This window comes from Ambystoma mexicanum, chromosome 3p, assembly GCF_040938575.1.
Source record: "Ambystoma mexicanum isolate Mex_15411 chromosome 3p, UKY_AmexF1_1, whole genome shotgun sequence".
NCBI classification, from domain to species: domain Eukaryota; kingdom Metazoa; phylum Chordata; class Amphibia; order Caudata; family Ambystomatidae; genus Ambystoma; species Ambystoma mexicanum.
The window spans coordinates 979,795,118-979,867,206 of record NC_090925.1 but is presented as its reverse complement, the minus strand read 5'-3'; positions in this window follow the sequence as shown (position 1 = coordinate 979,867,206).

Genomic DNA, 72,089 nt, shown 5'->3' with positions numbered 1-72,089 from the left:
AAAACCCTACTGCAAGCTTTTGCTTACTGCAGCCAGAGTAGAGCTGAGGAGGCTGCCTTCACTTTCATTTTACGTTGTCCATGCTCCCCAAGCCCAGTGAAGCACAGAAAACATAAAATGAATGCAAAAAGTCAAGGCATGTCAATTAAAATAACAACGTTGTTGTATTTGTAAATACTGCAGCATTTAAAAATACAACAACGTTGTATTTCTCACTGTGGTAGCTTTAGCTTGGAGTCTCCTGGACTCCCCCAGGGTTGGGGGAGCACAGGAGACTCCATGCGAAAGCCGCCACAGTGAGAAGCACTGTGGCATTTCAAAAATCACCCGCATAGTGTTTCTGCCTGCAGCGGCTTTCACTTTGGGTCTCCCAGGCTCCCCCGAGGGAGCCAGAGAGATCCAAAGTGAAAGCTGCTGCAAGAAGCACTCCAGCATGGAAACACAATTGTGTTGTGTTTCTGCATGCAGCGGCTTTCACTTTGGGGCTCTCAGGCTCCCACGAGGGAGCCAGAGAGATCCAAAGTGAAAGCTGCTGCAGGCAGAAACACAGCGGCATGGAAACACAACTGTGTTGTGTTTCTGCCTGCCTTGGCAATCACCTTGGGTCTCCCGGGCTCCTCTGGAGCCCGGGAGACCCAAGGTAATTGCCAAGGCAGGCAGAAACACAACGTGGTTGTGTTTCAAAAACGCTGTGGTTTTTCTTTCTAAGTTTCTCAGGCTTCTCCAGCTCAGAGGAGCGCGAGAAACTTAGAAAGAAAACCGCAGAGTTTTTCAATACAACAACGTTGTATTTATGATTGCGGTAGCTTCAGCTTGGAGCATAGGGTGCTCCAAGCTGAAGCTACCGCAAACATAAATACAACGTTTTAAAAGCTGCAGTTTTCTTTCAACGTTTTCTGGGGTCTTCCGGCCCAGAAAACTTAGAAAAAAAACCCACAGCTAGTGCTTATTTAAAAAAAAGAAATAAGCACTTACCGAGATGCAGCTTTCCTGCCTGCAGTCTCTGGTCTCCGTCCTCTGGCCCCAATGAAGTAAAAGCCACCCAGTGGTAGCTTTTGTTTATTACAGCTGGCTGGCTTTTGCTTCATTAGTGCCACAAAAGGGCAAGCACAGGAGGCATCCATTTCACAAAATGGATGCCTCCTAGTGCTTCCCATTTTTAAGTTTGAGCTTCATTTGCTCAATACTTTACACAGGGACTTTTTTTAAACATATTTTTTAGATATATCTTTGATTATTGGCCATCTTTTTAGCCAATAATATTTCTGAGCGCACGAGTCCTCTAATGGGCACAGCTGTTGGGTAGCATCCAACCTGCTGAGAAAGGCAGGGGTTCTCTTACATAGTGGTACCATTCAGCAAAGACAAGGAACATATACAAACAGTACCATGTACGTGAATTGCAAGGGAAAATAGAGTAGGTCTGCAAACTCTGTACTTATGAAACAAGCAGAGCAAAGGCATACGGTATATACCATAATGAAATGCACCAACAAGAGAAGTAACATCTGCCTTCAACAATCTTACCACACTGCTGCTTTACATAGCAAAGAACAAACTGACAGAGTAAGGACTGCAAAGTACTGAGAGCAGAATGTCACTACAACGTGGCAAGTACACTAAAGATTGTCATATAATTGCACAGTTCGTGCAGTGTACAATAGTAGAAAAGCACGACGTTTCTTTTTTTACACACGTTTCTTTTTTTACGCAGCATTGGCAAGCACCCTAGAATGGCTGGAAGAGAATTTCCCTCATGACAAAATGAGCGACGATAGTAACCAAATTGGTACGCACTGCAGTCTGAAAAGTAAAATAATTAATATATATTGCTTCATCTATACCTAACAAATTTTCTTTTCTTTAACAGAACATACTAGAAAGGAAAGCAATGCACCACAATTGGCACCTCTTCCACAGCAGAATTTTGCCATGTCAGGCAGCCTCCTCAAATCTGCCACCTTAAAAGATTTCATACAAAGACATATTATGGAGAAAAAATATACCACTGCCCCACCTGCATGTGTTCCCCTTCCCCATATCACAGCCTGCCATCCCAGCAAATTCTGTGTGATCAGAGACGTTACGATGAGACCTAAATCCCTTTCTCCCCTCATGACCAACTTGAACAAATCCCCAATTCCCCAGTATATGTATCCATTCGTCTTTCCCTTTCCTTTCCTAATAGAATCTATGAATGTGTGGAAATAAAGGTTGAAATGTAAATTGCTGCTGCGTGTATATGTGGCTTTTCCTTTGTTTTTAAAATCCTGTTATGACTCTGCAGCACACAGTACTGGTGGGGATGACCACAATTAAGCGAAATGGAGGTGTCCTATGGACATCGCACCTGCCTGGCCTATCCGCAATCACAATGGAAGCATCCGTAGCATGCCAGTACGGGCCGCATGTCCGCATCTTGTGAATCACCTATAATTAGTTGTGGGAATGCATGTTTGTCTGTTGCACAACTACGCACCTGCGGATCTCTTCCTCTGTGTCCTGGTAACATTACCCCTGTCCAGCTTATGCAAAGAAACTTCTGACGTGCTTTTAGTAATTCAAGGCGCTCACCCACATCCTACAGGTAGCTGTGCACATGGACATCCTACCTGCTGTACCCTACAAACACCCAGCTTGTTCCAAAATGTTTGGCGCACGTGTGTTGCACTTTTCATTAGTCCAGGGATCCCAACGGTGTCCGTTGGACACTTATGCACATGCGCACAAAGTATTCTGCCCAATACATGTCCTATGGACAGCCGTCCCAATCGAGAACATTTGCGACATCACCATGGGACTGCACCCACGCTGTGCATGGGCAATTATTTGCCGGACATGATCCGGGCCCCTGGACATCGAAAAAGTACTGTTTTCTGCAATCCATGGAGTGTTACTGTGAAAGAGCACCATTATAGAGGTCCTACACTCTGCCCTTGTACATATAACTATTTTTAGGAAAGATTTAGGGCCGCTTTCCTATTCCAAGTGCTCGACAGCTGCCCTATAAAATGCCACACCCCAGAGCTGCTCTGCATTCTGTGTTTGGATTTCCAGAACAGAGCAGCAGTGCACATTGCTTCGTGCTGAAATTGCTTTGTGAGCAATTCCGCTCTGCTATATTACCTTTGCAACTAATGACAAGCATGGCTGCTGATACTGCCTCTACCTCAGCAGCACCCAAACCCTCTCCCTCACCACCAACACCACCACCTCCTTCAGAACGGCCTGGATAGGGGAACAGGTGTGGAAATGTAGATAGAAATAAATAGGAGAATGAGGATGAAGTAGAGCAATTCCCCATTGCCTGCAGCCAGCATGAGTCGTGGGTGTGGAAACTATTTACCACCGTAGGAGACGTGCCCAAACCTCATACTAACCAGTTGAGATGCACTGAGTGCGACATAGTACTCAGTCACAGAAAAGCTGGCTTGTACAGCTACGGCACCACCTCCATGCGGTGACACCTCAAATCAAACCACAAGGCAGCAGTTTGGCAGATTGTCCCTTTCAAACAAGGCAGTAGATTAATTTCCTCTACAGCATCTGCCGCATCTGCTCCTGCCACCACCAGTGACACTCTTGTGGGGCAGTGGATCCGTAAAACAGCCTTGCAGGCCATACACACCGCAGTAGACCCTTACCTTCCAAAGGTCACTATATTGTGCATGTAGTGCGACGTGGTACTCTGCAGGGGAGAGCAACTTCAAAGTGCTTTCGAGGCTTCGGTCCTGGAGCATGACAAGGACTGCCCCCTACCTAAGTGCGGGCCACGCAACTTCTTCCTCTCTCCACTTGCCCTTTCTTATCCCTGTGGTTGGAGCCTTTTCCCTAACCTGCCTTCCTCTGTATCGTGTGTTACAAGAACAGGAGAAATATAAAAACAACCACAAAGGAAAAAAAAAGGTTCTTTTCAGAACCACCTTTCAGAGTTCAAAAATATAATTCCAATGAAAGGATGCAAGCTGACGGGCAGCCTATAAGCTCCGCGGACAGCACAGTAAAAAATGTGAGGCGTGGCTCCATCACAAACATTGCACACATTCCTAAAACAAAGTGGTGGCTCTGAAAAGAGCCTTTTTGTGCTGTTTGTGTTTGGAAGGTTTGAAGTGGTCAACATCTACTGCGGAAAGGCTTGCTATACTTGCAAGAAACACTGCACTGCATTTTGAATATTACGCAGAAAGAGCTGATTGACAGTATCAGTAAGATGGACTCCAGCTGTACGAAAAATGTGGGTACTACAAAATTCAATGTTTTCATTGTGGAAGGAGAACATACCAATGTCTCGCAAATAGGCACAAACAGTCTTGTTCACATTGCGCCTCACGTTCTCCATTTGTAGCCCAAATGAAGAAGAACGCAGCCACATCTGTATCTGGGCAATGCAAGAAAAAATTACTTGCGTCTTTTGAAATACTTCTATGACTTGCCGAAGTGTGTCCTTCTTTGCAAACTGCAGTGAGCTTCCGGTAACATGTCCTAAACTGTTCCCTCCACAATGAATAATAAGATTGTCTGGATGATCGTGCATCACCAAAGTGGCACAAAGAGGACCCACATGTAGCCACTTCATTCCACATACACCATACTAGTGGACATCCAGACGATGGAACCCAAGGTGTGCAGCTACTACACAGCATTATGAATACAATTTCATCCAATTAATCCAGGAGTCACCCAAAAGCCATAAACTCTTCTTCCTGAATGGCACAGCCATAACCATAGCCATGTGCACTACTATTCGCAAACACACCTTCTGGCACAATCTGTCTTTACACACCACAACCAAGAAACCTTATTGACCAATCCCCTCACCTTCACAGGCCCATTTCCATGCCAGCCACCCTCAAAAGACCCGCAGGTGGCACATGCGCACCTCCAAATGCTGTGGTGTCCGCGGACATATTGTCCTTTGTGTGTGGGTGCAGCAACAGATTTCAAGCAGGATAGAGGATTCCATCTTTATTAGTAGCTGTGAAAAGTGTTTTCTTACTTTCTTTTTTTTTAAAGGTGCTTGTAAGCAAACACCTTTTTTTGTATTTGTTGGGGATTTTCTCTTCGGCTCCTCCTTACATTAGTACACAAGCTTCTTCAAAATTTCTTTTAGATTCTGGAACACAACAGCCTTGTCAAAGGGGGACAAAAAGAAATCAGCTCCACTCAAAAACCTCACATTAGAAGCACTAAGGTTGTAATGGGCACAGAAGAACATCCCAGAATCGAACAGAAATGCACACATGCCGCCATTTACAAGACACCTTTACTTCTCTACCTCAGAAGAAAGTACATCTGAATTGTTCCACACTGGGCTGGGTGGTAAGCATGAGAAAATCACAGTTGCATTTGGAAAAAGGCATATCACTGCTTTCATCACCTCCTTCAGTTCACTGAGCAAACCTTCAGCAGTGTGAAAAGCCACATGCAGTGCTCCACAATGCAGAACTAGTATGTCAACAGCAATCCAAGTGGGCACATCTTTGCACTTTGCAATCACAGCTTAAAAACATGGTAGAGCCACAAAGCGTGCACTCTTTCCACACCAGAATTTTCAACACCGTTGCTACCCTTGGCATATATGTGCAGGTCACCCACAAACGAATCACTGACGATGAGCACTCTCACTCTCTGCATCTCTGCCATCATCATGGTACAAAGCAATACAAAAAAGTATTACCACCCCTTCCTGTTAAACACACCCTCAACACCTGATTGGATCATCTGCAGTCCCATTTCCATGCCAAGCATAGTAAGAAGGACAGCATGTGGCATGTGCACTTCCCCAACTACTGCAAGGGCCACCCCCAGTAAAGCAGGGGCAGTCCTTTTTCCCTTTCCAGTACTCTACTTCCAGCACTCCTTAATTGGGTACTGTGAAACAGTCACACACACATCCACCAATCACATCCAAGACCTCTGCATCTAACACTATCATCACTGTTAAACACTCCATACTAACCGTTAAACACTCACAGTACAAGTGGCCCGTGAATCAATAGCACCTCTACTGGAAAGTACTATAAAGCTATCTGTGATTTGTGCATCCAGATTCATCCACATCGCTACCCATCACCACAACCTGCAGGTATCAAGATCTTTCATACAGTACATTTGCAACTGTTATAAGTGCTTCACAACAGGGTACCTGCTACTGAACCTCCATAACATACTCAAAAAGCATACTGTCATTTCTCCCATAACCTACCATCAAATGCCACCTACAGTGGTATGTGAGTGCAAAGTATTTACCCATATCAGCCATTTTAATATCCAAACGGTTTCTCTCTTCTTTCTTTCTGTCAATTTTATGACCACTAACGCACCTCCTGTAAAATTCATAAACATCTCACAGAAAAGGATCAGTGAATACACTGTTACGCTCACCTGGTATCCACGGGGGCACCACACGATACTGGATGGAGGTCTAAGCACTATCCCGGAACCCTTTCTGCTTGGTTCTGTGCCAGATTTTGGGTAGCGCCTATATAAGGAGAATGGAGGTTTAAGAAACTGGTTCAGTGATGGGTGGACTCCCACATCCCTCTGGTCCAAATCCCCTCCGTTGGGGTTATTGCTTACCTTAGGTTTTTGTGCATTGAACTCTCCGTCTTGCGTCTCTGTGCAGGGGTGTGTGGTTGATGCGGATGTTCCGTGGACCTAGTTGCTTCATTGGCCTTTGTGCTCTTATGTCGGGTCCAGACCGGCTGTGACTTTGACTCTGCTTGCTGTCTTCCAGGTGAGTTATAATGTCTTTTCCGTCTTTATTCGGTCTCTTTCTTTCCCTCCATTTTCTCTGTCTTCTCGGCATCTTGCTCCACTACGCTGTTCCCTAACAATGTCTCTTTTGTTTTCACAGGAATGGTTGCGATCTCAGAGTTGCTGCACCGATGGCGAAGACCACGGTGAGTTATTGATGTGCGGAGCAATGCGCTGTTTATTGGTGTTCATTGCTCACCTGTGTTCTCTTCTCTTCTTTGTACAGGTTGGGGTGACGTTCTGGGGTGATGAGCGATCGAAGCGCTGCTTGTTCAGGTAAGTGCTTTGTTAATGCTGACCTTGTTCCTTCTCCCTTGCAGGTTGTGGTGAAACCCGGAGATGGGTGAGGTAAGAGAAGCGCAGGGTGCTGCCAGGACTCACTGCTTGCCCATGTAAGAATTGTTATTAATGCTGTCCTTGTTTCTTTACCTTTGCAGGTTGTGGCAAACCCCGGAGATGGGCGAGGTAAGCGGAGCGCAAGATGGATTCAAGGCCGGTTACTTCACAGGTAAGTGTTCTTGCTTGCTAATGCTGTTCTTGTTCTTCCAGGTTATTAATGGAATCCGGATCTAAGGCTTCAGGATCGGGCCGCCGGAGAAGCAGGGGAGCAGGAGCTGTACACGGTGAGCGTTACGCTGCAGGAGTGCAGAATAACGCGAAGCGTGTTCTGCTGTTTGGGTGTGGTTTAAATAGCCCAGGTAAAGTAGTTCCAGGCCAAGTAGTTCCAGGCCCAGGCACACCCAAAACACTAGACTGCATGGCTTGGTTCTAAAGAACTGAGCTGTGTAATAGGCCTCCATGTTAAATTAAGATCCAAAACTGGTATTTCTTTATTCCTGATAATGAGCCTGGCGCCGAAGGCACCATGACTGACTCCATGTATGTTCCTGATGGCGTTTTAAGGCCCTTGGGGCCAGTGTGAAGGGCTTTAGCTCAACTGCTGCCAGGGGGCTGTTATACCTGAGGGGGTAAGGGGCATGGATCGTGACAGCACTCCCCCCTAAGGCTCCTCTCAAGGTATTTCCTCCGTCTGGCCCTGGTTTGGTTGGATGGTTCCGATGAAATCGTCTTACCAGGCGTGGCACATGGACGTGCTTGCTAGGCTCCCATTTCCTGTCCTGAGGGCCATATCCCTTCCTTTCCACTAAGTAATATAACTTGGACCTGGTGAGTTTAGAATCTAGGATGTCCTTGATTTCAAATTTGGGTTCTCCGTTAACCAGTACCAGATTTGGTGGTGTTTTGACCTGAGTTCCAGGCTAAACAGGTTTTAAGAGTGACACATGGAATACGGGATGGACCTGCATATTTGGTAGTAAAGCTAGTTTTACTGCCACTGGATTTATAATAGCCTTGATGGTATAGGGCTGTAGATATCTGGGACAAAATATTCGAGTTCCTCTTATGGGCATGTGCCGAGACGCCAACCAGACTTCATCTCCGACTTGGTAGTCTGGGGCTTTTCTTCGGTGCTGATCAGAGAATATTTTCTGTCTTTCTTTGGCTTGGATCAAGTGTTCTGCTGCCTTTTTGAAGGCTTGAGTGATGGTTGTATGTAAAGTCTTCACCGCGGGCATTTCCAAGGCCATGGGGTTATCTAATTTCGGAAGTACGTGGGTGCATTCCATATACAGCATAGAATGGACTCTGTCCGGTACTGGTATGTAGCGAGTCGTTGTAGGCATATTCGGCTATCCACAGCACATCCTTCCAGCTTTCTTCCACTTGATGTAACATGCACTGTAGGTATTGCTCTGATTCGTCCGCTCCGTTTGGCCATCAGTTTGGGGATGGTGACTAGTGGACAGAGGAATATCGATTTGGGCAATTGCACAACTCTTCCTCCAGAAGTTAGACACAAACTGACTCCCTCTGTCAGAAATCAGGACGGAGGGGAAACCATGTAATCGTACGATTTGCTCTAAAAACACCTTTGTCAGACTGGATGCGTTTGGTTGACCCATAAGCGGAATGAAATGGGCCATTTTAGAGAATAGGTCAACAACCACTAGGATAGTGTTGAACCCTTGACAGGGAGGCAGATCTGTGATGAAATCGAGGGAGAGTGTGTGCCAAGGTGCAGGTGGAATTTCCTGGGGTTGAAGAAGGCCCGCAGGTCTTTGTTTCTGGGATTTATTCTGTGCACAAATGCCACATGACAGAATAAAATGTGTAATATCCTTTCGCCGTGTCAGCCACCAATCATTTCTTTTCACCTTGGCTAGGGTCGTGGCAATTCCAGGATGTCCTTCTATCAGGGGGTCATGATAACCAGAAATTACTTGTTCTTGTAGTGCCTTATTCGGTAGATATAAACGCCCTCTGAAATACGGGAGCTGGTTCTTTGTTGTGTAATGTTCACCTTGAGTGGTCCAGTCTTGTAGAGCCTCAGTGTTCATTAGGAGCCGAATTTCCTTTTGCAGTTTGTCCAGAGATAACATTGTTGTAAGTCCTAATAGTTTGTCACCTTGAATAATGGCCACCATGTCTGGGGTCGAATATGCGTTCTCTTCAATATCCATGCCGGATAGGGCGTTGGCTTTTCCGTTCTGGACTCCAGGTCGGTACATGATTATGCAATCATATCCTGTGAAGAATAAAGCCCATCGGAGTTGACGGGATGATTGAGCCTTTGCCGTCTTGAGGTATTGTAGGTTGCGATGGTCGGTGATTACTGTGATGGTATGTCTGACGCCTAGGAGGTAATGTTGCCAAGCCTTAAAGGCTGCCTTGATCGCTAGGAGTTCCTTGTCTGTTATTGCATAGTTAAGTTCAGGTGTAGTAAATTTTCACGACCAAAAGGCCACAGGCTCTAACTGGGCGGTTTTGGGATCCCTTTAGGAAAGAACAGCCCCCATTGCCATGCTGGAGGCATCTGTTTCCACTACATATGCGAGATCTGGGCAGGGTGCCGTAGCACCGGGGCTGAGGTAAATCATTTCTTGAGTTCCTGGAAGGCCTTCTCCGCCTCTTCTGTCCATTGGAACAGTTTGTTGTTTTTTCGTAATAAAGAATTGATCAGGTGCACAATCTGGGAGAAACCTGGGATGAATCAGCGATAAAAGTTTGCAAAGCCGAGCATACTTTGGACACCTTTGACTGAAGACAGTGATGGCCAGCTAAGGATGGCGTTTACTTTGTGCAAATCCATCCGGACGCCTCTGGGAGTGAAAACAAAACCAAGGAACTCGACTTTGGTGACAAGGAAGGAGCATTTTTCAAGTTTGGCGTATAGCTGGTGCTGTCAGAGTTTTGCAAGGATGGAGCAAACGTGCTTGACACGGTCCTGTTTAGAAGAGGAGTACACCAAGATGTCATTGATGTAAACTAGGGCACATACATCAATCAATTCCCATAGTACATCATTCATGAAGAACTGGAATGTGGCGGCAGCGTTGCAAAGCCCAAAGGCATCACCTGATATTCATACAGCCCATACTTAGTACGAAAGTCGGTCTTCCATTTGTCTCCTTTCTTTACACGCATGAGATGGTATGCCCCCTGAGGTCCAATTTGGTGTAAATTTGGGCATCCTTGACTTGGTCCAGCAGTTCTGGGATAAGGGGTAGAGGATAACGTTTTTTAACTGTTACCTGGTTTAGTGCACGGTAGTCGATGCACATTCTCAAGTACCCCTCCTTCTTGGGTACGAAGAATAGGGGTGAGGCTGCCGGGGATTTGGACGGTTTGCCAGGTATTGGTCCAGATATGATTTCAAGGGGAGATTTTCAGGTTCGGTGAGTGCATACATTCGACTACATGGGATTTGTGCACCAGGTACGAGGTGGATCTGACAGTCATATGGCCTGTGAGGGGGGAAGTTATTAGCCTGTTCTTTTAGGAAAACGTTTTGGAAATCGCGGTATTCGCTTGGTAGTGTACTTGTTACACCTAGTAGCAACGCCGCTTTATCTTGGACAGGTGTCTCTGGATCAGACGATGGCATTTCCACTTGGTAGCATGCATGAGCACACTCATTGGAGAAGGCTATTTTCTTGGCTCGCCAGTCGATGTTATGATTGTGAGCCACCAACCACGGCATCCCTAGAATCACCCGGAACTGAGGGGCCTTGATTTCAGGAATGCAGTTTAGGGCAAAAGATGGCACTTTGTATTTAAGAAATGAAGATGCCATGGTAAAAAACTACAGAACCTCAACCGACTACCTGTACTGCCATGATTGATTTAGCATTATGACTAGATCATCGTATCAATGAGCACAAGGGAGATAACAAAAGACCAGAAGTAGTGCCCTTTGCCAGACTGGATTGGGGAAAAGGAAGTAGGAATATAGAAGGAGAACCTGTGCAGATTGGTGGAGTAATAGGGCCATTGTCTACAGCAGAAAAGGAACAACGCAAGGCTAACAATTTGTGTTTATATTGTGGGCAACCAGGACATTATATTAGGACCTGCCCTAATACTCCAAAGAAAGGAGCCAGTGGAGACAGAAGCAAAGGGGAGATGGGAAAAGGATTGGGCCAGCCTTAGGGGGAACTCAGGTGACAGGCCCAGAGGAGACTAAGTTCCCCAAATGGATAGCCAATACGACAGGGGAAGCAAAGTCGCATTTGTACATTTTGGTGACTTTACTCTTTGCCTGTACAAAACAGATAGTATCAGCCATGGTAGACTCGGGAGCTACAGGTAATTTCATTGATATTGGGTTGGCCAAGAGGCTGTACTTACCATTGAGAGAAAAATAACAGGTGGAGGGGTGCAATCGGTGGATGGGTCTCCCTTGATTTCTGGGCCCATTTGTCAACAGACTCAGCCCATGAAAATGAAGTGCGGGTCTGGGCATGTGGAGAAAATTGTATTTGATTTAATAGCGGCACCTCAGTTTGGACTCATCCAGGGCATGCCTTGGTTAATTAAGCACAATCCCAGGATTGATTGGGTTAAGTGTGAGGGTCACATGGAGGAGAAGATGGGCCCCGCATTATTGTTGGCAGAGCAAGTGGCGGAACCGCAACTGGTGGGAGCAGTGGCTGGAGGTTTTCCAGGCCAATACCAAGATTTGTCTAAAGTCGTTGACAAAGGGGGAGCGGACAGATTACCGCCCCATAGAACATATGATTGCGTAATTGAGTTGGAGCCAGGGGCAAAGTTACCTTGTAGCAGAATCTATGCTTTGACTGAAACAGAAAACCAGCATTTACGGGAATATTTGAATGAGATGTTGAGTAGGGTTTTATCAGACATTCAACCTCACCAGTCTTGTCTCCTTTATTCTTTGTCCCTAAGAAAGGACATGTATTGATTATCGAGCTTTGAATAAGGTGAGGGTAAAGAACAGATATCCTTTGCCCTTGATTTCAGTGTTATTGGATCAAGTTAAGACAGCAGTGGTGTACACAAAACTAGATTTGAGAGGGGCCTATCATTTAATTTATTTAAAAGAGGGAGATGATTGGAAGACAGCCTTCAGAACTAAATTTGGCTTGTTCGAATACCTTGTCATGCCTTTCGGACTGTGTAACGCCCCTGCAGCATTTCAATTCTTCATGCAGGAGGTGTTGAGTAAGTTTCTGGATGTGTTTGTCATAGTATAAATAGATGACATTTTGATTTACTCATCTTCTGAAGAGCAAAATATAGGTCATGTTAGAGCAGTGTTAAAAAAATTACAAGACTATCAGTTGTATGTAAAACTGGAAAAATGTGCCTTTCATACCACTCAAGTGGAGTTTCTTGGTTTTATTTTAACCCCTTCTGGGATAGTGATGGACAAGAAAAAAGTTCAAGCAGTCACTGAATGGCCAGCACCTCAGTGCATCAAAGATATTCAGTCCTTTTTGGGTTTTGCTAATTTTTACAGGCAATTTATTTTCAATTTTTCACAAATTGTTCCACCTATCACGAGAATATTAAGAAAGGCCACTAGTTTTTGTTGGAACTCTGAGGCAGAAGAAGCTTTTCAAGAGTTGAAGAAAGCGTTCACATCAGGTCCGGTACTGAGAGACCCGAATCCGGAGAATCCTTTCCAAGTGGAAACAGATGCGTCCAATCTGGCGGTTGGGGCAGTGTTGTCTCAACGGGACGAAGAATGGGTGTGACATCCAGTCGCTTTCTACTCTCAAAAGCTTACTAGTTGTGAACAAAATTATTCAATTACTGACAAAGAACTATTGGCAATTCGAGCAGCCTTTTTGGAGTGAAGGCATTAATTGCTGGAGGCCAAACATCAGGTGGTGGTTGTCACTGATCATAAGAACCTACAGTATTTCAAGACGGCCCATACTCTGAGTCCCCGGCAGTTACGGTGGTCACAGTACTTTAATGAATTTAATTTTTTGGTAACTTTTAGACCGAGAAAAAAGACCAAAAAAAAGAATGGGAAAGCGGATGCTTTGTTTAGGCAGCAAAATCTTGAAAACAGAATAACAGAAGTTAAAACTATCATTCCAGTGTAGAAAGTAGTGGGAGCTGTAAGGACTCAATTGTTGAATCAGGGGAGGAGCACCTGGGGACTACAGGAAACTAAACAAAGCACTGTCCTTGGCCCAGGCAAATGTTAAATTAGGGGGGTTGTAAATGGCTTCCTCTTGGAAGAAATCGGGGAGTGGCACTGCATCTGTGAGCCAGCTGAGCTTGGGGGAAGGGGATAAACCAGAAATTCCACCATGTGCTTTGGAAAACCACACCCCTTTGGGGCCAGAGCATAATTTTAAAAAGATGGATAATTCATAGTGCGGACTTGTAAAAATTATATAAATAGCATCATCATTCTTGTGATTTTTCTGTGCACATTTTAAGAGGTGTTAGGACCCTGTGGTATGTTCTTGGGGATAGTAGCGGAAAAAAGGTTGTTACTCCAAATGTATGCATGTTAAAAATCTGACACTTTATCATCTGAAACCCATATCCCTGGTGCACATTTGTGTAAAATCTGGAAAGGTTTAGAGGTCGTTATCTGGATGAAAAGGGGAGAATTCTGTCATAAGTGGACACAACATCTTACAAAGACAGGGATCGAATGGTTTGATGCTACAGAAAATATGTTAACTGGACATATAATATTAGAAAAATGGTACATAGATAAATATGTATTTGGATCAGAAATAGATTTGTGTGCAATTTGACAAGGAGTGGATCCTCTGACCATAAACCTACCTCAACACTCTGACTCACAACACAGTTCCCCCAATCAAGGGAGAGAGGAGGAACTGGCCAATGATAAGTTGAGAGGGTTGGGCATAGAAGATGAGCGACCCTCCCACTTTCTAAACACATAAAAGGAGACTGTGCAGGACAGGTAGGGAGATTCACTTCCCACTTCAAGCTGATTTCTTGCGGAGCGTTTTGCCAGAAGACACCAGATCCAGCACTTAGACTTCAAATCCAGACAGAGACCAGAACTTTGAATTCAGACTTCAGAATTTGTCAGCAGGCCTCAAAATCTTTTGTAAACTGATTTACCCCAGACTTCCAAGGGGCACATCAGAGTAAAACATCCGGGCAGAGCTGTTTGATTCTGGCCTAAAACCCTGTGGCAGAAACACCCAGAAAGCAGAGCTGTACCCGGAACCAGAGACCAGACCTTTGTGAAGCGCTGAGTGCCAGACCAGACCAGCAGAGCAGAGCTGACCCAGACCGCTGTAACCAGAGAACCGGTACTAAAGACCGTCCGTGGCGAGAGAACCGCAGTCAACCTGACCAGATCTGTGACAAGTTCCATTCCTTCCAAAATATAGTGTGAGTACCCAGCCAGGACTGTGCAAAACCAATCTCTTAGTTTAAAATAATCTAATTCAAACTATTTTAACCTATCTAGAACTACACGATAGCATTGTGTCCCCTTCTGTGACTTTAAAGCTGCAAAACTGTCATCGGTCATTCTGAAACTTTAAAATTTCATTTCTGAAAATCTACCTCCACAAAATCGTCCGTATCTCTTCAAACGTTTGTGATAAAAGCGAGATTTAACTTTTAATTTGAAGCTGAGATTCTAAGCTTTCCAACAAGCTCTGAACCGACTTGCTACTCCTTATACTTCCTCCCTAATTGCGCTTGACGCATGCGACTAAATTGCTGCAATTTGACATTTTGCTTCATTTCAGCCACGTGTAAAAATATTTGTCCTTGCTTTCCTTTGCTGAAATTCGTTTGCAACCTGACAATCATTCATAGAGCATTGATAAAGTGATCCTGAACTAATTTAAAGTAGCTATCACTCACCCTGACCCTCTAGAGGGAATTAAAATAATTTTAAGCATATTTTTCCCTTCTTTGCATACCACCTTTAAAGTACTTTGCCTGCGTTTAAAAGCATCCCTGTTGATCTAAGCTTGCTAGGGGGAAACTGAATTGGGATTGTACTGTGATTGTATTCCCGAAGAACTGTGTGTGTCACTTCCACCTCCTTACATTGCATAGAGGGGGGGTGAATTGCCAAAAGGGGAAAAGTGATTATATTATGTTTTGCTGAAATCATATCAAGTTTATTCCTGTGTTGCTTTTTTTCCACCTTGCATTTCCTTTACCATATAAAGCATTCTCAGCTACCTTATCCTCAATACTACTCCTAAGTAATTACCCAGTGTGCAAGTATCACGTCATCCAGTGTTGATCACTCACTGTCATATGTCTAAGTGTGATATCAATTATTAATTTATTATAAAAGTGCGATATATATATATTGTTTGATCTCGAATAAACCTTTTAAATTTGCAAAACAAACTTACTTCTTGGCTCAGTGGGGTCAGGGGGATTCTAAGAGAGGGATGTTATATAAGGGTTGCCATCCAGAGTACACGAACTGGACATAAAAATATATAAATAAGGGCTTCCCTTGAGAAATCCCAAACAAGGCACTGACTTAGTGGGACTGCTTGATTGGAGTCTTTAACAAAGTGGGTGCTCGTAGCCGGGGATTTTGGATTAGATCTATCACTTGTGCAGATTAATACAGTGTGCCAGCTGACAGGATACATATCCGGTTAGATCATCATGCTGTGTTACGCTGTAAAGCACTCTTCAAAGGAACGCTCTAAGGAAACGGTTTGTTTTGCAAAATAAAATACAAACTTCTGTAAGTCAGGAAGGAAATCAAGTTCCAGAATGATGACCTTGGTAGATATGAAGATAGCTAGGGAGCACCTCTTACATAAACTGTTTGTGAGAGGTGAATGGTCTGAACAGGATCAAAATGTATGGTTGCAGGCGATCACACAACAGGTCACTACAACTGTGTCAGATATCTGGAGAGATCAGGGTCCCTTACATGTGGCCCTGAGTGAACTATATATGACTCCTAAGGCCAAAGATGAACACAATAAGATTGCCAGGATAACGGCATAATTTTATCTATATATGGGAGCCATGCAGGACAAATGTGCTGAAGTCCAAGATCTGGCAAATAGGCAACTGATGGCATTAGAGAAGGTCCAATCTGACCTGGTCTCTTCTGAGCAGAGGCTGCATAGGAGCCAGGAGTCAGAAAATGATAGTAGACAATACATCATTAAAATGAAGGAGGATATGGATATCCTGCAACAGGAAAAGGCTGACCAGAATACCAGAATTCTGGCTTTGCAGAAGGAGCACCAAGACAGTTTGGACTCCTTACTGCTGTGCCAGAAAAAAAAAGCTGGAGCAACAGATCAATTTCAACAGGGCATGCACAGAGCAGGTAGCCACCCTGCAAATCCAACTAGACAGAGAGAAAGAGGAAAGCAATAAAGATGCAGGCTCTTACTCAGGAAAGGGATACCTTAGGCCAGGAAGTCTGCCACTTAAAAAGGAAAATGGAAGAAAATCACCTGGCCCTCCAGGGGCTGGGTGACCTCCAAAAAGAGCATCAGAACTTGTTAGAGCACACCAGGAGGGTGGAAGATGCTCTGGCAAGAAAGGAGCAGGCCAGTAGGGACGGTACCCAGGAGGTAACCCTCCTGCAGCAAAGACTGGCCCAGTACTCCAGGACCAATCAGGAGGCACAGAGAGAGAATGAGGCTCTCTGCCAGCACAATGATAGGCTCCAGCAACAGGTAGCCATGCAGGAGAGACTGATAGAGTCTAGTAAGGCCTTAACTGAGGAACTGAAAGCGCAGGCTCTTGCATTGCAACAGGGAGCAGGGGCTGACAGAGATGAAGTTCGCTGGGAAAGGGAAACACCTGGGCATAACCTCAGGAGCCCTAGAACCAGAGGCCTTCATCTCTCCCAGTCCCTGGACTCTGCCACCCTCATGTCCCCTGGCGCACATGAGCACAGGGCCGCAGGGATGGCAGATTACTACCCAGCCAAAAGGATGGGGCTCATAGGCCAGTACCACCCAGGAATGGATGGGCGGGCATCCGTGCATGGGCACCTAAGCACAGTGCAATTTAGTGGGGAACCCCAGGAGAGTAGGCCCACTAAGGGCATCCTGAAAACCTCTGCCCAGTTAGGTCAGTGGGGGGGTACCCAGCAAATCCTGGTAGCAGGGAGGGATCTGAAGACTCCTCTGAGCGTCACAGGAGACCAGGTCCCCACATTCTGCCAGCCATTCCCAGGCTCGCAGAATCCGGGAAAACCTGGAAGATCAGACGGGCACCTCTGGGAGCAGTGCTTCTGAGTCGGAGGATGAATGGACCAGGGTTACCCGAACCAAAAAGGCCAATAAGGCAAAAAGGGCCTTGCTTAAGGACCCCTTAAAACAGATTAAGGCAATCAGGAGTGTCATCACGCCTTATCACAAGAACTCCAAGTATTCTGTGTGGGAACACTTGGAGCTCTTTGAGCAAATGATGGAGACCTTCCATTTGAAGGACAGCAGTAGCTGCATCCAGTACGTCAAATGGACATTCTCCCCAGAATACTCCAGTTTCTTTGCGGGGCTGGAGGACCAAAATCATTCAAGATGGTCCACCTATAGGGCGGCCATCTTGAAACACTTTTCTGTGCATAGAAATCCCCAAGAGGCTCGCAAGGCAGCCTACAATTTGCAATGTGGTGAGGATCAGGCCCCACAAGAATTCGTGCAAGAATTGAAGAGTGCCTTTGTGCAGACCACCAGAAAGGTGCACACGGACAGCAGAGAATTCATCAACACATTTTTCCATGCTCTCCCCAAATACATAATGACCCAGCTCGTGAGAGATTTTCACGAGAAAAGATCTTTAGACTGGGTCATTGAGCAAGCCACCCGCCTCTATGAGGTGCAGAAACCGGTGGAAAACAAGAATCAGCCAAAAAAAAACAAAACCAACAGCACCCCTGCTGCTGTCAAGGTGGCAGAGGTAAAGGTTGCCCCCGTTTTAGATTTGGAGATGGGGGGACCTAAAAACCTGCCTGCACCAAATAATTCACAGCCCAGAAGGCCCTCGGGCCAGTCACAGACAGGGAGTCGAGGAGGTAGTCCCGCAAATGGGGTCCCTCGCTCCCCTGACTATGTAAGTCCCAGCTATAAGGGAAACAGACCAATCCTGGGTTATGTGTGGACTCCTCCAGCCCAAGGGGGGGGGATCCAGCCAAGCACCTGACCCAGGGAACTTCCCTCCTAACTTCCCACAGGAGGGCAGAAATTCCCCAAACACTGGGCAGAACCTTTTTCCCAGGTATCCACCCAATTTCCAACCCCAAAACCATCCATCCTTCTTTCCCCAATTCCCTGAGCCCAGACAACCTAATCCGGGAGAGGGGAGGCCAAGGGTGGAGGGGTACTCAAATCTTCCCAACCCAGGGTATTACCAGAGAAGGGATAGCTACCCTTCCCGGGATCAGCCCAGGGGAGAAAACAGAACCCCGTATAAGCCTGAGCGGGTTTCCCAACTTGAGCGCCAGGTACAAAACATGGCACAGGATCTGGGTCACATGCTGAGGGTGCAACAGAACCCTCAGATGAGCATGCCAGCGCAGAATGCCCCAAACTCTGGGCCTGGTGCTCCAGAACAATGACAGGGGCAGCACCCCGATAACCCACCGGTTCCCAGAGAGGAGGCACAAGGGGAAGGGGGGTGTAAAGCCTTGGAGGAAGCTTCCTTCCCCACTTGTAAACAGCCCCTGGAAAATCAGGAACCGGAAACAAAATCTCCTACCCCTGAAAGTCTGCCACCCAAGGAACAGAGGGGAGGTAGGAGACACAAAGTACCCAAACAGACCCATTTTGTGGAGGAGGTACAGGTCTTCCAATTTGAGGGTGAGGGATCCTCAGAGGATCCTGGGAAAAGTATTTTCTCCTTCATAGATGGGGGAACTCCTCCCAAGGAAAAATGGGTCCCAAGGGATGCCAACCCAGACTGGGTAGATGTGGGGATTGAGCTGTCGCCCCCCATCATTCTATCCCAGAACCAACAAGACCGAAAACCCCTGGTTCAAACCCATCCAGGTGACTGCCTCCAAAAAGGGGGGGCAGCCCAGAACTGGAACCAGGGGAACCAGAAACCGCATCAATATCCAGTTGCAAACTTTTTCTTTCAGATTCCCATGACTCTCCACAGAATTCTGCCCAAATCTCTTCTCTCGCCATGTCCAAAACCAGAAAGTTAGCCCACCAGTTGTCCAAAAATGTGCATTATCTGTGCCCCCTTGAGGAGAAGGAGGGAAGATACTATGCTTCGGTACAAGTACAGGGGCTGGGTACAATATTGGCACTGGTGGACACTGGATCCCAAGCTACCCTTCTGTCCAAAAGGGCCTTTGATGAACTGAATTCAGGTAGGGGGGAGAAGTACCAAATTCCCCTCACTTCTCTTCCTGGACAACTCCAGAACTTTGACGGGAAGGAAATTCCCGTCGAGGGGACTGCAGATTTGGACATCAAAATTGGGCGACACAAGGTGAAACACCCGGTCATAGTACTGACTCCAGAGGGCACCCCTTGTTTACTAGGGAATGACCTCCTGAGAAGGTTGTCACACCTAATAGATTGTGTAAACAAGGTCCTCTGGACCCAGTACAGCGACCAATAAAATTAAAACAGAGTGTCAACCATGTTAGTTTAAACAGCACCTGCCACATGGTTGAACAAAAATCTGACCAAGTAGAATTTCTCTTCCAGAACAACCAAATTCCAGACGTAACAGTAATAGCAATAGGACAACAGACTGGTGATGGGGGGTCCTCTCTATTTCTGAAAATCAACCTTCCTTCCAGTTTAAGGTGGTATTCCACACTGGGAGGAAACACTCTGAAATTCCTTACCAATCCACAATCAGACACTCCCACTCCTATAGTCCAGAAAGAGTTGAAATCAGCTCAGAGCGTGGCTGATATTCAGCAAATTGGAGAGCAGTTGTTAATCCCTGTTCAGTTAAATGATGGGAAGGTCTCTGTTCTCGCTCGAGTGTGTGTGAACAACGGTAAGAGCTTCATCAGCGAAGCCATGTTCCGCCAACTCCCAAAAGATCCAGCCATTCCCACATTCAAACTGATAGACAAATGGGAAATGGATCTGGAAACACCCAATTCGAAACATCTCCTGCCAAGCAGGTGTATGCTCAAAATCTCCATTGGCAACACAAGAGCATAGTCCATAACTGTTGGGTCGTGCGAGACGTCACTGCCGCCTTTTACTTAGGCAGTGACATTCTCAATCGCTTTGCCATTAGTTTGGACCTAATAAACTTCAAAGCTTGGTCCCGATTAGCGGATAATCCCATGGGCTTTGATGATCCAGAAAAAGCATTAAGGTCAGCTCAATTGCTACCTTGTGCAGTTGAAATTCAGATTAAAGAGGAAGTCATCATCCCAGAAAGGACCCGACAATTCTACCTGGAAGTGTAGTTAAAAGAGGACAAAAATTAAAAAACCCTGATGCTTATATTCATCTAAATGCTTCTCTCCAACAGCAAGGGTTAGGGGTAAACCCAACACCATAAGTCAACATAGAACATGACACCATTCCAATAGAGGTGGATAACAGCGACTTAAAGAGTATTACTCTAGCCGCAGGCACCATTATTGGAATGGCGGTTGATGACCGACATTTCTCCATTGATTTAGGAAATGAACTGTTAGGACCAATCCCCAAGGACTGTGTTGACAGTGACAGTGATGACAATACAACACCAGACAGGATATTTACCCGGCATGGGGCGAAATTCCTGGTGTACACTTCTTGCCCTTATGGTAAGGAAGATGTGACTTGTGACTTTAGAAGGGATGAGGTGATTTTCCAGGTCCATGAGGGCTGCCTTTCCCACCTGAAGTCTCCAGTCCAAATCAGCACTTTGATCAGGGACTTCTCCACCCAGCTGGAGGAGGCCGTTGAGATAGCAAAACCAGAAGTCTTTCCAGGCTTCAGGCAGATGGTGGAAGAGAGAGTCAACCTAGTTGATGCCTGTGTGACTCTGGAACAGAAGAAAAAGTTGAAACAAGTTTTCTTGGATTTCCAAGATCTCTTTGCGGTAGACTCATATGACTGTGGTCGCACAGACATCCACACAACAACAATTCCCACGGACCCTGGCATGACTCCAGTGTTTGTGAAGCAATATCGCTTGCCTCTCGCATCCATGGAGTCCCTTACTGAAGTAATTAAGAACATTGAGTCCCGGGGAATAATCCGTCCAGTACACAGCACCTTCAATAATCCGGTGCTGGGAATATTGAAGCCAAACGGCCAGTGGAGACTCTGTGCCGACCTTAGGGAGCTCAACAAACGGGTCCATACTTCCCGATGGCCTGTGCCCTACATTGACCAAGGGCTGGCCCAGATTCAGGGGTCACAGGTATTCACTGCAATAGACCTGACCAATGGATACTGGACCGTGCCTGTCAGTAGGGAGGACCAATACAAACTGGCTTTCACCTTTGGGGGCCAGCAGTACACCTGGACTCGAACTCCCTTCGGATACCTCAACTCCGGCAATGAATTCAACATTTTCCTCCATAAGGCCATGCCCGACCTGGGTTCGAGGGGTAACCTGGCTTATGTAGATGATGTCCTCATCAAAAGTTCATCTGTGGAAGAACACATAGCGGAGATCCGTTATGTTCTGACGCAGTTGAGGGCCGCCGGAGCAAAAGGTTCCTTTCAGAAAGCACAGTGGTGTAGAAACTGTGTTAATTTCTTGGGGCAAGAAAAGAAAGTGGAAGCACTTCAGAAACTGAAGGATCCCACAACTCTGCGGGAACTAAGGAGCCTCCTTGGACTGACTAATTACAGCAGAAAGTTCATTGAGGGCTACGCAGAGATCACCAGACCCCTGATTCATCTTTTGAAGGGGGGGGGGCAAGTGGGAATGGGGTACAGAACAATCCGAGGCAGTAAGACAACTCAAAAGAAGCCTCTCACAAGCGCCTTGCCTAGCTTATCCTGTCAGAAACAAGGAGTTCTTCCTGGAGACAGGGTTCTCTAATACGTGCTTGATGGCAGTATTATACCAAAAGCATGACAAGGTCAATAAAGTAATCTCCTATGCGAGCAAAACTTTATCCTCTATGGAGGAAAAATTCAACGATTGTGAAAAGGCACTCCTGGCAACGGTGTGGGCATTGAAGAATTACCGCCCGTTCATCCAGGGGAACACATCATAGTGGAGACTCCACACCAGCCTCTGCAATACCTCCAAAGTGACAGAATCCGGGCCAGAAATGTGAGTAATTCCCGAATTACTTCCTGGATTCTGTCAATGCAAGGCTTTCCTGTGGAGGTCAGATATGGCCAAAACAAGAAGAGTCCCCTCGCGCAAGGTATGGCAGACTTGCATGATTGTGCCAGAGAAAACTGCCTTGAGGACGAAAGTCTAAAACTCAAGGACAACATGGAGGCATACCTTAATTCCCCACACAAAGTCTTTGAAGAAGACAAGTGTGAGGGAATGCCCACTGTCTATGTGGATGGATGCTCTTACCATGTTGACAACAACGGGGAAAAATGGTGGCAGCGTAGGGAATGCATGGGTGAATGAGTCCCCAGAACCCTCCGCTGGGTACAAAATTGGTCCCCGAAGTAGTCAGGTAGCAGAGTTGATGGCTGTGGATCAAGCCATCCTCACTGCTGTCCAACATCAACTCCACGAACTGGTCATAATCACAGATTCGGATTATGTACGGAACGGGTTCGTGAAGCACCTGCTCAATTGGAAAACCAGAGGTATGTTATGTGCTAATAACAAACCCCTGAAACATGGGAAGTTAATCCAAAACATTTATGACCTGGTCACCTCGAATAGGATCACCATCTACTGGAAAAAGATCAAGGGTCATTCCAAAGTAGAGGGACCAGACAAAACTGGAAATGACTTAGCTGATCAGCTGGCCAAAACCGGGGCCATCCAAGGGGATCTAATAGAAATAGAGTCCCTGTTGGGGAAATCCAGGTCACTGCTATCACTAGGTCCCAGACAAATGCTCACAATGATCTTTCAATTGCACAATGGAGTAAGGAGACCCCTGATGCTGATTTAATTACGGCTCAAAAGGGGGATCCAATAATTGGTAAGTTTTACCAACACATTGAGGACCCTGAGAACTTTCCCCTAACGGATACCGATTACATTGGGAAAGAGGACCTTAGAGTGCTGATGAAATGTCCAAAGATGTTCCGAATCCAAGACGGTTTGTTGGTAAGGAAATCCCAAGCTGGCCATGATCAGTGGGTGGTCCCTACCTCATTCTGAAGCCTGATGTTAAGTCACGCCCATGATGCGGCCACCGCCGGTCATAGGGGGTTTCACACAACACTGGAAATCTTAAGAGAGGTTGCATACTGGCCACACATGGGGCAGGATCTCGACCAATACTTGAAGGGTGTCTTGTGTGTGCACAATTCCAGCCAACATCCCTCACACACCAGGCGCCTCTACAAAAGAGGGGGATGACACTGCCATGGTCAGATTTGCAAATCGACTTTGTAGGCCCTGTGATTCGCTCGTCTAGAGGAAACAAGTACATGTTGATGGTTACATGCTTGTTTACCAAGTGGGTGGAATGTCTCCCGGCCCCAAACTGCAAGGCAGAAACAGCAGCTGCCCTGATGATTAACCACATCTTTTCCCATTTTGGTCTACCTCAAAGGATTGAGTCAGACAGAGGTAGCCATTTCACCATTGAGGTAATGACAAAGATGTGGGAGATACTGGGGGTCAAAACGAAGCTACATATTGCTTACCAGCCAGCTTCTTCTGGAGCAGTAGAGAGATACAACCAAACCACTGTGAGCATATTAAAAAAGTTTGTGGCAGATTCTGGGCCAAGTTGGGATATCTGATAACCTCTGGTCATAATGGCCATCAGATCTACCCCGTCATCTGCAACTAAAATGTCACCATTTGAGCTAATGACTGGACGCAAGATGGTGCTTCCACAGCATTTGCTCTACAGGACCCAAGAGCAGACATTGATAAATGCCTCCACAACTCATGAGTATGTGGAGAATTTAAGGAAACACCTTCAACATGCTTTTGCCTATGGTCTGCGGAATCTAGAAAGATCAGCTGATAGCATGAAGACCCATTACAATTTGAAAACTTCCAGGAAAGTATATAATGTGGGAGACCGGGTCTATCTATAAAATTTCCAAAGGAAACAGACCAAACAGCGAACATTTTTGCCTACATGGAAGGGACCGTTTGAAATTATAGACAAGATCTCTCCAGTAGCTTATAAGATCCACATCCCCAAAGGTAGTCTGGCGGAAGGGGAAGACAAGTGGTTCCATATAAATCAGCTAAAGTGTTGCCATCCGAGGCACACTCTGCAGCAACTGGAGGAGTCCTCTGCAATGCCAGAGGGGACCGCTCCAGATTAATTCAGTTCCACCCTAAAATATTCCACATATAGCCTATAAAATTCTATGATTCTTGAATATGTTCTTGCCTCCTGAGTTAAAAAAATGTATATGTTCATGTTTTTGACTATAAAATGTATATGCCGCCCCACTATATCAATAGTGGGGGAGAAATGTCTACGAATAGGTATTGCTGCTTTTGCTTTATCATCCTAGGAGAGATGAAACCCGGAGACTGACCACGGAAGACGACCTGGAGACCGGGAGCAAAGATCCAAAAGGCCCAGGGTACCGCCCAAAATTCCCATCAGGACAGGCGAGGAGAACCGATCGATACAACCGGATGGAGGAAAAGATGCTGAACTGTGCCATCTGCGGAATTGGAAGAAGAGGATGCGGACATACCAACGCATGTATCAAAACATCCGTTGCACCCGACTCCCCCTCGACTCGAATTCAAAGCGCAGTCGGGCGGGAGGCTTGTTGGGTGTCATGGCCCACGTTCAAGTTATTATGCTGCAACACTTGGTGCTGTGGGCTTAGGAAATCCAAGAGGGCGGAAAAGCCCACATTTGCGCCAGAATACTGGAGAACCGCGCAGTTTTGCGCACAGCAAAATGGTCCCCTGACCTGCCACCCACCAGTGCGAGCGTGAGGGGCCAGGAGTGCCATGAGTAAAATGTGTGGCAAAGGAAAAACAGCAGTGTCGGTGGCTAAAATAAAAAAGCGCGCTGAAATCACCTTTGTTTCTCTGAAATGCAAGCTAAAAATGCCTATTTTAAACATTGCAAGATATTCAAAAATCTCAATGAACACCAGCAGACATTTGGCAGAATGTAGTCTTGTGTGCATACAAAATCTGGAAAGAGAAAGAGCCCCAAACAATGTTTATAACAAAACTGGCTGAGCTGTGGATGTCAGCAGCTGAAGTGAAATTGGACTGAAAGCCACTAAAATCTAAATGTTTAAAATAAATGAGTGACCTACTGTTGAGTGTCACATAGTTTGCAACTGTTGAAATGTCATAGTTTTGAACTTAGAATCAGCGTTCTGGCTGCATGTGTAAAAATTGTCAGTTTGATTTGAATGTAGAAAACTGGGTACCAAAGTAACATTTAGCTGAAGCCTGGCTTGAAGAGAGTGAATTCTGCCCGGCAACTACCCCCGTCAGGAGTGAAACTTGCTCAGCCACTCTTCCCAGGCCTGGCTGCATTCTGCTGCCCCCACCAAAAGGAGATGACACCTCCCTGATTGAATCAGGGGAGGAGCACCTGGGGACTACGGGAAACTAAACAAAGCACTGTCCTTGGCCCAGGCAAATGTTAAATTAGGGGGGTCGTAAATGGCTTCCTCTTGGAAGGAATCGGGAGTGGCACTGCATCTGTGAGCCAGCTGAGCTTGGGAAGTGGATAAACCAGAAATTCCACCATGTTCTTTGGAAAACCACACCCCTTTGGGGCCAGAGCATGATTTTAAAAAGATGGATAATTCATAGTGCGGACTTGTAAAAATTATATAAATAGCATCATCATTCTTGTGATTTTTCTGTGCACATTTTAAGAGGTGTTAGGACCCTGTGGTATGTTCTTGGGGATAGTAGCGGAAAAAAGGTTGTTACTCCAAATGTATGCATGTTAAAAATCTGACACTTTATCATCTGAAACCCATATCCCTGGTGCACATTTGTGTAAAATCTGGAAAGGTTTAGAGGTCGTTATCTGGATGAAAAGGGGAGAATTCTGTCATAAGTGGACACAACATCTTACAAAGACAGGGATCGGATGGTTTGGTGCTACAGAAAATATGTTAACTGGACATATAATATAAGAAAAATGGTACATAGATAAATATGTATTTGGATCAGAAATAGATTTGTGTGCAATTTGACAAGGGGAGGATCCTCAGACCATAAACCTACCTCATCACTCTGACTCACAACCCAGTTCCCCCAATCAAGGGAGAGAGGAGGAACTGGCCAATGATAAGTTGAGAGGGTTGGGCATAGAAGATGAGCCGACCCTCCCACTTTCTAAACACATAAAAGGAGACTGTGCAGGACAGGTAGGGAGATTCACTTTCCACTTCAAGCTGATTTCTTGTGGAGCGTTTTGCCAGAAGACACCAGATCCAGCACTTAGACTTCAAATCCAGACAGAGACCAGAACTTTGAATTCAGACTTCAGAATTTGTCAGCAGGCCTCAAAATCTTTTGTAAACTGATTTACCCCAGACTTCCAAGGGGCACATCAGAGTAAAACAGCCGGGCTGAGCTGTTTGATTCTGGCCTAAAACCCTGTGCCAGAAACACCCAGAAAGCAGAGCTGTACCCGCAACCAGAGACCAGACCTTTATGAAGCGCCGAGTGCCAGACCAGACCAGCAGAGCAGAGCTGACCCAGACCGCGAGAGAACCGCAGTCAACCTGACCAGATCTGTGACGAGGCCCATTCCTTCCAAAATATAGTGTGAGTACCCAGCCAGGACTGTGCAAAACCAATCTCTTAGATTAAAATAATCTAATTCAAACTATTTTAACCTATCTAGAACTACAACATAGTATTGTGTGTCCTTCTGTGACTTTAAAGCTGCAAAACTCTCATCGGTCATTCTGAAACTTAAAAATTTCATTTCTGAAAATCTACCTCCACAAAATCGTCCGTATCTCTTCAACCGTTTGTGATAAAAGCGAGATTTAACTTTTATTTTGAAGCCGAGATTCTAAGCTTTCTAAGCTCTAAACCGACTTGCTACTCCTTATACTTCCTCCGTAATTGCGGTCAACGCACGCGACTAAATTGCCGCGATTTGACATTTTGCTTCATTTCAGCCACGTGTAAAAATATTTGTCCTTGCTTTCCTTTGCTGAAATTCGTTTGCAACCTGACAATCATTCATAGAGCATTGCTAAAGTGATCCTGAACTAATTTAAAGTAGCTATCACTCACCCTGACCCTCTAGAGGGAATTAAAATAATTTTTAGCATATTTTTCCCTTCTTTGCATACCACCTTTAAAGTACTTTGCCTGCGTTTAAAAGCATCCCTGTTGATCTGAGCTTGCTAGGAGGAAACTGAATTGGGATTGTACTGTGATTGTATTCCTGAAGAACTGTGTGTGTCACTTCCACCTCCTTACATTGCATAGAGGGGGGTGAATTGCCAAAAGAGGAAAAGTGATTATATTATGTTTTACTGAAATCATATCAAGTTTATTCCTGTGTTGCTTCTTTTCCACCTTGCATTTCCTTGTACCATACAAAGCATTCTCAGCTACCTTATCCTCTATACTACTCCTAAGTAATTACCCAGTGTGCTAGTATCACGTCATCCAGTGTTGATCACTCACTGTCATATGTCTAAGTGTGATATCAATTATTAATTTATTATAAAAGTGTGATATATATATATATTGTTTAATTCTCAAATAAACCTTTTAAATTTGCAAAACAAACTTACTTCTTGGCTCAGTGCGGTCAGGGGGATTCTAAGAGAGGGGTGTTATATAAGGGTTGTCATCCAGAGTACACGAACTGGACATAAAAATATCTAAATAAGGGCTTCCCTTGAGCAATCCCAGACAAGGTACTGACTTAGTGGGACTGCTTGATTGGAGTCTTTAACATATCCAAGAAAGCTAATTTTGTGCCTTGTCAAGGTATTCCGGGAGCGGGGAAATTGGCGGTGTTGTTCCTGCAACATGTGGTCAGATTACATGGTTTACCCCAGAGGATTGTGTCAGATAGAGGTCCTCAATTCACTTCCAAATTTTGGCATGCTTTCTGTCAGATGTTCGGAATTGACTGTGCCTTGTCCACCAGCGATCACCCACAGACGGATGGACAAACTGAGAGAGTCAATCAGACGCTGGAGCAATATTTGCACTGTTATTTAAATGATGGTAGCGAATCTTGGGTGCAATCCTTTTGGTTGGCTGAATTCACCTATAATAACACTGAACACGCATCATTGGGTATGGCTCTGAATTAATGTTTGTATGGCCAATTTCAAAATATGTTACCTGTGCATTTACCTGATGTAAAGAATATTCCTACGCTTCAGGAAAGGAAACAGTTACTTCTGACCATCAGACAGAAGGCACAAGCCAATTTAGAACAGGCCAAGGAACAGTATAAAAAGTATGCAGACAAGAGAAGGAGAGAGGCTCCTCAGTATAAGGTGGGAGATAAGGTATGATTGTCTACTCACAATTTGCTTCTAAGAGGACCTCGAAAATGTGCACCTTAGTTTATTGGACCCTATGAGGTGATTAAATGTATATCTAAGGTGACGGTTAAACTGCATTTGCCTCAATCATTGAAGATACATCCAGTGTTCCATGTGTCTTTGCTTAAACCCACAGCTCCCGGGACGCGAGCACAGAGACCCCCAGCAATTATCAAGGATGGGCAGACGGAATACAAGGTGAAGAAAATACTGGACTCCAGGTGAAGACAAAAGAAATTATGCTATCTCATTCAATGGGTGGGGTATGGCCCAGAGGACTGTTCATAGGAACCGGCTACTGCGGTTCATGCACCTCGGTTGGTGCGCCAATTTCATTTGTGCCATCCGGAGAAAGCAAAATTTGGAAGGGCCCTGAGAGAGGAGGTACTGTCAGGAATACAGTTTGGGCCAAAAGACGGCACTTTGTATTTAAGAAATGAAGATGCCATGGTAAAAAACTACATTTCCCAGCATGCTTTTGGAATGGTGTAGTTCTGTGGTTTCGCACGGCTCTACAGCTGGCAATCAAAGAATGGTTTAAAGTCCTCAACCGCCCGATTACTGATAATTACTGATTATATGCATGGGCGGCAGTGTTGGAGGATGTGAGGATTCAGGCAGCATTTCGGACGCCAGAGCACTGTTGGGCTGCGGCGACGATTAAGAAGCAGTCAAGCATGAAGTAGCAGGCGCCAGGCTGCGGCGGTGAACTACGAGCGCCTTTGGCGTTCATTTTGGGCTTCAGTCTTCGGGGTCCGGGTGTCCTCATGAGGCGCCCGGACCTACAGATAAGTGCATTCACCCTTTTTTGTTATTGCATCCAACAGATGCAGTTCAATACGGTTGTGTGTGTGAGGAAACACACGGTCGAATTGATATATGGACAAAAGCTCTGCCAGTTTACTCTTCAAGCTCTGATTTAAATGCTAGGAGTGTTTCAGGGAGGATCATGAATCCTATTCCAGTTTAAAGTGTTTTGGGAGTAATGACACGGTGCCTTTCCTGGGAAAATATATGTTTTGTGTATTCTGTGTGCCATATGTTGTTTGTCGCTTCACTGTGCCCATTGGGCCATGAGTCTAACGTTTTCCACCCAGTTTGTGCCATCATGCTTATGTGCCAAGAAAAGCTGTGTTCACAAAAGAAACATTCATCTGTTTGCTTTTGTATCATGTTATGTATGAGTTTCTAACACCATGTTCAGTGTGCTTAAAGCAGTGTCTTTTGGGCCACACTTAAGGGAATTCTAAGAGTATAAGAATACATTTGATTAATTTACAGTAAGTTCATGTTGTGTTCAGGAGGTCAGGTCAGGATAGGTCAGGTTTAGGAATTAGGATATTTGTATATGAGTATTGAGTTGGAGGTAGCTATTCTTACATTTGCATGTTATGTTTTCCCCTCCTTTCCTTTGTCATTCCACCCCCTTTCCTTAACTCTGCCTTCCCCCCATTGGCTGCCACGTGGCTTCCTGTGTTACTCAGTTCAGGCGCCCGTGCTAACCAAGGTGGGAGGGTCAATCTATTTGGCTTCTGTGGTTCGGGAGAGGGGGTCGCGACCTCTATCATCCCTTTTGCTAGTTTTGACACTTGATAAGGTCTAAGGCAATGGCTTCCCAATGTCCGTCTTGGCACAGAAGGGTCAATTCTGCTGTGCGTTGAGTTACAGGACCAGCAGCTATCTCCGTGCCATTGACAGTGGTGACCTTCTCAGTTGTCATTTTCTGACAGAGGGGAAGCCCCATCCTTGTTGCTAGGCCTTGGTCTATCTAGTTACCAACGGCTCTGCTGTCTATGTATGCCTCCACAGCATGCATCCGAGACTGTTGTTGGTGACTGATCAAAATCACAGGCAGGGCAAGGTGTGAGGTCTGTGGCTCTTTTCCTTCGCTCGACAAACGGACCTCTACGCTTGTTGGGCCTAGAGGTTTTCCGACTCTTGTTCTCCTGCTTCTTTCTCTGTAGCTCCAACTGTTCTCCTAGGGGGTTTTACGGGACATTCTCTGAGGAAGTGTCCTGATTTCCTGCAGTACAGGCATAATTGCTGTTGTCTCCTTTTGTCTCTTTCGGCCTTGGCTAATGGGCTCCGTACCCCCCCAATTTCCATGTATTCCCAAGTGTTTTCTGATGAACGTGGACAGTTCTCCTTTGAGCGAACATACACGGTCCGATTCTCTGTTCTAGCTCGATCTGTCCTTCAACTTGCAGCCTGTGGTCTAGCTGCAACACTGGGTTGATGAACTCTGCACAGTCTTTTGGCAGGTGTACCACCTGAGCTAGGACATCTTTCAATTCCCCCCGTAATCCTCAATGAAATAACGTTGTTCATTTCTCCTCAGGCCACCCAGTTTCAATGACAAGTCTGTTAAAAGTGGTGATATATGTTAACAAATCTTGGCTGCCTTGGCAGAGGGACAGAAGTTCGTTATCAAGAGCTTGGCCCTGGGTATGTCGGGCGAACAGCTTCTCCATCTCCTGTTGAAACCCTGTGAAATCCCGCAGAAGTGGGTCATCCTGGCTTACTAACAGTATGAACCAATCCGCAGCACTGCCACTGAGATATGACAGAATGAAGACAACCAACGACTGATCGTTAGGAAAGGCTCCGCGTCTAGAAAGAAAATGGAGGTGGCATTGGTTCATGAATACTGCATATTTTCTTGGGTCCCCCGTAAAATGTTGCAGTGGGGCCAAAGGAACTGCCCCAGAGAGGACCACCTGCACTGGATTAATGGATGTGGCTGGAACCGATGGAATACTTCTTGGCAACGGAGCCTGCTCAGCCTGTGTTTGGAGCAATTGTCTGGCTAATTCATCGGTGCGGTCCTTGGTGACAATCAGCTCCCTCCTAAGGGCGTTGGTTTCTTGCCGGGCGGAGTGCACCTCGGCCCGTAATTCTCCCAGTAACTGGGCTAGTTGGTCAGTCTCTGATGTTTCCATGATGCCCAGGTGCATAACAACAGGTTGCCTGCCACTTACCTTGCACACCTCACAGAATGCAACATTACTAAAAAATCAAACAAATGTATGTGTGCATTGACAACAGTACCATTCATAAATGTGCATAAATAATGGAAACAACTAAAACAATTGTTCCACTCAAGGAGCAAGCATATGTATGCAGAAAAGTAAATGGAATTGCACACACGAAAACATTCTCCTTTGCAATCTGTACATGTTTTTGAACCTTTTCCTCACCCTTACACAATGAGAACTAATCCATTTTCAAATTAAATAGTTCTACACCAATACACACACTTGTTAAAGTGCACGTCACACAAAACACTTACAAATAACCCACTTATCCCCTTACCATACATGCTGATGCGACCAAGTCTACATTAATATACTAAGACATCCATTTATACACACACACTAACTCTTCCTGCCAAGAAATCTCCTTGAACTTTTAAAGAATGTATTCTCCAAATGCAATCACTGTGCCATTAATGATCATATTTTCTCACGATCTTCCTGTACAGTTGTACTACCCACCTCTGTCCTGAAAGCCACTGGCGTGTGAACTTGAAAATACAACCTAGAATAAACCTACTCTCACCAATCAACAAAGTAAGTACAATAGCTTTGTCGTGTTTTACGTCTTACTGAGCGACTGCAGTGTTCTTGTATTGTAAGATACAGAATTGCGTCAACCCACCGGTATGTGCTTCATTCTTATTCATGACACCTCTACAGTTCCTGCCTTTTTATTATCATCTCAGTGACATTATAGTAACCCCCAGATAGTAATGTAGCGGTCCCAACCGAAAGTAAGAGACCATTACACAGTCACACACTTCCATTTATATGCTTCCCTCATATTCAACCACTCATGCACATTACACACATATACATTTCAAGATCTGCACACCTACACGTACCTTTTTTCTCCAACAGCTACTAAAGAATGCCCACCAAACAGCAACTCTGTAGAAAACAATGCAGAAATAGATCAGCACAACCTAAAAGCATAGAAAGTAGCCATCCACCCCTAGCAGAATTTGTATAGAAAGTTTAATCAGAAGAGCTACTACAGTCACTTACGAAAATGAAAGCACCTACCGGTAAGAAACTGTAATTCCTCTGTCAAAATGTATAAATGAAACGAAATGCACTAAAAAGAGGGGATCTTGCACTACTGCTAACAGAGCATGTACAAATGGTAATGTCACGATAAGGAAGCATTCCAAAAAAATATTTTTACAAACATTTATCCACCACAGAGTCCTTCAGATCCTTATAAATAGAGGGGAGAAATCACACTCAACCCTCAAAATTTACAGCAGAAAAGTGATCCTCAAAGGTCTTGTCTACAGTGCAATGCTCCTAAAACTGAAATTGTTTATATTAATTTTAAACTGAATGAAACCACTAACAAAATTAATTTGTAAACTACAACCACTACTTCGAAACAAACACAATATCAGCATGGATACCTTTGGCAACATCTGTACAAGAGAGTGGAGTCACACCACCAGCACAGAGCCATACTTCAATGAAGAATCATACAAACACGAGCAAACAAACTAAATTGCCAGACATAGCAGTGGACGAGGGTATGAAAAGGTACACAATACCATAATGAAAGAAGAAATACTGTTTTCACAAATATCCCCATCAAACTGAGAAGCCACTCTCCATTCCACCGAACGAATACGCCCCACCTACAAATGGCCTTGCACATCAATGTGTAACGTTCGCCAATATTTTATCAAATCTTTGCAGCAGTTCCTCAGTCACTAGGAGAAAGCCAACGACAAAGGAAACATGAAAATACTACAAACTATGGACTCCTGTCCAGTACGCAAGTACACAGGAATACAAGCACATTCCTTAGCCTGTATTTCTGGACCTACTTGCAAAAGCACTTTCCACCATTTCAAAATGTTAGCAGCACACCATTCTACTGTAAGAAATCCGTTTACAAACTGTACTGTGCAAAAAGTCCAGCTTTAGCACTGCAACATTTAAAAGATATTCTCCTACATGCTAAAGACAAACAGCTGCTCGAAGAAACAGAGCACATCCAAAGAGAGTATTTTGGAACTGAAGAGCACTTACAAACTCCAGCACTTTTAGACAACAGTAGCGACAACTTTGCAGATCTCAACTTTCTATGTCACACATACAAAAAGAAATATAAAAGTTCAAAAGCACATCTGCTGAAGTTCCAAACCAACTATGTGTGTGTTGTTGCCGAACTTTCTCCAGAAAGAGCACCATAACTATAGATCTAATGCACAAAATAGAAGACAATGAGGAATCCCAATGGTTTCAATTAGCTCTGTGCCTTATAGCTGAAAACAAATATGAAATTACTAACCCCTCCATACTGTGCACATACTGGACAGCAACACTTGACAATAACCAAATGCCTTCATGGGAGATCAGTAATAATTTGGAAGTCTTTCCACTGCCAAACTGACTCCAGCAGCTTAATTTTTATGAAGGCATTGTAATCCAAATAGTACACCCATTTCAAGTAATAATACGACTTCAACCAAAAACTACAAAATTGCCTTCCACCGAATTACTAAGATGCATTTGTGGAAAAGTAGTTTATTTACCATTAGAACTGAAAGATATGTAGACACTCTACGAGTACAAAGGCCAATAGAACAATCTTTGATTATCCTGGTAAATCGTGTACCTACAAAAGATTTCCAAAAATTGGCAGCAACTAGTGGACTTAAACAAAGTTAGGAAAGCCTTGCAATACCTTAAAGAGAACAATGAATACTACAAAGATATAAAGGTTGAAGAAAACCTGAGAGAAAACACCAAAATAATTCAGGACGCCTCAACAACTGGCCAATTTCAACTTCTAGATCCCACTTCAGCCTCCAATATTTTAGATCACTATACAATTCACCCACTGCACTGAAAAGCCACCATAGACGATGCACTAGAAACATATCAAATGCGACAAGCCAAAGGATTGCCAATCAATATATGGCAATAAAATGTAGAAGCACGAGCCTTTCCTCTACTCTTCCCAACTGAAAACGGTGGAAGATACAATGAGAGGTGTACACAAATTACAGCATTTGAATACTGCTCTTTACGAATGTATTCTGAAGACCCTAGATTTAGAAAAAATGTGCAATACATATTTCACTTCCTCTTTGAAAGTGAACTAGCAACGCTGTGTTATGGAGTTGCACACACATTGAAACAGGTTCCCATTTTCAAAACATGTCTGCTACGCAGCGACACCAAAAGGTGCAAGACAAGGACAAAGTTTTACAGTCAATTATTACAAATCTCTTGGCAAACATGCGTGGTATGAAAGAGTACTGGTTCTGACGGCATGCAAATGTACAGTGTATGCTACGCAAACTTGGCCCACCCACATGGTTTGTCACATTAAGTTGTGCAGAATATGCATGGGAAGACTTGCACACTTTCCACTGCATAGCAAACAAAAACAAATCACGGGTAGACATGAAAACACCAGGCAAACTTTTCTCTCTTGATCCTGGAAATGTATCAAGGTACTTGCATCATCACTTCATTGCCAGGCTGCACTTAATTTGCAATAAAGCACTTCCTCCCCTCGGAGAAGTGGTACACTTCTTTTGGAGAAAATAATATCAAGCCAGAGGAGCACTACACATCCACATGTTTTTGTGAATTAAAAATACACCTGCATTTGGTGAGGACAGTGATGCAACTGTTTTGTAGTTCGTTCACAAATATGTCACTTGCAAAATCCCTTCAGAAAGTACACATAGTGACCCAAATGCACAAATTGTGCAGTTTCAAAGACACAAGTCTGGCAAATACTGTTGGTGTAAATATAAGAACAAAGGCAAATGCTGCTTGCTTTCCCTAGACCAGTTTCAGCAACACGGCATGTAAACAGCTTCATGTCTTCAGTTAGACACAGTGGGAAAGGGAAATCTCCTAAGAACACATACTGCATATAAAGAACCTAAGCATCAAAGTACATCAATGATTACAATGCAATATTTGCCCTCCTATGGAATGCAAATGTAGATGTACATTACATTGCAGACAATTCCACTGCAGTTGCACGATGAAAACATAGTGTGGCTAAGCCTTGGTCCTGATGCATCCAGGAAAAGAGTTCTCAGATAGTACCAAGACATAGAAACAATAGCCAAAAACGATCCCAACAGCCAGGACATTTTGAAAAACAACTTTTTGTACACATAATACCCAAACAGGACTATTACATTAGAAACCATGTGCCTGCACCATATTGCCAAAAACTTCTCATACAAAAATAACATTAAACCAGATGAGAAAAAAGGGATATACAGAGTCGAAAGTTGTGAAGTCAGCCCAGTGAACCTTACCAAACTAAGCCTGATTAATCATATGAAATTGTCATTCAAAACTCCTCAACACAAAGAACTGGCTCTAATGCAACTTTTCAACCCATGGAGAAAAGAAGAAGATTTATTAGCCACCCACACCTCCTATGAAATTGCTTTCAATACAATTGAAAGTACCATAACAGATATACACTTTACACGGTACAAAACAATATTGGACAATGAACGACAAGAAGAAGAAGAACTTCAAGCACAACTAAATGTAGACACTCTGGAGAGCAGTGAACCTTCTGTGACAGGAAGCCAAGAACCACTTGGACAGCCACTCATAGCAAATGAGGCAGAAGGGGCCATGATGGAAGTAGAGACCACCATGTGTCAGTGTGAGCAATCTGCAGAATAGTTTGCTGTACTAAAATCCCAACAAAACAATGAGCAGCACACAGTTTTTCTAGAAGTTAAGAAATTGAACATGGAATACAGCACAAAACTAAAACATCTACCTGTCAAAATTACAAACCTGTACTGCCATATGTAAGTGGTGAAGCTGGTTCAGGGAAAACATTCTTAATACAAAATATCAGTAAATTCCTCCAACAATTGACAAACAACAACCTTTCAGCTGTTGTAACTGCCCCCACAGGTTTAGCTGCCTACAACATAGGTGGTGTCACTTTACACTGACTCCTTCCAGTAGAACACCAAAACAAATTAGAGTACTACAAACCTTCAGCAGAAGCTGCTATGGAGCTACACAGAGTTTTGAAACAAATGAAAATGTACCTAATAGATGAGGTGAGCATGGTTTCCAACATAATGTTAGCTTTGATTCACCTCAGATTGCAAGAGGTCGTCAAAACAGACTACGAAGAACTCTTTGGAGGAAAACATGTAATTGTTTTTGGAGATCTTCTTCAATTAACACCAGTGAAAGGTGAACCTATCTTTAAAACCTTAGGCCACAAACTGTACCATAAAAGTCTTTGAAGCATCAGGAATGTAAATCTCTGGCAACATTTCCAATACAGAAAACTAACTGAAAACATGCATCAGTCTGCAGACCTCACCTAAGCCAATATTTAAAAAAAAAACATGCAGATTGATGTACTATGGAAAGAAGCACAGTCTACCCTATATACCAGATGCATCCATTAGGTGTGAGGGCATAACACATGTGCTACTGATGTCATGGAACAATTAGCACGCAAAAATGGCAACTGCATGTCCTTAAAGCCAACTCTAGCAAGCTGTGCACAATTCAATGCAACAATGCTGAAAAAAGAAATGCAACCAATCGTGGAAATTCACTCCACAGACAAACTGGACGTACACAGTATGACAATACCTATGTGTCAACAAGTCATAGCACCACTAAATACCCTAGACACCTCCAACAGAGCTGGTTTGGAGAATATTTTAACATTATGTGCTAACTGTTGAGTAATGCTAAAGCGTAACCTTGACGTAGAGCAAGGTTTAGTTAATGGAACACTTGGTACAGTTGTTGGCTTCCAGACATACCCACGTGACAACAGCATTCAGTTTGTCAATATCTTGTTTGACACACTTTCAGAAGTTAAAAGGATAGGACACACAACAGCTTGATTCCTTCTTTTCAAAGACATGTATGTACGCAGAGAACCGTTTTCTCTGTCGCTAGCTTATGCAGTGACTATTCATAAATTGCAGGGTCCTAACCTTATATGAAGCATTAATTGATATTGACAGCACAGTATTTAGAGAAGGCATGAATTATGTAGCACTGTCACTCCTACGTACACTTGAAGGACTTTATCTAGTCAATTTTGATGCGAGTGCAGTCAGCGCTGATATTCCTTGCATCATAGAGTACAATAGACCACGTGCAGTCTACACACCCCATCCTAAAATTATCCTGTTCCTCAAAAACACAAAGGTTTTTAAAGAAAACTCATGCAATAAGAAGTTCTAAATGATTTCCCAACAGTATTGATTGCCAAAGAAATTGAAATCAGCCAATACTGCATCAACTACCAAAAAACACAGAAACATGGACTGAAAAGGACAACACATACCCAACTCCACACACGAAGATAAGTACGTCTTCAAAGAAACCACATGCATTTCCATCAAAGTACTCAGACACAGAACTACCTGGTCCATTCAAATTTTCCAATACAACTGGTGTAGCAATGAATGTTATATTCCAAATGCCAGCAATTGTTGACAATATTTACTTAAATGGTTCAGACCAGTTGTGTTTACAAATTATAATCCTTAACAGAAATGCACCAAATAATCCTGACAATACATACAGTGTCTCAGGAATAAGGCAGGGATTGGACTACTATGCGGGAATGGTGAAATTCATGTTAAACAGACAAGAAGAACCATAGGAATTTCTAATGTACTCACTACAAATACTGGAAAGCAAAAACATACCCATAAATGAAATCTTTCAGATTTCCTACATGTGGAAACAAACATGCACTCTCTGCAACCATGTAATTCAGGAACAAGTCCCTAATGAGCACTTTGTCTAGGTATCAATACCTAACTGTGAATCCATTCCATTTCAGAAACTGGTACAAAATGCAAACTATAGCATATTGTGTACTTCTTGCAATTCCGATAATCGTTTGTTACATATACAATCACATAGTCCATATGTAATATGAATGTTTTTAAGATACAAAGCAGATGGAACAAAAAATAACTGCAAACATACTAACTTCACACACGAACAGGTATCACTTGGCAAGAAAACCTTCACAACAGTAGCCATAATCTACCACACAGGCGACACAACCAGTGCAGGCGACTATATTGCATACTTTAGAAAGCAATGGTCAAGGTTGGAATGCAATGATACTTCCATTACTCAAAAGCAGAGATTACCTGCACATCTTGCAAATGCCTACTTAATAGTCTTGAAGCCAAAATGTAGTCATTGATGTACAAAATTAGAATACCCTACTCCCCAACACCCACCAGTACCTACATAATTGCACAAAAAAGTATTTCCTTTTACACTGTGGAATTAGAACAACTTAGCATACAGTAAGCATCCAACAAATACATCAATGTGTCTGTTCTATATTTGTTACCCCAATGAGCCCAATGATTACACTCAGATAAACAATAAGTGTACAAAAATCACACTAATATTGTTTACTACATGATACGTAAAAGAAAAACTACTAAGTATGAGGGTTCAACACTATCCTCGGTAACCCCTGAAACCACCAACTATGCAAATGAGTCACCAACTGTCTAACAATGCCCATACAAATTCAATACATATGCAAATATCATTACGTTAACCCATAATGGTGCACCACCACTTCAGAATATGGAAAGATGTGAAACTACCAACAGGAATGCACAAGGTTCCCTATAAAAATGTGAAACTGTAAACAGTTAGAATACGCCAACTGGTATCTACCATGGCCATGGCCATCACGCACAGATGCCTTACATCTGATGCCCCACTCTACCTCTCGGAAAGAATCACCCTCAACTCCTCTAACAGACCCACCAGAGCCCACCGCACCAACCAGATCTATGTTCCAACATTCAAAAGATCCAAAGCAAGAGGGTCTAGCTTCCAACAGCTCGCACCCAAAAACTGGAACGCCCTGCCAACCTCATTAAGGAATGAAAAATCATACACTACCTTTCGCAAAAACCTAAAAACCTTCCTGTTCCGATAATGTTCTATTACCTTCATGTATAATTGCGCTATTGCACTGTAACCATAGCAAAGCATAATGTTTGACCCTCATTGTCCTCTGCTAATTGTCATTCTCAATGCTGCACTATGAGTTTTGCATTCAGTCTTACCACTGAAACTGACTAAGTTTAAATCTTACCTCTATCAAGTTCAAGCTCGCTGTAACAGCACTACGATGCCTCAGGGCAGTTTCTGTGCACTTTATAAATGCAAATAAATAAATAAATAAAAATCTAACTGCAACCTGAATACTTCAATATTACTTGTAGCTTTGAAAATGGCCAACTCAACCTTCAGCAACCACTGTGCTACAAACATATCTTCAAACTCTTCCAAACTATGAACAGTTACAGTACGCCGAGAGGTAAGTAACTGCCCCCCTCATAATTCTGCAGTAGGACAGTGCAATGGCACAATACTTGTAAAACATCAGCAGCAACCAAACGCATGAAGAAACTGTGCTAAGAAAAGGAAACAGGTAAACAGTTAGAATACGCCAACTGCTATATGACTGCAACCATAATACCGACACGTACCAAAAAGAAATCGTACACCATTGCAATTCCTCCTACTGCAACAGTGCAACTTAAACATTGCTATAGTCAGTGCAAACGTTATTGTAATGGACTGTGCAATGTAACAGCAAATACATTTGGAAGAGTTTTTTTTAAATCCAGCATGGATTTTATTTTTCCCCACTGACCCAATGATTATGCAAAGAAACACAGGAACTGCGCACATTGCACAATACACTTGTTTAAAGCATAGCCCTGATGAAGTACTAATTATAAGGGTCCACAAAGTGAAAAAATATCTGCAATGTAATGAAGCGGCAAAATAACAGAATACCTGCTCTAACGTGTTATGTTCTCTTTTTCCACAGATAATTAAGCAACAATTACTACAACATTTCACATCCTATACACAAAAACTGCACAGGCCTTCCACAATAGAATCAGTAAGTAGGAAATTATTGGTGTCTTACCCAAATGATTGAAGGAAAAGAAAATGCACTGGGTTTACATATTTGTGCAATCCATATACCAGCATCACACTGTTTGCATGCATGGCTGCATTGCGTTGCGGTGATTATGGCCAAGGCCTTGCCTCTTGGTTGCATGCAACGCAATGCAGCCATGCATGGGAACATGTGGCCACTTACCACAACCCTGAAAAGTAACACAGCCACTGGCACCCCAATCCAAACACGCAACATAATACAGCCATGCATGCAAACATGTAGCCACTTACCAGAACCCACAAACATAGCACAACCTCCGGCACCCCTACCCACTTCCCATCACATACTATTATTCTACTTCCAACCAAACCACAAAATCTTGTGAACATTGCCTCTGCACCCAAGACTGTACTAAGTACTGATAACTAATACATCATAATACAGTTAAGTACACAGTCATCTGGCCAATGGAGACAACCCAAACACATAATCCTTCCACTGGAATCCTATCCACTTCTATACACACAGTATTGCAACACTTCACCCAGTGCACACACTGCAGGACTATTGACTCCATCACCTCCAGGCATGAACCGAAAACTGTAGGACGTGCTAAACATCACCACAGCCATGCAACCAACAATGTGTAAACTGCGCACAAATGACCCACAGAAGTCAACAGTGTAAAACATACTTGCAACCAGTGGGCATACTCTTCAGTGCTAGGCCGTCAGTCTTGCACCCAAGGCGCTAGGTGCTTACCACACTCAACACAGCATACTACATCCAATTGAAATATCCTGATATCATCTTCAATGCACTCCTCTTCCCCAATTCAGTCTCCCTGCAGTCACCAAAGAATCTAGTCCTGACAAACTACCCACGAAATGCCACAGTACTCGCGGACACCGCTCGCAATCCACCATCTTCTTCCACCTAAACAAATATATCATGTGAACCACTTTTTACTCCCCCACCCTTTCCATCCCCTCATCCCACCACCAGATGCCGCAAAGCATGTTTTCCAGCCCATTTCGGCACTGCACTATCCTCTGATACAACATAGCAGCATTACCCAAAATTGTGACGCACATCACGCTTCCCTCCAGCCAACCACCGGGGACGTTCAATGTTCACCAACATCACGCCACACTCTAGGCCAATCAGACTTTTGACCACAGAGCGAACATGGAAATAAGACAGCGGGGCGGTGCCAGATATCACTATTTTTTTGAGACGTACATTTTAGCATTTTTTCTTTCAATTACTGGAAGGATTTTCACCAAATTTACAAAAACACGCTTTCGGGACCAAACCGCCGCTCCTGCCACAAATTTGGTGAAAATACGTCCAGCGGTTTGGGCATTCAGTCTATGAACAAAAACAAATTGGGACCCCCCTATAACTTTGCACCCCCTCCACGAAACCTCACCAAACTTCCCATATACTGTTTTTGCTAAGTTTTATAAGAATTCATCCAGTGGGAGCGAAGTTATAAGCCTGCAAAAAAGTGCCCTTCGTATGGGTGAACAACTTCACCATAACAACACGCCGCTACGATGGGGTGTGTAATTTCTGGGTTCCTCTCATCATGCCACATTTGACAAACTATGTCCCATTTTGGCACAAGGTTTTATGTTCAAATGCCAATTCTTTGCACTATTATGAATTATGATCAACCTGAAATGTTCTAGGCTGATAACTAATTTAATAGGCTACCATCTCTCATGACCTACGGCTTCCGGATATCTTCTGGGAACCTAGAATCACATTTTAGGTTGTACCTTGAGTTCCGAAGGTCGAATTTTGAAGGAGGTTGTGGCAAAAGAAAAGCCTTGGGATATGCTTTAAAATGATAGTTACGCTATTTTTGTGCGACACATGGATCTCAAGAAAATGGGCAATATATTATTTTCCCTTTAAATCTATAGCAGCATAACTTCATACATATGACTCTGACCATCAAACAGGACACTCATTTCATTTCTTGTTCGAGGTTTCATTTATCCTCTCAACAGGGCATCTAGTCCATTGTTGACTTTTGTCTTGTGTAAAGCCATCAGCCTTTCTTCTCCCAAGGCTAATGGGTGAACTGTTGCTTATCTTAGATAGGAGCCCCTGATAAATTCCTTCTTGGTCACTGCTTGAGTGTTCTGAATAGAAACTAAGCCCCTTCTCAGGAAATATAAACTTAAAGTCATGTCTTTAGTAACAGACACTTATGTTTGTGAAGGTTACATTTCCTTCGGCACATGAGGCATTCTATTTATTTTTAATATAATTGCATCTTGCCACCACTGTTCATTTTCCCATCATGATGTGCATTTATCTGGCAAGGGAAACTTTGACTCCTTGTATTAATTTCAAGCTGCAAAATGCATGCATTTCCAAAATCACAGTTCTGTGTTTTCAAATGCCACACTTTAGGCATCAGTCACCTTTAATAAAAAATTAGGCCTTTACCTTTGGGCTTTTTCAAACCCATACAGGGCCCACTTAATGATATATTTTTCTTTCATTGAAAACAGCATTTTAAGAAGTGGCAGATGTGAGTGAAATGCTGCCTTTCCCGTTTGGCAGTCATCAATGTGTGTTTTTAATTTTCAGCATTTTTAGGACCTACATGGCCAAATGCATTTTCCTTTTTCTTGAATATATCCCACACCAAGGACCTTACTGCCCAGGACCATTGGAATGCATTGCACTTCCAGACGGCTGGCCTCCTCTTTAAGTCCGGATGACCATCAATTCCAAAATTCTATTTCCAGTTGGGTCCATAAGAAGGCAGGAGACATTTGGCCAGAACTCCCCCTCTGTCACCCAGGGAACATAGAATACAAGAAAGCTCAGTCACCTTCCTCGTGATTACTGTAGCCAGTGTGTATGGGTCTTGTTTGTGCCACACTTGATTCTTGCTGCCCCACCTGGGCTTTGCGGTGAAAACAATGTGCCAGTGGGCTTTGTGTTAAAACCACTGCACCCCTCCAAGCTGGCCAAGGACCACACCCCATGCAATGGCACAGCAGCACATGTCCTGCTGGGGGTATGCTGCCACCTCACAGTGGGAGGAAAAACAAGCCTATGGTGCTATTCCAAGATGCCAACATTTTCCGGCCAGCAGGATGTTTGGCCGACAAAGGAACCTCATCTAACTTGTGTGCAGATGTCAGGCTCAACTGCCCATGTGCCTCCCCGCAATCCACAAGACTGATTTGATATGCTTTTTTCATCTAGGGTTGGATTGCTTGGCTGGCCTAAGCTGTTTTTCCAAGCAATTAACCTACTTCTGTCTTGGGACTGTGTCAACGAAATGCCCCTGCAGGGAGGGCTTCTCAATGTGGGTGGCTTTCCCCTGCAAGCACAATGACTGGCCGAGCAGTCTCCGGGAACCCAAATTCTTTGGGTAACGAGGGGGAGTATGGTTTCAAAGCTGAAACTGAAAGGAATAGACAGAAGGGTATTACCAAGAGTGGTGCCTACAGCTCAGTTTGACTATATATGGGGAATCCCCACCTGTCCTGTACACAGAAAGGATTGACAGATTGATGTTTTTTTCTCAATTCTGTGGGTTGTTGTGCATGTCTGTTCTAAGTTGGTGGAGCCATTTGTCTGGGTAATTCCGATAATGAACGAGACTCCTCCATGGCATCTACTTATGGGAAACCCAGTGGCTAGCGTTCAACTTCTTAGAGGGAAAAGTGGCATTCAGCCCCACAAGAATGAACAATAGCACATCTATGATAGTGTCAGGTGTCTAGGGCTGGATGTGCGCTACACTGAACAAATCAGTGTGTGTCTACCATTTTCTGACGGGTGTGGGTAACCTGCTGAACCCTGTTCGTGACATGGATTGGGGATTGCAATTATAACACATGAACCAGGAATTCCCAGTAAGTGCAGCTCATAAGATCATGTTCATTAAGTCCCTTTCCTTTGTACACACCGCCCGTCAATATTACTGGCGTATGGTTGAGTGAGGTTCCCGGATTGGTCCTGCTGGGGTTGGCGGCGGCCCTGGCAGATTGCAGAGGAGAGGATCACACTTTATTATCCAGAGGAAGTAAAAGTCACAACAAGGTTTCTGTAGATGAACCTGTGGAAGGATCATCAATCGTGAAGCAACTGTTGCTTCCAAGACATGCATACCCACAGCCCGTGACACCACCTGTGCCATGGTCTGGCCAGTGGAGTGGTCTGCATTGGAGCGTGTTGGGGACCAGCTGCTGTGTAGGAGTATATCTGCCACTGTAGTGGTCCGTGACCAAGCAGATAGATGTGGACATCTGGCAGGGTTGGGTTAACCTGCCGGGAGAACCCCAACCGCTGAGTGGATCCCCTCCTCTCTGAATTGGCACCGGTGCTGCCATGCTCGCTGGTTAAAATTTTGAATGGATTGTGTCCTCCCGCACATTCCTCATCTTATGATATCTTCGTTTCCAGCTTCAGCTGCTTCCGAAAAAAAATTCTCTTGGCAGAGGATGCTACGCGTTGAGGCGGTTGACTCAATATCCCTTGAGGGCTTCCAACTCGGCTAACGTCATCGGCAAGTACATACATAGCTTGAAGCACCCATTGGCTTCAGTTTGGGTTTTCCGTGAATGCGATTGCATCGAGAATTAAGCACGCTTTAGTTTTCTTTGAAAACATATCAAAAAATGGCCTTGTCTTAAGGTCTAAATACTCTGTAGAAGGGCTTCAAAAGGTGCCTAAAATGCGGCACCAAAATGTCCATCACGGACCTGCCTAAGATATGTATCTGGTTCCTGTGCTTCAAGCATGGAACTGATGACTGTTGACCTGAAAGTCGATAATAGGTAAGGCCTTGAAAGAACGCAAACTTAAACTGTCGGTAGGAAGGATTTTCCCCAAATCCCTGTCTACACCATCTAAATTTGGGTCATCCAGGAGTCGAGAGATTCCTCTCCTCACAAAACAATTTTTAAAAAAACAGTCCCACTCGAGGAGCAGACACTCGTCATCATCGATCACCTTCTTCTTCCTTGTCTTCTTCCTCAGAAAGGAGCGTAGTCTGCACGACTAAATCTTCCTTAAAAGAGGATTGGGAACTCTTTAAAAAGAAAATGTGCAAAATCATTGAGGCTCAGGCCCACCCTTCTCGAGGCATAAGAAAAGTGGCCATTCTATGGTCATGAAAAGCATGAGGCTAAGGCAAAACCCTGCCTGTCCTCCAGTCCGGGTCATAAGCCTAAAACTACTCGAGAATTTTCAAGTTTACAAGACCAAAATCAAGCCGTCATAACCATTGACGCCACTGACGTCGACACCATCGACTCCGATACAAAAAACATTGACAGTACATTCTTTGATGCCTTTGCCACAAAAAAGCCAGGAAAAGGTTTGTAAATCTTTACCTAAAAAGGATTTCTTTAGATCCTTAACATCTATATATGAGGGCCATGAAACCTCCATGTGGACACCAATTGAATACTCCAAGTATTATAAAAAAAATACTAAGATACCTGAATGTTTCATTTCAGAAGAGACCAGGGTTAAGGAACTACATGACACACTACAGACAGCTAGTAGGGTGTCTACCTCCCCATAACTAGATTTTTTTCGAAACCGGACTCGGCTGATCATGCAGATGCATTTTACAGAAGCCTAATGTACATCCAGAGTTTTGGAATTCCTGGGATGGAGTACACCAGCTCCTGCATTTGAACAAGACGACCTATGTGACATATTGGAAAAAGGTCCTCAATGTGACCCTATATTACAATTCCATGTGGCACTGCAAAACAGGCTTGCAACAAACTGGAAGACTCTAGAGTCCAGCCCTGCATTAAACAAAAATCTGACAAACAAATGTAGGCCATCCAGTATCGACCCTGGCTACCTGGCAATACATCTAACTCCGGAAAGCCGAGTAGTACAAGCAGCTACATCTGCCTCCAAGAAAACTGCGTTCCCAAACATCCCCCTTTATAGGAATGACAAAAGCATTGTCTCTTGGGCAAAGAAAGTCTTTTCTGCTGGCAACATGGCTTTAAAGTTAGCTAATTCTACATGTTCCCTTGCAAAGTTTACATTCACTCTGTGGGAAAGCATAGTTATGGCGGCTGATCACATTCCTGAGGGTGAGGGAAGAGATGACTTCATGAACATGATAAGGGATGGCAAGGATGCCATGTGTGAGTCTCTGCAATCAGGTCTGGACACTGCTGACAGTGCCAGCAGGGCCTTGGCGACATTCATTGTCATACACAGATTTGCGTGGTTGAGGAAGTCAGGATTTGCACCTGATGTACAATCCAGACTCCTTAACATGCCCTTTGACGGATACCATTTATTTGGAAATAAGGTTGACAAAAGTTTTGAAAAGCTGCAAACCTCAACGGCGGCAGCCAAGTCCTTAAGTGCTGCAGTCAGGCAGCCAAAGCCTTCTCACCCCAGCGGATCATCTTGGAGGGGTAGGTCTTTTCGCTACCACTTCTCAGTTGAAGAACGAGAGGACAGGCTAGTCAAAGAGGACAGAAAATATTCACTCGTGGTGGACGAGGGAGAGGTGCAAAGCCCACCCAAGCAGCAGCATCTTTACCATCAGCTGCAGCTTCAGCTGCCTCAAAACGACTGTGAGGTCTTGACTCACGGCACCCTAGTAGGAAGCATACTGTCACAGCATCTGAAAGAATGGTGAGGTATTACTTTGGATGCATGGGCACTGGAAACAGTAGCCCAGGGTAACTGCCTACCCTTTATACAAAGACCTCAGGATCATCCACTGGGAAACCATTCCCTAAATGTTCCAGATTCATTCCTGTTGCAGCAATTGCTGGCCCTGCTAGAGAAAGTTGCAATAGAACCAGTATCTGTGATGGAGAAGAACAAATGATGGTATTCTCCCTAATTCCTAATCCCCAAAACGGATGGAGGACTGAGACCTCTTGGACTTAAGATACTTGAACAAGTTCCTAAGGAAGGACCGGTTCAAGATGGTCACACTTTCTAAGATCCTTCAGGTCCTCCAGCTCCAGGATTGGATGGTATTGTTGGACCTTCATGATGCTTACTTTCATGTGCCATTCCATCACAAGCACAGGAAGTACTTGAGTTTCAACATTGATGGTTCTCATGATCAGTTTCGAGTTCTGCCATTCAGGCTGACCTCCGCCCCAAGGGTTTTCACCAAGTTAATGGCAGTGGTGGCAGCAAGTCCAAGAGAGGGGGGAGTCACGCCTACCACTACCCGGACGATTGGCTGATCAGGGCATGTTCACCTGAACAGGCCAAAGAACAGCTCAGAATCACCTGCCACTCCACAGACTGGGCTTCTCCCTCAATTACAAGAAGTCCTACATGAAACCATCTCAGAGACTCCAGTGTATTGTAGCAGTCCTGGATGCATCCTTAGGAAAAGTCCCACCACCCGAGGTGAGGGCTCAAGATATTTTGCAGATGGTCACCAAGTTTCAGAGTGCTGAGTGTCTTCCAGACTTCAACTTTCTGAGGTTGCTCGGCCTCATGGCATCCTGTATTTCTCTGGTGCCATAGGCTTGCCTGAGAATGAGATGACTTCAATGGGCTCTCGGAACACAGTGGTCCTAATTCTCAGGCAGAATGTCAGACCTCCATCAGATTCCGAGCAGAGTCTCACAGGACCTTCTGTGGTGGGCCTGCCAGGACAATATTCTGAAAGGAGAACCTTTTTGGCAACCATGGCCAGAGATAACAGTAGTGACAGATGTCTCACTCACTGGGTGGGGAGCCCACGCCAATGATCTGTCAATCAGCGTTTGTTGGTCTCCATCAGAGTCCAAAATACACATCAACCTTTTGCCATCCTATGATGGAAATCAGACTAGCGCTGAAGGCTTTTCTGCCCTCTGTAGAGGGAAAGAATATCCTGATAATGACGGGCAACACAGTGGCCATGTACTACCTCAACAAGAGAGGAGGTGTAGGGTCACAACCACTGTGTAGAGAAGCAATGCAGCTCTGGTTCTGGGCAAGTCAAGAAGGAATCTCTCTATCGGCAGCTCACCTAGTCGGAGAGGAGAACATGGCAGCGGATGTTCTGAGCAGGCAGAGTGCAGTCTCCCACGAGTGGGAACTATCTCAGGAAGTCCTCCAAGAGGAGCACTAGGGGACACGTTCGTAGTGGTCTGAGAGTTACCACTACTTTATATGTTTCCTCCAGTCCCCATCATTCCTCACGTAATCAGGAGGTTGAGAAAGTTTGGGAAATACATGATCCTAATTGCCCCTGATTGGGCCAGGTGGATGTGGTACCGGACCTTCTGGACATGTCCATCTGCCCTCCATTACCTCTTTCATAAAGAGAGGAGGGTTGGCGCCTGCTTCACCTATATAATTAAGATCATTGCTAATTTAGTAGTCGTGTGGGGCTCAGTGGGAGGCTGGAAATCTCTACTCCCTATAAATCAAAAGATCTCCAATCAAGATCTCCACATTCTTCTCAACAGTCCTCCAGAGGTCTCTTACCAAATATTTTCCTAGCTAGTTAACCTGCAAATCTGACCATTTATAATTCCACTCCACAAATTCACCTCTGCTACAAATCCCCGAAAGTGGAAAAACCTCTGATTTTTCCCAGTTTACTTTAAGTCCAGAGAGTTTACTCACCCTTTCAAATGCCCTCTTCAATGCATTACACCCTTCCCCAGGATTCAACAAATTAAACACCATGTCATCTGCATACATATTTAAGACCCTTAATATCAATTTCTCTCTGTATATATGCCACAAAGTGTTCCAAAGCCAAAATAAATATAAACAGCGATAACGGGCATCCTTGTCTTGTACCTCTTCCCAGGGAGAATGACGCGGAAGCCTCATTATTGACCCAAATCTTTGCTGTGGCCCCATCATGCAGACATCTCACCGCCTGCAGAAAACAAAATCCAAAACCCAGCTTCTGCATCGTGTAATTCAAAAATGTCCAACTCACCCTGTCAAAACCTTATTCGCATCTATAAAGATTAATACTGCTTCTTGAATAACATCCTCGTGGAGTCAAAATATGTCAATAATAGTCCTAATGTTGTCGTATCCAAATCTGTTCCTCAAGAAACCCACTTGCGATTTATTTATTAGTCCTCCAATCTATTTATTCAGTCTATTGGCTAGTACTTTAGAAAATATTTTGATGTTTACATTAAGCAACAAGATGGGTCAATAATTACCACACTCCCTGTGGTCTTTAAAATGCTTTTGAATTAGTGTTATAAGAGCTTCCCTCATTGATTGACAAAGGACCCCCTACAAATAAAATCATTAAATAATTCACACAGGAAGGGAGCCAATATATTCCCGAATGCCCTATAGAATTCTGATGGTAAACCGTCCAATCATGGCGATTTGCCAACACCAAGCTCCTCAATGACCTTCATGTTCTCTCCTAATACAAATTCTGCAACTAATATATTCCTATCATCATTTTCCATTTTGGGTAGGTTTAATTTATCAAAAGAACTCTCTAACTCAGATACCAATGGGAAAGTATCCTCTGTATATATAGCTTCATAATAGGATCGAAAACAATGACAAATCTCTTTATTCTTAATAACTATATCCCCTTGCGCATTCTCAATACTTTGAACAAAAGAGGATTCCATCATCCCTTTTAACCCATTAGCCAGTAACCTACCACTTTTGTCCCCATTCTTCCAGTATTTGTGCCTCACAAAGAATATATCCTTATCTGCCATTTTATCAGTTTTATGTTTCAGAACTTCCTGTGCACGAGACATCTTCAAACAGTCCTCTACACCTTTTGTTCATGCATACTTCCTTTGTATACCAGCTAGCTCCCCTACTAACTTCAGTATTTACTGCAAACCAGTTTTCCTAGTGTATGTTGTCCTATTAATTAATTCACCCCTTACAGTGGCCTTAAAACTATCCCAAACCACTTGGACATCTGCAGATCCTACGTTTTCTTTGAAAAACCTCTCAATAAATGTCTCAAGAAGAGTTATTTCTTGTTCTTCCATCAATATGCCTACATTCAATCACCATCTTTGAAAATAAGACCTCTTCCCACATATTGTTATTCAAAGATCTCCTAAGGCGTGGTCTGAGATCTCACTTCCTTTATATTTGAGCTTAATGTTTTACTAATCAACCTTTCTGAAGTTAGTATGTAATCAATCCTGGAAAAAGAATCATGCATTGGCGAATAGAAAGAGTATTCCCTCTCCAATGGGTGCCTAATTCACCATGTGTCCGATAAAGTGTACCTATCATGGAAGAGACTGAATTCTTTACTTATCCCAACATGTGTGTATCTACATGTTGCTAAGCGATCAACTGCATGATCAAGAACACAATTAAAGTCCCACCAACTATAATAGTATTACCCTGTATGTCACGTAAAAGCTGTATAGCAGTCCCAAAGAATGATTTACTTGGAGGGCATTGACCATATAAACTACCAATAGTTATCACCTTATCATTATGACATATATCCACAAGGAGTATTCTACCCTTCCCGTCCATATCCACCTTCTCAATTTCAAAATTAAACGTTTCCTAAATAGGACACTAACTCCTCTCGATTTTGAAATATAACAATTCGATATCTCACGTGGATAATAGAAATGTGTTAATTATTTCCTAGTTTCATTCATTAAATGAGTTTCTTGTAAAAACACCACATCAGCTTTAGTTCTGCCAATTCTGGCCATCGCCTTTTTCCTTTTTTTGGGACAGTTTAAACCTTTAACATTCCAGACACAATTATTAGATCACTTGTTGTACTATAGTTGTCATATGTGTCCCAAAATTAAAACCACCAAAAGAAAAGACCCAGTTACCATATACTCTGTTCATTTAATAATTCCAATCTGCTAAAAATGAAAAAAGAGTTCTTTATGCTCACCCCAATTCCCCTTTTCTTTGGAGAAAATCTCCCCGCTTTGACACACACATTCAACCAACAAAACACATAAAGACAGCACAATACAGAAACTACACAAACACGATTGAAATAAGTTTGACACGTGTCAGTCACGTCCAGACTGAACCATTCCAATCGTTTTTTCTGAATTGCCAAAACCATGTTTTGAACCTTAGGCCCCTGACAAGCAGAGGTGTAGACAGGGTAGGGCCTGAGCGGGCAAGGCCCACCCCAAATCTGTAAATGCCCACTCAACATCTGTGATCGTTTACAGATGTTGGTCACTGTGGTGGGCCCAACTACATTAGCTTCAGACACCACCTATTAGACAATCCTGGCTACGCCTCTGCCGACAAGCAATGTCCATTTTTAAAATAACTTAAACAAATCCCTTCTCCTACATTTTCTATATCTGTCATACTAGTGTAGTTAAGATTTGATCAAATGTATTCACTCTCAATCAAAGTAATATTTTTCCTTTAAGTTTCTCACCTTTTCATTCCTAATATTATGGTTCATACTAGCAGTACAGTAAGACTATGAAAAAATCAAACCTCCTCTCAGGTAATATACTACCCTTCAATATTGTTGGAATTACAACAATGACTCGTACTCCCTACGCCCTCACTAATATTCCCCTTTATGTCAGTGTACACCACTATACTCTGGTCCATCCTTCCCACACTTTTGTACCAAATACTGTTAGGCATTCTCAGAGCTTGCAGAAATAGTCCTCTCAAAATACCTTCAGAACCTTTATGTTCAATACTTAGAAAGGAATTATCTAAGACTATCAGCCACTATCACTTCATCCCACTTGAATGACAATGAATCCACCCATTCACTTCGCAACCATGACCCAAATCACTCAGTAACCAATCATACGCTAGTCTTCATTTATAGTGGTAGACTAATCGACCAGCCAATCCCAATAATACTATTCGGTATCACATCATAGCAATAGCGTAGCGAAGGCTGCATTTAAATCTGAAAGCGACCCTTCAACAACCACCCTGCATAAACCCTATTCCACTACCCATGCTGCCTCAATCTTATGTTTGCCGCTCTAACATATCTATAGCAACCAGAAGAACAACCACTAGAACTTAATAGCTCAGCTGAACCCCACCACCTCCCATTTCAAACATATATAAAAATCCTAAATTCTCTATTGAGTCAATCGTATCTTCTCCTAATACATTTGTAACCTGCATTTGCAAAAAGACAAGTAAAAAGGGGCCATTAAGTAATAAACACTAATAGTTTGTGATGCTAAGCATACTGATCTGCATAATCTATATCAGACAGATACCATGTATTTCCAGAGAATGCATCCAGTCGATGTATGAATACTATACACTATGACAAATCAAAACAATAAGGATAGCAATCAAATAATATAAAACCATGCTAATTTAAGAAGGTAACAACCAAGATTTTTATTCAAAGTATTACTCCGGCGAGAGGGAAAATGTAAGCATAGACTTTCCAATGCAGCTTACATTTTACACAAAGTCATCATACTCTCTCTCTTACTTCTGCAATTTCTTTCATAACTCACAAATGTGTTTCCTCCTACACCATTCCAAATACCAACGTGGGACCTTAACTTGGTTTTAAAGTTTTTGACGCACGGTCATTTCAAGCGACTCCATTCCTGCTCTTTAAGTCTGCTAACATAACTATTTTGTTAGTAGCGATAACATTAGCATGCAGGGTGAGTGAGTTGCTGTTACACCCAGATTTCGGCATCCTACTCTCTGGCATCGTTGGCGGTTACAGCCGCGGATGCGATTTCGTACCACCAACAGGGAGCCCCCGGCTCAGAGGAGCGGTCTAGTGGTTCGTGAGAAGGACGAGACCGAGACTCCTCCCTCTACTCCGGAAGTACGATATGAACGAGAGTTGCCAGGAGTACTACGCGTTGCTACGATTCATCACAGCTCCGCTCCGTGAGTTACTGAAACTGCGATACACGCCTCTCATTGAGTAGATTTGGGGAAGCCTTTCTTCACTTTACTTTGCTTACATTTCCTACAGGACTTTCCTCTATATACCCCCATTCAGTCCGACCCAGCCGCTCCATCCGGCTCAGTCTTACGGACGAAACACTCAGTGGTCTTCTCACCCTTTGGTCGATCCCGTCTCGACACTACCCCCGAACTCCCAAGACTCAACACACGATCTCTGCATCCTGGTCTACCCAACAGGTAGGGATCTAAACATTCAGGCTTTGTCCCCCCTTCACTTCTTTTCTCTCTTATGCAAACACTTCCCTTTGTTTCTTCTTTAACCAATAGCAGATCGGACCGCATCATCAGCCATCAGAGACTCTCCATAACTTTCCTGGGGATTCTCCCACAGGTACATCTCACTCATTTCAATCTTGAGTACCATAAGGCGAAGGGTGTTATAACTATTTAATTCTATCTATCCTATTCCCACAGAAGAGTCTCACCTTAGCCAAATTCATCGCGACTCCATCCGGTTAAACTTTCTACTCCAGCCGTGAGGGAACTACGCGAACCACCTACAGGACTACACCCACACTGGGTTTTTTCCCTCTAAGAGGGTTTCCCGGAGAACCCCTCTTTTTGATACCTGTGTTGGAAGGTTTGGGAAGGGGTCTCCGGTAAACATTCACTCCTTCAGGATAGACCGAAGACAAGGTAGGACTTTTCCATTGTTGCTTGCCAAGTGCTTCTGATTTGTATCGGCAGTTATTACAGTTGCAGGCATTATCCTGTAAACCTCTGTTTACCACTTTTTACAAGGATAAGTTTGTCCTTAAGGTTAAATCATCTTTTCTACCTAAGATTATGTTGGACTACCATTCAGCACAGAAAATTGTGCTTCTGTCCTTCTATCCTCCACATCATCCGAGCAAGGAAGAGGAAAGATTCCATAGACTCGATCCGAGGAGAGCTCTAAGCTTTTATATTTCAAGGATGGCAACATTGCAACAGCACAACCAACTTTTCATTGGTTATGCAGGGCACAAACTAGGTCTGTCAGTCACCAAACATAATCTATACAGATGGATCATACTGGCTATTTCGGAGTGATCCCCCAGAAGGCTTAAGGGCTCATTTCACTGGAGGCATGGCAACCTCCTCTGCCCTTCAGAGGGGAGTTCCAATAAAGAACATCTGCGACACCTCTAAAAATGAAGGAAGATTTGGGAAGGCAGTTCTATGCTCCATTCGGGACAAAGAGTAACTCTCAATTCTTACTCCCGCCTCCAAAAGAACCTAATACCGCTTTTGGAGTCTATCATAAGATGAGGAATACATGGGAGGACACAATCTATTAAAATAACAAGTTACTTACCCCTGGTAATGTTCTTTTGACTGAATGTTCCTCCCACATATTCCTCATCGCCCTACCAACCTAACCCGCTGTAGAATTTCCAAGCTTTAGACCTTGCACTCTTTTAAAGTCTGATAATTTAAATGCACTTATCAAGGCTGGTAATTCTGCATATGGGTGGTGAAAAAACAGAACTGAAGCCAATGGGCGCTGAGCATGGTATATGTACTCGAAGATGACGTCAGTCGAGGTGGAAGCCCTCGAGGGACACGGAGCTGACCGTCTCGACCCACAGTGTCCTCTGCCAAGATAATTATTTTTCCATAGCAGCTGAAGCTGGAAACGAAAGATATCATAAGATGAAAAATATGTGGGAGGAACATCCAGTCGAAAGAACATTACCAGGGATAAGTAACTTGTTTTTCTCTCTCACCCGCTAGCGGGCGAGTGTTGGTGGGGGCACCAGAGTCAGGAGGGAAGTTCCCAGTGGGTGCATCCGGAGGCTGTGGGAAACTGGGCTGTTCTCAAATGCTGCCTCCCCAGATGGATGGGGCCTGCCACACCGGCCGAGTTCTGAGACATGGCACAGCCAGGCTTACTCCATGGGTGGGTGTTGAGGTTCTGGCTACCCACCGTCATGGGTGAGCAATGAACATGCTCGCTGGCGCAGTGGGAGATATCCCCTTGTGACCCAATACCTAGAGCTTGGCATCGTGCGGCTGGGCTGGATTTTCAAAAGCATAGCGGCCCCACTGACCCCGCCCTCCCTGCCTCGACCGATCTCACCTTCTCCTCGAAAGGGGAGCGGGAGGATATGATCATGAAAGGATGAGCGGATTGGTCTGGTGGGCCGACGGTGGAGCGGCCTGCTCCCATCACTGTGAGAAGCCCCGCTTATGCTGATGCAGAAGAAGGTGGGTGGGCTTCCCGGGCTGAGCGCCAGGAACCTGTTCCTTTGAAAACCGCAATGGTCTTGGTGATTGCCAAGTAGAGAAGCTAGTTGAGGCACCCGGCTGTCTCCTAGGTGTCACTGTCTCCTACCAGCCCTCCTGCTCCTGCCTGGACACAAGCAGCTGCCTGTGATACTGGTGGTGGATCACTCAGTGTGAGGGTGGATGAAGAACAATCAGTGTGAATTGCGGGACACAGAGATCAACTTTTCGAATGTACCTTGTGGCCATGAATTCCTATTGGGGCTCTGCCTGTCTGAGGGTCGCTTGATTATCAATAGCCCTAGAGACACTCCGCTGGTGCGTGGCTGGGGCTGTTTCAAGGACCCTCTTCCCTTCGTCCCTCTAAGGTCAGATCCTGATCAGCACCATTGCAGGATCCCTGGACCTGGCATGGAGGCTTGCTGCTGGAGTGTCCTGGCCTCTCCATTTCTCCACCCTGTGGGGTTGGGAGGTCCAGGCACCCATTGTGCCAAAGTGGCGGTAGTGGTGGTGGCAGCAGTGGGCTAAAAATCTGACACACCTTCCCCTACCCTGGGGTAGCTGACCATGCCACTTGTAGCCATCTGTGGTGTCCCATGGCTGCCTGTGTGGGATGGCCATGGAGTACAGGACTTGCGGCTGCGTCCGATGGCCAACCCCTCTCCAGTTGTGCTTCAGTGCAGATTGGGTCAGCACACACAAGACTGTGGCAGAGGCACATGACTGGGGCAAACCCCCTCAAACTGCCCTGAATCCGGCAGCCTGAGCTTTGGCTCCCAGACCATGACCTCAGATCAGATGTGGCAACCTGCTGAGTTGAAGCATAGTACTAAATGTGGGAAAAGAGACTAAACAGCTTTCCCTCAGAAATGGCAAATGAAGAGGGAACCTAGTGCTGAATCCCTGTCCGGTGGCAGGGTGATGTTGGTAGCGCCCCCAGCATGCTGGGATCCGTTCATCTTGGAGTCAGGTTGCTTGAGAAGGCAGGCCAAAGTGGGTAGTAAACTCCATGTAAGTAAAAATACGGACACAAGACCTATAGAAAAAGGAAGGTTGAAAATAACTCTGAAGAGAGAGTACAACAGGGCATGAAACAGTCGAGAGGTAAATGGGTGAGGTTCACGGAGTCGGCTCGGAGCATCCAACACAGCGAGTAGGTCAGTTGTCCAGAATGATGGACCCAATCGTGCGACTGTCGCCCGGGCCCACACATCCCCTGCAAGTTGCATTCCCTCCATGGTGGTGCACTGTGACTGCCTCCGGGTTGGCTGTGAAGGCCCCGGGTGGCAGGTGGGTTTCCAATCTGTTTGAGCGTGTCACCCCCCCCAGCAGAATTTTCGCCATGTCCACACCATGACTGTGCTGTGCTGCAGGGTTAAGGGAGATTGACAGTACCTGCACCCGCCTGCAACAACCATCCTGGCCCATCTTGGGAGGGGTCACCGGGTCAGTGATGGAGGTTTGGGGGCCCCTGATCCAATTGTGACTGTTGACTGGGGTGGACTGTCCTCAGTGCACCACGACCACATTGTACTGCTGGTGTGGGAGGGCCGCGAAGGGCACCAGGGGTCTGTGGTGATGCCAGTTGCCCACCCAAGCAGTCTCCAAACACATACCAAGGAGTCAAACACGTGCAAATCAGAGGCCTGTACCAAACCCTTTGCACAATGAAGGTGAGGGTTGGCACACATTGGCTCAGGTGGGAGACCGTTGTGGCAGGTGCACCCCTAAACCCTCTACCCCACTCTTTTGAGGGAGGTGTAGCATGAACATGTGTGTCAGGACCCGAAAGATGATGAACAATGCCTGGGCAGGGCAAAGCCAGAGGAAACACTGATGGAGGTTTGTAGCATTCCTGACAAGGAAATTTGTGGTCCAACCTGGACATAGGGAAAAAGACTAATCGAACCATCTGGTAGCTGGTTACCTCTGAAATCGCCCTTAGGAGAGCTAGGGCTTGTAAAACTCATTTTCATCTTCTAAAGCAAATGATCAGAGGTCTTGGAGGTGAAGGTATCTCAACCAATTCTCAAATGTAAAATTGGGAAGCAGGATGGGTGCTGCAGGATGAACCAAATGCTGGGTTAAGGCAACCCATGCCAATGTTCATCTGACTCCAGAAAAGGTCTTGGTTGATACAGACAGCAGGACGGTGGCCATGGAAGACAGAATCTGCTAAGGAGTGCATTTCAACTCACCTGCTCAATGAAGTGACCCTGAAATGGATGGAGCTGGAGCATCAAGCCCATACTAAGCCATCACTGGTGGTGGGAGCCACGGGGGCGAAGGCCTGGTGAGTAGGAGGGCCACTGTGGTGAGCATGGATGCCTGGGGCAAAGGACTGGGTAGAACCTCCACCAGTGTAGATCTTGGTGATAGTAGCAACATTTCAAAGGAGAATTTTGAAGGCTGCAGCGGAGACGGGTTCCCAAGAGATGAGCGAGCACCGTTTGGAGGGAACGGGTGATGGCCTCCATTGCCTTCAGCTGATTGAAAGTTTGGTTTGGGTTGCCAAACCAGGAGTGGCAGATATGGGTTACCTCGTGCCATAGAGGGTGAACATGTAAATGATCCTAGAGAAGCAGACAGGAGCCCCTGCCCTACTGGGAGGGCCATACTATAAGATGTTGAGGGCAGAGCCGCACACAGCTGGGGGTGGCACAGGGTAGAACATAGCTGTCAAGTCACCCTGTCCTATTCAGACTTCTTGACCTAGTCCTGTTTCTCTTGATTCCCCACACTGCATGTCTATGTAAGCGGACAAGGACATTTTGTGAGCCCTACTGATGCCCCTAACTACCTGTCCCAGCCCCAGTAGCACTTCCCTGTGGCACCTACTGGACCGTGGCTTCAGCTGCTGGGCTTGCTTAGCCTTTCCCTCTCCGGCCAGGGATGTTGGTCCCCACCTGCTTTGGGGACACGGTCCAAGCATGGAGGAGCCTGTTCAACTCCCATGACATGTGTGTTCCATGGGGAGACACTTCACATCTACTATCATAGAACCTGGCTGCAGACAAATGTTGCAGACAGCTAGGCCAGGTGTGACTTAGGCAATCTGGTTTGACCGCTGGGGCCATATGGCAAGTTTCGCCGGTCCAAGAACCAGATGGCATGGGACAGTCACCCACTACCACATGGCTTTGTGGCCGTAAGGTCATGCCTGCCTTTAGGCCACCATCCAGCGCCTGGGCTTAAGCTGCCATCAGTAACCAAGGCACACCCTCTCATTTCTGACTCCCATGAATCGGATCCTGCCATTCCGCTGCTGGCTGGGCCAACCCCATCTGGTCTGCCTGGCTTACCGGAAAGGGCGAAGAGAACTCAAAGCTCATCCTACAACTCTGCAGGTGCACCCAGGGTGAATGGGAGTTTCCTGTGCATACCGTGGTGCAGCAGAAGGAGTAAGGATAGAGACCCTTGTGGTACCAGCACAGTGGCAGCACCATTGATGAAACTGTGCCACAGAGTATAACTACAAAAGGATTGCAGCGAGGTAGCTGCTCCGCTACTCAAGAACACCTGACCCAGAATTACAGTACTGGGGTACTGCCACAGTTGTGGGGGGATATTGAGGCATTTGGTCATAACCCTAGAGATGGAAGCTCCACCCCGTTGTCTCCTCACCCATATTAAGTATGATAATGGGTTGAGGTTGTTTGGCCTCCAAGACCTCTAATCGTTTGCCTCAGCAGATTAAATTGGGGTATGCAAGCGCCAGCTATCTTTAGTGAAACATCACAGGGAACCAGACACTAGATAGTCTGATTGATCATCTGACCCTTCAAAGTGAGAAGCCCCCAAAAATGCACTTAATTCTCTCAATTAGAGTCAAATAGGACACCCCGAAGGGAATGAGACCAGGACCAAGTGCGTGTGAAATCAAAAATCTTTTATCTAAAGTAGGATAAGTAAAATCTACTCTGCCCACGCGCAGAGCGCTCTGCGGAAAACATGTTACACATTGATTTTATACAGCTTTTGCTTCATCCGAGAGAGGGGAGGCCTAGGGGGCACATGATGAGTTGGGATTGGTCCCTAGGGACTGGCACATATAGGTGCCATAGGGTTGGTGCACTGTGATTGGTGCGAATTCACGTGGTGCTGTGATGATGGTTTTCAGGTCAATCAGTCAGCTGGGCTCACAGGTTGGTATGCGGTGTCGCGCAGTGTTCGAATGACACATTTTGTTTGTTACTTAACATTTGCCCTTGTGGCCACACATACCCATTCATCCAATACTACAATCTATCATGTTCTGCAAATTCTATGACCTGTAAACCTTAACACCAAAAGAAAGACATTTGTCAAATTTACATTAGTTATCATTGGGCATAAGTCACAGTGCGTTTCTTGAGCCTGTTGTTAGATCTACCGATGGACAGTTTAACAATGTGTTAGTATACTATAAGATATACTGTTAAGGGCCAAGGTTTTGAGATGAGTCTGCGGTCTGGATGTCCATCTGGTACACAACAAAGAGGGCACTAAATGTAAGGGCTAGATTACACATAGAGATGTCGGATCACAAAAGGCACATACCACAATGGTCATAAGTTTTGCTGTGGAGGTTAGAGGCAAACTGTCCTTGTACTATCATTAAGCGTCTCCTAATCAGTTATGGCACACAGAGGCAGGGGGAGGAATCAAAATACCTTCAAGGTACAATCTTGTGTTACATGAGTAGTCGGGATCTCCCAAGAAGTTCTTTACATAAGGTTTTTAGTGCACAATCATTGCGTTATAACTTGGTCACCTATAACAAGTTCTCATCACCACATTACTGGCTGCTCTCATAATAATAGTGGCTTATGTCTGCACACAAATGTTGCATCCCGCATGCTGGTATGGGCAGGTTATATTACCTTGCACATTCTGTTATTGTAATCTACTTTTATCACACATCAAACTATATTCTATTATATTTCATGCTTATACAAATGGACCCTGACGGTCATGCTTTATCTATACGCATTGCGTACAACTGAATGGTGTGTTGTTATTTACTGCAAGTCTCTTGATACTCCATATACAATTAAGAAGTTCATGTATATGAACAACCCATTCTTGCATTAGGAAAAAGAGAATTTAAACGTTGGCAATCATTACATTCTCGAGGGTCGTTATCAGTCACCCAGGCATGTTCAAAGAGTAGGGGGGTGGTATTCATATGGCCTGGGGCTGCATGGTGGGGGCCGGTTTATAGAGAAGAATGACTCTCTGTTGCCAGGCCTTGAGCTGGGCCGTGGTCGGGTCACTGAGGTAAAACGGAAGACAGAAGGTACAGTGTGAAGTTTGTTTAATTTGCACGGCCAGTCTGCCATGAGAACCGGACGGTCGTAGGGAAATCAGAGGGGAGGAGATGGGGAAATAGCTTGCTCTCTGTGCGCGTCTTGCGTGGAGAGCTGCAGGCCTGCGTTCTAGTTTTATGGCTGGCCTGCCATTATGAGAAAACAAAATGGAGGTGGTGGGCACACAAAATGGAGTGCTAATGGGTTTTAGTCTGGGCTGACTTCAAGGGCAACAGTTCACTGGTGGCACTCTCGCACGGGTGCCCTGTGGCCGGGGCTCTGTGCCCAAAGCAGCATGGAAGAATACAACCAGGAAGTGTGTATTGACTCGGAATGGATGGGGGGTTCTGGGACCCCCTCCTCCCACTCATTCACCCCTTTCGTTACTTAAGTAACGAATACTGTAATTCCCCCAATCTCTTACGTTCTTCTTCCTCAGCCACTGCTTCATCCCATGCCGGAGTTCCCCTTATTGGCATCCATGCTCTACACACTGCCCTGAGGCTTTCCCCCCTTCTTGCATACTCATCCATGGTAACAGTCATGTAAATACAACCTCCTTCTCTCTCCAGATCTACCCACACTTCCTTATACGATTGCAATTCCCTTGGTTCCTTCATGGTAGTATGATACAAATGATCTACTATGTACCCTGTATTGTATATGGCGGTCATTCTATATTTTGGCTATGATGCCTCTCCTGTTTGCACTTCTGCTTCGTATTTTATTTGCGCCACTCCATTAACGCACCATTTGGTACTGCATCAGCGCAGCACCTGAAACCTAATTGGCACACACAAGAAATGAGGAGCAGAAAAACGATGACTGGTATTAGTAGTTTGACTGTCATTCCGAGCCATGAAGGTACCCAAGAAAAAATATTGTCAAACCAGGTGCTTTGCTGAGCTACTTCCTCGTCCTTCATACGTTCTCCAAGATCGTGTACTGCTGCTATGACGTGCAAAAGCGCCCCGTTGTCTACATCTACAGAAGGTGCACATGTACAACATGCACGCCCGATTTTCCGGCAAACACCGCCATCCATTGCTGTTAATAAATCTAGTACATATCTGTTCTGCATTGTCATCAGTCGTTAAGCTCTGAGTTCCACTTTGATGACGTTGAACCCTTCTTCTGTGTTTGATGGCCAGTTGGATCAGCTCCCATCTGGTAATCTGAAGCCATTTTGCATTTGCTCTCTCCTCGATGCTGGGAACAAGAGATGCAAAGAATGTCTCGACAGAGCTGATCAACCAGAATCGATCGGGAATCTGTGCCAAAAGTTCTGAAGATTTGGTGGAGATATAGTTCGATTACTTTTTCTTCCTCTGCACCGTGCTCTGCAGGCTTGACTGTGCTAGGACATACATGGTAACTCCTTCAGACGGCGTTGGGGGCAGTTCGTTTGATGCCGCCATTGGTGTTTTTTCTCCTTGGATATGACTTTCAGGGATCACCATCAGTGCAGAATGCAGCGATGCCAGGGAGCATGTGCCCCTCCATGATTGCGGGAGGTGCAAGTACGCCAGGTTGCTGCAAGCCCAGTATGTATCCATCATTTCAGCTGTCCCTTTCTTCATGTGGGGTATTATGAGAGTTTTGCTGCAGTTCTTGTTTTCTCCCATGTTCTTTTTCCCTTCTCCATGGAAACACAGTTCATATGGAATGTCTTTTTGTAACTTGAAGGGCTTCTGGAGCGTTGAAATCCATGTGAGTTTTGCTACGTGTTCAGTCCATATGGTAGCGCATGTTCTCTGTACCCATGATCATTTTTCTTCAGACAGTCCTCGCAATGCTTCTTCTTTGCATAGTATCGCTTCGTTCTGCCACTTATAGTCCGAATGTAATGTTCCTTTTATTACCAAAAAAGGCTCCTTTACGCAGATCACCCCTTGACGTCTGGAGTAGCATGTTCGCTCGTTCTGTAGCACTTCAAACGAAACTGTGTGTGCTTGAAACGTGTTTTTGATTCTGCATAACACAAGATGTAGGAGGCACTATGCCTCTGCAAATGGAATTTCTTGTGGCAACAATACCTTAGGAGTACCTGATGCATGGGGTATAAGTGAGCACATGTAACAACTTTCATTTGTTGTTCCTTTGGCTGTGTTGCTCATGTCAGCGTACCATTTGTTTGTTTGATGTTGGTGTTGGGGATCATCCACTGTGTCAAGACCAAAGTTATAATGCTCCTCCCATCTTTCTTGTTGTGTTCCCCTCTTCTCTCTTCTGTGACGGCCCCCCCCTTATTCTCTTGAGGCATCTTGTCATTCTCTTTTTCCTCCCATTCTGTGTACAGTCTAAGATAGTGGTCGGCTATGTGTTTGTTATGACTGTCCTCTTTTCTGGTATCTACACTGTCCGGTGGTGAGACTTGTGCAACTGACATTGTGGTTGGATATGGGTGGTTCTGCACCCACATCAGTTCGCAGGGCGTTCGGTCATTCACTAAAATCGGAATTATTGAAGTGGTGGGGAACTGAGGTGGTAGGTGTAATCTCATCATTAATGCTAATATTGCTATGTGATTCACTTGTGTGGCTTCCGTGTGCCCAAATCAACCTGAAGCCATCCTATATCAGGTGGGTTCCTTGTTTGATTGATTTTATCCCACCACCCCCTCGTTCATGTCAATTGAAATGAAGGCGATAGCCCACAACAGCACCAGGCCGAACAATGTTGAAAAGAATTTCACTGCGCATAAAAACAACACACATTCATACGAATAACTTGGATAAGCATTTGTTCTTCTTCTATTTCTATCTACTCTATTGCTGGTTGTCGCTGGGGCCTCCTCCATAGCCCTTGTAGCTCCTAATGAACAAAATATAAGCGTTTATTAAGCATATACATTCATATTTTCACCTTATTTATTTACAATTTATGTTTTCTGTATCTCTACGCCCTACGTGTTACACTTATACTTTAATACATTTTGTTTCACATTCCTCCCTTCCTCCTCATCATGTCTTTCACCATGAGGAAGAGGAGTTGGTGAAGGCGGCATTATGCGTGTGGGGCTTGAAAAACAGTTAGTAAAAAAGAAAAGAAAACAGAAAAACAGAAGGGAAAGTAAGAACTAAGACCATACAATAGGGACATGTCAATATACCACCGAATATTTATATACATCACTATCTTTTTCATAGTTAATACTCAATAGTTAACCTCTATACACTTTTATATGTACATTTCTTTCTCAGAAAATTTCTTTGAAGTCACACATTTCTTTATTTCCATGGTCGAGTGGTTATGTAATTTCTTTTCTCACTAATTAACTACGTTTGTGTATTATGTTTGTTCACACTCTCTTCCTCATCTACACAATATGTGCTCCTATGAGCTTTTTGGGCGTCTGTTAGGTGTACCCAATAACGTAGGCCCTGCACTTTCACTGCAGTGGGTGTAGAGTATATTACTTTGTAGGCCCGTTCCATCGGCGCACAAAACTCCTTACATATACCATGTCACCTGTCATCAGCTGGCAGTTTGAGCTATCTGTGGCTGGTGTGGTGGTATCTGTGGCCATACTTTGTGTGAAAGGGGGTGCCATTTATTTTGCTAGGGCTCGCGCTGCTCTCGTGAGGTGTCTCAAATACTCATGAAATTCTTCTCCCAATATTGTAGCTCTTCTGTGTGCGTTCGATTGTCTACACAAAGGGAAGTGAGCTGTGTGCATTCTCCTACCTGTCACGATCTCATGGGATGACAGGTGGTGGTCCTTACTGGGCTGATTTCTCATTTCAAACAGGACAAAAGGTAGGCAGTAGACCCAATTCTTTTTTAGTTTATGGCACAGTTTTGACAATCTGCTTTTGAGTAATCCGTTCATTTTTTCCATAAATCCATTCGATTGCGGGTGATAAATCGTGCAAAGCTTGTGAGTTATACCTAGCATCGCTGTTATGTGTTTGAACATGTCATTTACAAAATGCGTCCCATTGTCGGACCGAATGACAGCACAAATGCCCTAGCGGGGGAAAACTTCCCTCACTAAAAATTTGGCGGCACATCATGCATCTGGGTGGGCACAGGGACCTGCCTCCACCCACCGTGAAAAGGGGCAAACCACCACGATCAAATATCGGGACACATTGCACCTCTCCCCATGTCTGCATAGTATATATGCAGTCCCCTGAATGGCCCTTCTGGTTTTGGTCATGTCCCTCTTAATGTTCATAATGTCATTCCAGAGTGATATGTTTGGCACGTGATGCACTCTACTATTAGCCTCGTAATGTGCTCCTGTAACCCTGGGGCAAACCAATCCTCCTGTATGTCTGCGATAATGTGTTGTTTTGCATTGTGGGTGGGAAAATGCCATTGTTGGAACGCTACCCTCAGTAATTTAACAGGCATTACCACCTTACCAGAATTGTTTTGTCTCCAGAAAATGTCAGTGGGTGACTGGCTACACCCTCTTTTTACCCACTTCTTTTTTTCCTCAACTGTTGCAACTTGCTGAAGTTTAATAATCTGTGAAATTGGCAATGAATTGAAACCATTTGGGTGCTCTTCCTCAACTACCTTTTGTAGTATGTACTCACCTGTTGGGCTCTTTTGTAAATAAGATGCTTCCCTGGTGGCGGCATCTGCTGCCGCATTTCCCAATGAGATGACATCATAACCTTGTGTATGAGCCTGGCATATCACAACAGCCACTACTGTAGGCTCTTTTAGTGCATCAATCAATTCTCCTAGCAAATTTGCATGTTGGACTGGGGACCCATCTGCTCTTCAGAATCGCCTCCTTCCCCATCTTGCTAATCCTCCATGTACAGTTGTTGTCATGTAGGCAGAGTCTGTGTAGATCGTTACTGCTTACCCTTTTGCTGTAGAGAAGTGAGGTGGTAATCTTTTTTGCACTATCACTTTGAATTCCCCGTCCTCCACTCTGACCACTGCTGCCCCTACATGTCTCTCTCCTGTCTCAGAATCTATTGACGCTGAACCATCTACAAAATATATTTCTCCCTCTGTGAGCGCATTTTCATGGACTGTGGGGGTGTCACCATCCTCTCCCCTGCATGTAGCACAATCATGTTGCTCCATGTCCTCTACTGTGTATGCTTCTGTAATGTATGTGGCCGGGTTTACACTCTTGCACCGCACAATGTGAATGTTTGCACTGGATATAATTAGTTTGTATGCTGTTGCTGACTGTGTGGTAAGCATGCTTTTTGATCTTTCCAATATTGCAAAAAGGGAGTGTTGTACATACAATGTGACGGAGCATCCCATCACGATTGTAGAGCTCTTCTCAATGGCGAACGCGGCGACTGCGAGAGCCTGTTCCCAAGCAAAGTCACTGCATCTAGTGTGCCACTGTAGAATTCCAGAGGTTTATGTCCTAGCGATGTCCTCTGTGTCAATACTGCGGTCATGAGTGTTCCGTTACAGTGCGAGAACAGGTAGAACTCGCAATCATAATTAGGTGTCGCTAAAACTGGAGCTGTTGATATCAATTCTTTGAGTGTTTCAAAAGATGTGCACATTTCCGGTGTCCATTGTAGCTGAGAATACTCTCATTGTACTTCCTTAACTGCCTGCAATAGGGGCCTAGTATATGCTGCATAATCTAGTATCCAGGCTCGGCAGTAATTACACATACCGAGAAACTTCTGCATTTCCTTTACTGTAGTAGGTTCCTTTACTGCTTTTATAGCTGCTTCTCTGTCAGGTATTATTCTTTTGCCATCTTTTGATATTAGCTGGCCCAAGTTTAAGACCTCTTAACTGCAATTGTCTTTTTGTGCCAACAGGGTCAGCAGGATGATAGAGTCTTCCTTGCACTCTCTCTCGTCTTTACCGCAGACCAACAAATCGTCTATGTACTGAATTATGATACTGGTTGTGTGTATGTTCCCAAGGTCCTCATGCAAAATTCTGTTAAAAATACTGGGGCTCTCACAATATCCTTGGGGAAGTCTGCAGTGTTCATACTTCTTCCCTCCCAATGTGAATGCTGTTAGGTATCAAGAGTCTTGGTCCAGCGGAATTGAATAGAATGCATTTTTGAAGTCCACCACAGTGAAGTGTGTAGCCTGTGTTGGGATGCTACATAGTATAGAGGGCTAGATTTGGGACAAGAGGGAACTCTTTCTATACTACGTCATTAAGGGGGCATAAGTCCTGTATCATCCTCCACACCCCTCCCTTTGCTTTCTTGATTGGTTAAATGCAAGTGTTGCAGGGCGAATTGGATGGCACTATCATTCCATGTATCATTAGTGCATATATTGTGTCCTTTATTCACTCTTCTGCCTCCCTAGATAGGGGGTATTGTTTCACCCGGGGTAAAATGGCCCCAGGTTTGAGTTTTATCTTTACGGGTGTTACTTTGTGTAGGTGCCCTACATCGTGTTGTCCTGTGGTCCACAACTGTTGCAGTACTCGGGACATGTCTTCCTCAAAATATGCTGGCGGGGCTTTAACAACCGCTACGAGCGGTAGTGGCACTTCCCTCTTTTGAATCATTACATCACAGGGGATTGCTATTTCCATCACTATTTCTCCATCCTCATCTGAGTCAGTGAAAAGGTCCTCATCTGTTAAATCACGCAGGGCCGTATTGGCGTTGATGCACAGTACTCTTCTCCACTGGCATCCCTGCATATCCATAGCAATTACTGCTATCCTCTTTGGTGACACCTGCACTGCATGTATGTCTAGAGACACTACTGATCCTGGCACTATTTCTGAGTCTGTGATTGGGCAGAAAACAAACTCTGAGGGCACTCTCCATTCCTTTCTTCTTAACTCTGGCACTACTTTGGTAACCTTCTCAGCCCTTGTATGAACATGTCTGGATCCACTGGTATGCCGTGTGTTTGTGGGAAGTTTGCTTGAGTGTGTATCACTAACATGGCACATACAGTGCATATTCCTGGTGTAGAACACACTATTCCTCTCTCTGTAAAAGATACGGTCATGTTGAGTTTGCTGAGAAGGTCCCTTCCCAACAAATTAATGGGTGAATCTTCATAATACAGTAAGAGTGCGCGTACCGTTTTACCACCCACTGCTACCTCTAATTCTTCAGTGTATGGAACCTTGACTACTGCCCCAGAGAACCCCTGTGTTTCCAAAGTCCGATTAGAAAGCAGAAATCTGCCTTCTTTTAGACACGATTTTTCCACTCCCGAATCCACCATATAAATTAACTGTTTGTTTCCTATCGCCACCCCTACCAATGGTTCCTCTGCTGCGTTAAGGGTAGTCAACAGTACTGGACATGCAAGTGCTCTCTGTTGGCTGTCCTATGCTGATTATCTTGGTAGTTCATCTGTGTCGAAAACATTACCAGACACAACCACTGCCCCCCTTAAATGTGGAGAAGCACCGTTTGCTGTAGTAGCATACATGTTTCCGCGGCTGGGGGCCGTGCGTTCATGACACTGAGGATGTTGTGGGACGTGTTGTGTTACATGCTGTGGGGCCACCTGGTGCTCATTCACATACCTAGGGTCAGATTGGTCATCCCTGCTGTTCCCTCCCACTGGTAGGCCGTATGGGTTTCCTAGATGAGGATGTCCATACTGTTGTTCACTCGGGTATGTGTTGGTGGGCCTACTCTGGTATTCCCTCATGAAATGTCCCCATCGCCCGCAGTTCCAACATTGCCCTTGTACCCCTCCTCCTCGGGGCCCTCCGTATCCAAAACCCCCACCCCGTGACCCTCTGAATCCTCCTCTACCTCCCCGTCTGCCTCTCACAGGCCACTGGTGGATCTCGTACTGGTGTTCCCCTGGCCATGTCCTGGTTGTTACCTGCCCAATTTGCTGCCATTCACGTTGGTATCCCCATCTGTTCTTATCCTTCCTCTCGATCCATTTCTGCTGTGCTGGTTGCTACTAATGCACTGACCTTCAAAAGTTTACTTTGAACTAATTTGGCCTCGTCTGCCAGCCACCACTGAACTATCTCTTTCTCCTTCACTTTGATCCTTTTGAAATAGTGCACAATTATACTTTGAATCTCTGGTCACCACTTGGCTTCTATCCCGGCTATCTAGTCTAAGGCCTTCTGTACTTCCTTCGGGAGCCCTCTTTTTATAATGAAATAAAACAGGGAGGTAGATTGGTCCCAGGCCGTGCCCGTTTCTGCTCTCCACATGTCCTGCACCCAGAGAATAAAAGACATTGCATCTTCGTGATCTCCCATGGTACATTGCATCACTGACTGTAAGTCTGGTGTGTCTGGAAATGTTTCTCGGAGTGCATCCCATACTCTTGCTCGCACTGTGTTAAATGAGGCCCCATCATGCCGATGACAATCCAATGTTATTCCTGGGAAGCCTGCCTTTGCCCAAACCCTGTTTGCCTGATCTCCAACTTCAGAGACCAGGAAACTTTTAACATCCCCCACTGCTAAGGGTACACCCGCCGTGTGTTTTTCAAATGCATATATCCTTTTACTAGCCCCTCCAGATAGTGGTGGCAACTGTTTCAAAGGGTTAGCCTTATCCATTTGAACCCAAGGTATGTAATTTGGCCTTCCCGCCTCTCTGTGGATGAGTGGTAGTTGTAGGTTTTTCCCCCCTTTCCACTACTCACCTTTTTCCCTTTATTCCATAGCACTGCCATGCACCCTGTTCTATTCCTTAGTCTCCCCCTCCATTCTTCCATGGGGACAACCCTTCTCCTAAAGATGTCCCACCTGTAGCTGTCCCCAACCTTCTTTCCTCCTCATCCTGCTCCTCTAAGTCACACCAGTATTCTTCCTCCCGATCAGATGTCATCCCTCCCTCTTCTGCCTTGCATTCACTACCAGCCATAGTTATTTCTAATATTCTTGTGGGGGTGTCATTTATTCGAAATAGTATCTCTCCCTTTTTCCACCCATCCTCCACCACCCCTTCACTAGGTTGGGGCATCGTACTCCGCTCTGCCCTGGGGGTAGGTGGCCCCACTTGCTCACACATGCCCCTTAGACGGGACAACTCTGTTCGGGCCAATGTCAGTCTTGTATCTAGGTCTTGTGTGACTTTCTCAATATCTAGTGTGGGGGTACTCACCTGGCCAGTTATTCCTTGACTGTCATATGGTGGGGGTGCTGTGGCAGTTGGATTAGGTGCAGATGGTGAAGGGGACTGTGCTACATATATGGGGTCACTATATCCCTCCACGGGCACTGGCTTAGTCAGTAGGGGGTAAATATGTGTTGTTTATTATCTGTTCTCCTTTTGCTCTATGGGCCCTTCGCTGACAGCTGTTGTCAGGGGAGATGAGACATGCTCTCCACCCTTACCTGGTGGGGCTTCTTCGAAAAGTCTCCACAAGTCTAATATTTTTCTTCGATTCTGCAGTCGTTTGCCTTTGTATTTAATAAACAGACATGTGGCAACCATGTCTAACACAGCCTTATCAAAGGACCCTCCATGGGGCCAAACTTGGGGTAGACCCTCCCCTTTCAATTATGTGACCCACTGGTCATGATACTTAATGATCTTCTCTGCATACCCTGGCAGTGTTTTATAGATATGGGCCAGAGGTGTTTCTGCGCCCATTTTATCGGATTCTAGGTATTTACTCAAAACAATGAAAATCTTCTGTTAACCTTACACTTCCTTTATAATCTGCTCAGTATATTTTCAAAACACTTCTTAAAACTTTTTGTCCATACGTTGTTACTCATAAACCATGTCAATATACAAATTTCCTTCAACACAATTTTAAAACATTTTCATTAATATTCACCAACAGGTAACAATGCTTTTTCATAAAACAACACCTTAGAACATAAAACATAGCACATGCAACGAATAACACAGACAACATAAAAGACAACATAAACTCTACCTCCCCTTAATACCATTATTCTCTTTATATTCCCCTAATTCTCCAACACCTTTAAAGAATTCTCTCCCTGCACCCTGTCTATACTAAAGCGAGAATGGAGTAGAAGAAAAGGAAAAGTAGCAAAAAAAGTGTTTCTAAATACTACTCTGAGTACTCTGAGACCCCTACGTTTTCAACTTATTTATCCATATATATACTGTACTAGTCGAGTTAGTACTATGCGGCGCCGCCTTCTACCCCCCCAACGGAGATAGGATCTACTTATCCTCTTTGCATCTTATTTCCCTGTCACTGTCCTAATGGCCATATTCGATAGGAAAAGAATAGAGTGGAATATAGAACAGACCCAAAACTTCCCCATTAGGGCTTATGACCTCCCTTTTTATCTGACCCTTATTGATTCCCTATTTCCAAAACCTCCTAATCTGACTCCCACCCAACTTTTGAGATCACCCGCACCTGATACTCACGTGTCCGTCTTGACCCGAGACCCTCCGGACCCAATCGGTCAAGGTGCCCCCCCACACTCAAAGACCACGCCCGGCTTCCGGCGAGTGGTACGGTGGGTTTTGTAAAGGGGGATCCCGTACCCTCTCGCCCTACTGCGTGCCCACGTCTAGGTGTACCAGTTGCTGTTGGAGGGTAGCTCTTGGGGGGGGGCACTCCGTGTCGACTCGTGCCAAAAGGAACAAAAAGAACACTATCGCGTCAGAGTTACCAATGAAAGTGAGAAGTCCCCAAAAATGCACTTCATTCTCTCAATTAGAGTCCAATAGGACATACCCCCAAAGGGAATGAGACCAGGACCAAGTGCATGTGAAATCAAAACTCTTTTATCTAAAGTAGGGTAAGCAAAATCTACTCTGTTCACGTCGAGAGCGCTCTGCAGAAAACATGTTACACATTGATTTTATACAGCTTTTGCGTCATCTGCTAGAGGGGAGGCCTAGGGGGCACATGATGAGTTGGGATTGGTCACTAGGGACTGGCACATATAGGTGCCATAGGGTCGGTGCGCTGTGATTGGTGCAAATTCACATGGTGCTGTGATGATGCTTTTCAGGTCAATCAGTCAGCTGGGCTCATCGGGTTGGTATGCGGTATTGGGCAGCATTCAGGAAGACACATATTGTTTGTTACGTAACATTTGCCCTTGTGGCCAAACATACACATTCATCGCATACTACAATCTATCATGTTCTGTAAATTCTATGACCTGTAAACCTTAACACCAAAAGAAAGACATTTGTCAAATTTACGTTAGTTATCATAGGGCA